The 72,089-nt window shown below is 41.0% G+C and overlaps 1 protein-coding gene and 2 long non-coding RNA genes across 3 annotated transcripts; all 3 read right to left on the bottom strand.

Moving 5' to 3' along the window:
• Positions 1–33,002: 33,002 nt before the first annotated feature.
• On the bottom strand, positions 33,003–35,849 carry LOC310663266. Its single transcript, XR_014504455.1, has 4 exons — positions 35,762–35,849; positions 34,558–34,621; positions 33,826–34,053; positions 33,003–33,106 (listed from the first exon to the last, which is right to left on the bottom strand). It is a non-coding gene; the product is annotated as an uncharacterized lncRNA (long non-coding RNA).
• Positions 35,850–55,211: 19,362 nt separating this feature from the next.
• On the bottom strand, positions 55,212–59,948 carry LOC310663271. Its single transcript, XR_014504460.1, has 4 exons — positions 59,805–59,948; positions 58,386–58,613; positions 56,742–56,868; positions 55,212–55,608 (listed from the first exon to the last, which is right to left on the bottom strand). It is a non-coding gene; the product is annotated as an uncharacterized lncRNA (long non-coding RNA).
• A 97-nt stretch (positions 59,949–60,045) lies between these two features.
• On the bottom strand, positions 60,046–63,561 carry LOC310662648 (vomeronasal type-2 receptor 26-like; the record flags this gene model as incomplete). Its single annotated transcript, XM_083409592.1, has 4 exons — positions 63,014–63,561; positions 61,052–61,343; positions 60,575–60,668; positions 60,046–60,170 (listed from the first exon to the last, which is right to left on the bottom strand). The coding sequence occupies exons 1-4, from the start codon at positions 63,223–63,225 to the stop codon at positions 60,046–60,048; spliced, it is 723 nt and encodes a 240-aa protein (XP_083265718.1). The 5' UTR covers positions 63,226–63,561.
• Positions 63,562–72,089: the final 8,528 nt, after the last annotated feature.

Consider the following 72,089-nt stretch of genomic DNA (forward strand, 5'->3'; position numbering starts at 1 on the left):
TTCTTTGTGAGCTGATAGGCTTTTATTATTGTTACTGGAACAACTTTTTAATACCACCATTCAGCCAAAATGTGGCTCTGGTTGCAGTTTGAAAATGTTGGTGATAAGATATTCCTTCCCCTTAAGATTCCTGTCTTAAAAGCATGAGAAAAAGAGAAAGGCAGTATAGAGGGGGAATGGAAGTTTCTTACTATGAAACATCAAACAGGTTCTGTGATGGGTGTTCCTTGAATAAAACTTCATAGAAAATGTAATAGCTCTGAGACACAATCCCACCAATGATGAGGTCACCTGGCTGGTACCACTCATGTGGAACAGAAAAAGGATTATTCCTGGGGCACCAGATAGAGGTATTACAAACAGGAATTATTAGAAATAGCAACATCAGCAGCAGCATCCTGGCAGCCAAGCTTATGATATACATTTAATCAAATACATTTCTGTAGTAGTAACAGAGATTATATTCTCATAAATTGCGTCCAGCCTGACTCTCCATAGCATATGAGCTTATTTTTTAAACACTTTCTGGCTGGCTTGTTGATTGTTTTCTACTTACTACATGAAACCATCTGGGGGCTTTACCTGGTGAAGAGATTGCAGTCATTTGAGTAATTGTAGTATAGGAGTATTAATCACTTGTTCAGAGTTTGGAGTCTAAGTGACACTTTTGCTTTTTTTTTTTTACTCCCAATTGTGCTCCACATTTTGGGGGGGGGGGGGAGAGAGCAGAAGAATTTTTCCTTGGTGAACTAACAACAACAGGAAACTCGAGAGCAAAGGCACTACTTTTTGGATACAAAGCGGAAGTGCTATATATTGAGATTAAAGCCACTTCTCAACTCCATTTTTAAACTATGATTAAAAACCAGGCAACTTGACTCATTTGCACGAATTATATGCAGATATTGTTGTATTGGAGGGGTGGGCTATCCCCCCCCCCAGTCACTGAGTTCTCTCCAGAATAACCTTCCCCATTCCATATGCCAGTGGTGGCTAGGACTAGAGGTGAAAGTAAACAGAATTCCTAATGTACATTTTAGCAGTGTATTGCATCTACAGTACTTTATGCTCTCATACACCCACATGGGTCTATTCCCCATTCAAACCATCAAGAGTTCGCAGTCATATTGAAGGCAAACAAAAGCACTCAGCATATGTAGCAGAACAAGGGATGTATGTCTTGTTGCTGTTGCTGTTGCTGACAAATAGTAGTAGTAGTAGTAGTAGTAGTAATATGTTTATAATGATGGGACTCAAGGTAGCTTATTAATAAAAACAAAAATCACTAAAAACATAGACGAAGCAAACATTAACAGACACCTAAACGTTAATAGGATTTAAACTTTATAGCTTCTATATAGGGCTTCCAGGAGAAGTTTTGTACAAAATGGATGCCAATATATTTAAATTCTCAGCATTGTTCAATCTGGTGACCATTAATAGACCACTGGAAATGAGAATGTCTTTTCCCAAACACCATTACATTTGTTTTGGTATCATTAATGTGTGGTTGTTCTTTAGAACAGAAAACACTGAACTTAGAGAGTAGTCTTCTCAACCCTATGCGAGAGATTGAAATTAAAACCATATTGTCATCATATAAAAGAATAAAGATCTTATTTGACCTGATTGAGAGAGGGGAAAAAATAATGGGCCAGAGAATACTTTCATCTAGCTCAACCCCATGCAATAAAGGAATCTTTTCGATCAATGTGGGGCTCAGACCAAAGACCCTGAGATCAAGGGTCTCATTCTCTAACAACTGAGGTAGCCACACCAATAATTACACTGAAAACAGCATGGCCCTCTTTCATTAAAAGCAGTTCCAGAAAACCTGCTGGAACAAGAACAACCTTGCCAGAGGAAGAAGGGATCCAGTCTAGCTTATCCAGCGAGGGACTTTCCTAGCTTAGGAGCTGCCTAAGGGCCTCCCCTGAAGATTTCAAAACCTGGGCAGCTGTAGTCTGAGAGAATACAGTCTTTCAGGTAGCTTGAACCAAAACTGTCTAGGGCTTTATAGGTGATAACAAGCACTTTGAATTGTTACCAGAAGCCGACTGGAAGCCAGTGGAGCTGTTCTAGGAAGCAAGTTGTATGCTCCCTATAACCGGCCCTTGTCAGCAATGTGGCTTCATCCCTTTGAGCCCTTTAAAGCTTTTGAGCATTTTTCAAAGACAGCGCCAAAGGGGATGTAAATTATGTATGTGCCTCTGTCGCCAAATCAGACATCTCATGTCTGGAATGGGCACAACTGTGAATGTAACTGAGGATGAAGAGTGACCGAGGGTGGACCAATATAATATCTGCCAGGAATTAAAATTATTCATTGTATGGAACAAGAAAAGGGTCACTTGGAGGGTACCTCAAAGTATTTGCAGAAAGAGAGAGAGTAACTCCCCCTCCCTCCAATTTTAGCTAGAATTGGGAATTTTGGTAACAACCATCCTGGGTTGTATGCTTTCCCCACAACTGACCACATGCCACCTTTGCTCCATGGTGGCACCGAAAGCAGTACAAAAGTAGCACTGGTTGCCAGTTACTGTCAGCTCCTTTGCCAAGGGTTTTGATACCTGAGGAGAAGGTTTTAAAGCCCCACACAATTTTTTGAGCTAGCAAGTTGTTTAAAACAGATTTTAATGGTTTAATATTGTAGTTGCCTTCACTGGACCTGTGGGTTTGCTGTTAATAATAACAACAGCAACTACTACTACAACAACCACTGATATTACAGAATAATATAGAATTTGATGGAAATAAAACTGTAGAAGAATGGAAACAGTGCTGGTTGTGATGAAGGTAGATGAGTGTGGAAATGACTACCTTCTTAAAAACACATTTTTATTTTAAAATATTTGTAATCAATGGAATAAAAATGTATTTGACTGTAAACAATAAAGGTTCATATTTAACAAAACAATGGGGGCAAATCAATAAGTCATTTATTTATTTCTCCTTACTAGTTGTTCTCTGCTGTTCAGTTCAGGTCTTAGAAGAATGATGTAGCATTTAGGGGCAAAGATGCAGCCCAATAATCCAGCACTGGAGGACAAGATGGAGAAGATCTCCACCACTACCATGTATTTACCCTTGGTGCTCAGATAGGTTGGGAGAAAGGAAATCCAAACACTGCAAAACACCAGCATGCTGAAGGTAATGAACTTGGCTTCATTGAAACTGTCTGGTAATTTGCGAGCTGCAAATGCCACAATGAAGCTGGCAGTGGCCAGGAGACCCATGTAGCCTAAGACACAGTAAAACATGGTCACTGAGCCTTCATTACATTGCACAATGGTTTCTTCCATTACTGAGTGCATGTCTAGAGCAGGGAATGGGGGAGAGGTCATCAGCCAGCCACTACCAATAATCGCTTGAAAAAGAGAGCAGGACAGGACAATGGAGTTGGTCATTTTTTTCCCTACCCACTTCCTCATACTGGAGCCTGGCTTGGTGGCCATGAAAGCTGCAACTACAGTGATGGTTTTGGCCAACACACAGGAAACTGCCACAGAGAAGACGATGCCAAAAGTTGGTTGTCGAAGAAGGCAGGTCACTTTCCCAGGGTGTCCAATAAACAGAAAAGATGAGAGGAAGCAGAGTAGCAGGGCAATGAGGAGAGCGTAGGTGAGATCTCTGTTGTTGGCTTTGACAATGGGAGTGTCTTTGTGTTGGATAAAAGTTCCTAGCACCAAAGCTGTGATGAGGGGGAAAGGAAGAGCAATGGAGGCCAAGCCAATCCCTAAAGGTTCCTCATAAGAAAGAAAGCTTATAGTTTTGGAGATGCATTGGTTTTTCTTCTTGTTTGGATACTTATCTTCTGGGCATCTGAAGCAATCAGCCATGTCTGAAAAGTAGAACAAGGTCAAACTCCAGTTGCAATTCATGTGTGTTTTTTGCATACTATTTAACAGTTACTTTTCCTGTTGTGCTGAACCTTCTAAATTTTACTCTTTGAGATTTCTGGTCAATCTGACAGGTTTTTTTAAACCATTTTAGGCAACCAAGCTGCACCAGGATTGTACCAGAATGGCAGAATGGGTGTAACCTTGGTATCTTGAATCAGCAATAAACTGGGACAAAAATGTATTTTACTCCCATATTTAATTTCTCTGGGTTATGAGGTTTACACCTTTCATTCTGTATGTGGCAGTACCCAGTCTTAGGCATTCTAAAGCAGAAAATCAAATAGGCAGAGTCATAACAAAATGAGTGGACCATAAAGCTTCTTGCAAAGTGTAGGAGCAAAGCATGTCCCTAGGTCAGATGAGGCCCAGGCTTCCCTTAACCCCTACCACAGTTGCCTGCTTGGAACCTGGATGCTTGTCTTGCCATACACACAAGTCCAACATTGTTTAACTCTAAAGGGTGTTGAACATCAAGTGGAATGCAATTCAAACAGCAAGTGCTGATTGGAATCAGGACCCTATATTCACCATAGTCGCATGCCATCCCCTCTGACCTGAAGCATAATGAATAAAGTTCTGACCTAATTCCACCCAAGATGGATATTTCATTCCAGCCACACACATGATTCACAAATCTGCAACTTTTACTACTTGTCAAGTTCACCTAAATTATGTGTACCATGAAGTCTTTTTCTGGGGCCTACTTTCAGATCTGAATGCATGGGATTTTACCAGGCTTATGAGTTTTTTAAGGTCTTGATGAGAAGTTACTGGAAAGTAGCAACAAAATATTCACACCACTCCAAGGAAGATAGTGTGGTCACATGCACAACATTGTATTTAAATTCATTTCAATACATATTTGCTAATCTTTTACGATGAAAAATGTTATTTACCATTCTGGTTTGAAATCTTCCCTTCTGGACATGGAGTACAATCATAGCAGCAAAATTTCTGTCCTTCCTTACTTTTCTTCTGATTGCCTGGGAGGCAGCAGTCATTGCATACAGAAACAGGCATCACCTATGAACAGGAAACATTTCAGAAGGAAGGAATATTTGAAAGAAACTTTTAGCCTCTAAACTTCATATAAGAAAGTAGACCTCTCATAAACATTTTCACAGGACAGCTGATTCATATCAAGTTGAACTATTGGTCCATTTGTTTTATATACGGATTAAAGACGGGCCCACCCATCATTTTTGGCATGAGATGGTTGGCCCTGCACGATCCGGTGGTCTCCTGGCATCAGCTTAACCTGACGTTTGGATCGGCGCATTGCTTGGAGAACTGTTTTGGAGTAAAGGAACCGCGAGTTGGTAGTGCCAGAGTGGCGGCTATGTGTGCGGGAGAGAAAGGCAGCATTCCTCCAGAATATATGGGCTTGGCAGAGGTTTTCAGCAAAAGAGAGGCAGACACGCTGCCACCGCACAGGCCTTACGATTGTCAGATCAACTTGGTCCCGGGGGCCAAGTTACTGGCAGGAAAACTGTACTCTATGTCCGATCAGGAGATGGAGGACTTAAGAGCCTTTATAGACAAGAACTTAAGGAGAGGTTTCATTAGGGAGTCCAGGGCAATAGGAGGAAGCCCCGTGTTCTTTGTGGACAAGAAGGCCACACGAGAGAAGAGGCTAGTCATGGACTTCCGCCGAATCAACGCCCAGATGGTCCCCATGGCCTTCCCAATCGATGACGTATTGGCGAGGGTGCGAAAGGGGAAATTTTTCACTAAACTGGATCTGAGAGGAGCCTACAATCTCATCAGGGTGCGAGAGGGGGAAGAGTGGAAGGCAACCATGTTCACACCACTAGGGGCATTCGAATATCTCATTATGCCCTTCAGTTTACAGTGTGGTAGTCCGTGCTTCTAAGCCTTCATGCACCACGTGTTGGGACCTTTGCTCTACAAAAACTGTGCTGCATTTTTGGATGACATACTTATTTATTCTCCAGACAAAGAACAGCACGTTAAGGACTGATCACTGTATCAGTGGTGTAAGAGGAAGCCCCCCCATGGGCAGGATGCATGGAAAAGCAGCTTAATATTGTTTAAACTCAAACAGGATAAATTCAGCAGATAACTCAAAGAGTAATTCACATAATGCTATATGACCATGAGTTTTTCAGATATGGGGCAGAGAATTAGGCATAAGTTGGTGCTTTTTGTTACTGGCAGGGGACAAGGTACATAACAGGGCACAGAATGAAAGCATGCCTCTAGTTGAGATGAGGCTGCCCTTTCTTAAACTCAGCCCATGGTTGCTTTCATATTGTATCACAGTGTGGTATGCTGGCCTGACAGCCATGGACAGAAAGTCTCTACAGATGGTGGTGAATACAGCACATGATATCATGGGCTGTCCCTTGAGCCTGCTAGATGACATCACAAGGGATCGTTGCCTTAGGAGAGTGAGAAAAATTCTTAGGGATGACTCACACCCCAGTCATCACCTCTTTAATCTTCTACCCTCGGGCAGGAGATTTAGAAGTATAATCAGCTGTAACAACAGACTAAAAAGTAGCTTCTATCCATGGGCTGTTAGGCTGTTGAGCAGAAAATAAGATAGCGAAATTGACTTGTGAGGTAGTGTGTCCTGCGATAAGAGACTGAGTGTTTGGGGGTGGGGAGGGAGGCTCGTTTAATTTCATTGTACACAGGTTGTACAATGACAATAAAGGTATTATTATTATTACTACTACTACTACTATTATTATTATTATTATTATTATTATTGAGATCTGTGATAACTGTCCTGTGGCACACCACTCTCCAATGCTGGTCAACTCCTAAGGGTAATAGGTGCATTTCAACCACTGAGTGGAATTTGAATAGCAGGTGCTCACTGAAATGATAACCTCCTCTTCACCCTACTCCTTTCCCAAACCTGCTTACCTGAGGCATAATAAATAAGTGTCTGACCGAATTTCACCTAGCATGGTTCTCTGCTGTGTTTCATTCCAGTCATACTAACAAGTCGCAAACCTGCAACTTGCAGATGATTGTACTTCTAGATATGCATTTAATGATACATTTGAAATGAGTGGGGAGCACTTTCAAATCTATGTGCATTGTATTGCACCAGACTTATTGGTTTTTAAATGCTTTCTTCAGAAGTTGCTGGAAAACAGTGGAAAAATATGAACACACCACTCCAAGTAGGATAGTGCAGATACATGCAAAAATGTAGTAATTAAATTATTTTAAATAGATCTGACACAATAATCTTTACTAATATTGAACAATGAAAAGTGTCCTGTACCATTCTGGTCTGACATCTTCCCTTCTGGACATAGTGTGCAATTGTAGCAGCAAAATTTCTGCCCTTCTTTCCTGTTCTTCTGATTACCAGGCTGCAGTAGTCATTACACACAGAAATGGGTGTCATCTATCCATACACAGGAAATAATTTCATAAGGGAGGCTTCTTTCTTAAAAAAATGTTCAGTCACTGCACTTCAAATAAGAAAGTAAACCTCTCACAACCACCCCCTTCTCCCCCCCCCCCAAAAGTCTTAGAAGCTGCTTCATATAAATCACAGCCATTGGCCCATTCTTTGTTAGTAAACCAGAAAAAGAGGCAAGATAAAATACATGAATTAAGCTAGGGCAACTTTATTCGTTGTAAGTTTAAGAATTTATAAATAACAAAGGGCAGGCATAATCAAACTCGGCCCTCCAGATGTTTTGAGACTACAATTCCCATCCCTGACCACTGGTCCTGTTAACTAGGGATGATGGGAGTTGTAGTCCCAAAACATCTGGAGGCCAAAGTTTGCCTATGCCTGGCAAAGGGGAAAGCCCATGCATAAAGAAATCTTTAGATCTTCTATCAGGCTCCTAAACCTGCCATGATTAACCGAGGTCTTTCTGATTCACACAGCCTTTGAGACACACAACTCTAAGTTAGCAACACATGTTAATTTCAAAAGTCACCCATACCCTGCCACATGTTTCAGAGAGCGCAGTGACAAGTCTCTAGAATCAAAATTCAGAAGGAGCTCAACATCTTTGCCAACCTCTTTCCTCTTCTGCACCCACCTGCCAAGTGACCAGAAAGCCAATTCAAGTAATGTGTAATTGCACCTATTTGGCACTGCTGGGTAGGTGTATGAAGCAGGTGGGAAAGGTCACTTAGCCCACCAGTCAATCACAAGAGGAAAAAAATGGTGATTATCTGGCGAGTACCTTGGCTCAACGGAATGCCCAGTTTCCATACCTGGTTAAAGGCTTTGTTCCATATAATCAGGTCCTCATGAATGGTGAATTCTTTTCTGTTGAGAGCGTTGGGATCCACCCATCCAATCTTCACTCGAAGGAAAGACTTGTTTGGGAAGGTGACCAAGTTCATGATGTCAAATCCACCTCCCATTTCTCTCTTATTAGTAAAGAACATTGTTTCTCCAGCTGAGTTGTTGAATGAAATTTCATTAAGAAAACGGTGTAACTAAATGAAAGGGAAAAGAGAGATGAAGGGGAAACTACATAATGGAGATATTGAACAAAATGTCATTATTTACAACAACTTTCTTTATCAGCATTATTTAGCTATAATTATGTAGCTTTACAGTACATAGACCAAGTGTGAAAAATCAGTTGTCTTGGCAGAGTTGATGCAAAAATTGTTATGCGCGTACACACACACACACACACACACACACACACACACACCAAATATATGAAGGAAATATGAAAGCATAAAGCTTTGTTTGTATGTGGCAAAAAATACTACTACTTTTGTACTTAGTGTTTCAGTGAAAGAATCATATGCTTGTTGCTCTTTGTTTGCAAAGCATTACCTGCCAAGGCTGCACATCCTGAAGTTTTAATCTTTCACTCCTCTCCATTGTTCTCTGCTTGGATCTAGGTGAGTAAGTGTTATGCAAGGCATGAGCCACAGTGTAAACAGCATTGTAGATACTGTAGCTATGGCCAGATATCTCCATTTCAAACAGAGCCCCTGGAAGACTGTCCAAGCTCTCCTCTCCAGTACACAGTTCTTTGGGCTCCACTACCACATGGGGATTTGGAAATATACAGTCAAATACTTGCTCCCAGAAGTCCTTGAAAAAGCCATCTCCCTGGCTCCAGGAAGGCTTGATCTTCTGAAGAAATTCACTGAACTTTAGAAGATTTCGTGAATGAATTGTGAAGGATATGGCACCATGGAAGACCTGAAAATCCCAGAATCTAAAAAGCCCTGTTACTATGAAATCAGTATGTGCTGTCAAGATCCACACCCTTTTAAATGATGTGTCTATCTTACTTGTTGGATCTTGCATAAATAGAATAGCTCTAAGCCATATGATTGTGAGAGATTCTCCATAGACGATAAATGTAGTGACTTTATTATCTGTGACCAGTACATACATATTTAAGGCTATGTCATGCGTTTCATCCAGGTTATCAAGATGGATTTGATGTGGGATTCTTTGTGTGAAGGCTGAGCAGATTCCATTTTGGGAAAGCAGAGGTTCCATGGTCTGCAAGAAATTTTGTCCACTGTCATCGTCCATAGTAAATAGACCAACCCATGTCCATTCAAAATGCTTAAGTAATCTGATAATTCCCATGTATTGTTGGGATTCATTTGGCACCATTCGGTAGAATGAAGGGATCTGACTTGTATCTCTTACCTCCTCAGTGTAAAATGAACCATATGCAAGCTGAAAGAAATTAGAAAGATATTACAGAGCTACACTGGAAGCTTTCTTCCTGAACATGTGCCTCTTTCATTAAAACATCACCACCAACAAAAATGTTGAAGCAGTTTGTAGTTTCCATTAAAGTTCAATCCAACAACTTTTTCAATTAAACATTTCTACAGGTTGGGACGTGCGTGGCACTGTGGTCTAAACCACTGGGCCTAGGGCTTGCCAATTGGAAGGTTGGCGGTTCGAATCTCCGCGATGGGGTGAGCGCCCGTTGCTTGGTCCCTGCTCCTGCCAACCTAGCAGTTTGAAGGCACATCAAAGTGTAAGTAGATAAATAGGTACCGCTGTGGCGGGAAGGTAAGTGGCGTTTCCTTGTGCTGCTCTGGTTTTGCCAGTAGCGGCTTAGTCATGCTGGCCACATGACCTGGAAAAACTGTCTGCCGACAAACGCCCACTCCCTCGGCCAGTAAAGCGAGATGAGCACCGCAACCCCAGAGTCGTCAGTGACTGGACTTAATGGTCAGGGGTCCCTCTACCTTTACAGTTATGCAAATTTTTTTACATTAAAAATCCAACAATTATATTACAGCCTTTCTGGGAAGTTACCTTTGACTTTTGATGAAGAGCAAAACTGCAGCAATAGCAAAGCCATAACGGTCCCTGGAAAGGAAACTGTTTAATATGCAATCTTAAAAGGAGTGGAACTACTCTTGGATCTTCTGGTTGTCAGTGGAGGGGTAGAATCTCAGGTGCAGGTCACATTGTGCTCCTTTTTTGGAAGTCTGTCTACCTTTGGTCTCCACCGTGCACTCAGATATTACCTTTGGCTCCTAGAAACTGTCAACCATACCCTAGGAAACAGCTTTGACCAGCTGGCTAAACCAGAGGAGGGCGGCCAATGGATCTCACATCCTTGGTTATTTGGACTTCCCCTGCATGTGGTGGATTGAGGGGATGAGACAAATAGTGGGTCCAATAGTCAAGAAGGCAGTTACTGCACATGGTGTAGTGGGAAATGAGGGGTTTGTCCACCTGGAAAGGTACTCTATCTAGGAGAAGGAAAAACTCTGATCCTAAACCGCTGCTGCCTTGTGGGATATTTCAGGAGAAGAAAATCTTAAGCCGTAAACCATACACAAATCCAGAGTAGAGTCCCTAAGTCAGTTGGATGGTGCCTTGTATGCCTCCTTCTGGCAATGCCTGCAGCTAAGCTGGTGCCAAATCTATTTTCCTATGGACCACATCAGCGAAGCAAAAGGGGGGGGGGAGGAATCCTACCTGTGGAATCTTATAAAGGCCTATGATGTCTCTCATATGGAAGGAGGTATCATAGCTAATTCCCCCGATGATGGCTATGAGGTTTTTCTGGGTGTCACATTTATAGTTGGGGACAAATCTATGTGATTTGAAGAGTAGGTCAATAGTGCTTCGATAGGTCATCCTTGCATCATGATAGCTGTCATGGATGTGGAAGCCCAACGTGATATTGGGTAAGATCTTGGCGTTCTCATTAATCTCTTTCACAGCAAATGCCAAGGCAAGTATGTGCTGGTAGCATTTTGTCATCATACTGCAAATAGAGTTAATTAATTTATAATATCAGAGGAAAATTCTATAATGAAGGAAATCAATATACCAAATATTATGCATTTCTCCCTGAATCTGTTTGGGATTTAAATGTTATTGGTTTATTTTTAATCGATGTTTTCAAGTTAAATAGCATGCAGATCAGGAAAATGTAGGATTCATCAGGACATTTGCATGCTGCATAGTATTTTGACACACACACACACTCTTAACTCTTCCTTGATCTTTTCATCTCAGTTGATTTAAGAATCGTGCAAATCTATCCCTCACATATTTCCCTTTAGGTAGGTGATCATTTCCCATATCTGGCATCTCCAGGAGGGTTTAGATCCTTGTGTAATCCTGACATTCAGCACAGATGATGTTGAGCTAGATGGACAGTTGGGGGGACTTGGTGTAAGGCAGTGTTTGTTTATATGGCTACACTAAAAGTTTCTTAAAAGTTACGTCACAGTGGAATCAGGGAGATGAGTTATTATAATGGCTTTAGAAGTTCCACTAATTTTAATGGGAACTCATTTGACTTAATTTCCAGGGAAGACCTATGAATTTCTATGCAGAATATTGTCCTATAATGTTCAGTGGGTTTAACTCTCAGGCAAGTCTTCTAAGAATTGAATTCTTAACATTTATTTATTTACATTCTGCTTTATTCCCTATAAAGATACCAGAAAATTGCTTTGTTTTATGTTTAAGATGAAAGTTAGCCTATGCTTTTTAAAAAACAAGAAACAGCTAACCAGCTGGAGAGAAGAAAGGAAAAAGAGAGACACCTTTGGATTATTTCATATGTTGTAAAAAAAGTTCTGTCAGTAAGGTTTAAATAACATTTTCAAAGGTCTGAACAATGCATCATTTCCACAGCAGTCAGTTTTTATGCTTCCAGACACTTAAAACTGTGCAATATTTAATATTTGCAACAAAACCTAGGGATCACAATATAGAATACATGAAGTAAATGAGAAAGGGGACACTCCCTTCTCTAAGGTTTCAATTATAAAAGGCAGGGCACATAGAGAAAGGATACAGAGAGGGAAATACTCTTACTGTGGAACCTGGAACAGATTTTGTGAAGGGTGCTCTTTGAAGAAAACTTCGTAGAATACATAAAACAGCTGAGAGGCAATTCCACCAATGATGAGGCCACCTGGCTGATACCACTCATGTGGCACAGGAAAAGGATCACTCGGAGGGCAGCTCAAAGTCATTTCTTTGCACTCCACAGGGGACAACAGAAACATAAAAACCAAGAGCCACAACATCCTGCTTCACTAGAAATGCAGACCTGCCTGTCACTATCAGGTCCCTGGCTTCAGCTACCTACTATGAGTGATACCTGTATTTCGCAACACTTTTCTAGAAGATAGTTCTGTGAGCTGGTTTTGAGAATCAAAAATTACAAACAAATGTATTTCATAGTAGATAAAATTGTCCACAATCTGAATTCAACGCTGGTCAATAAAATGGGGGTGGGAGTCAGAAATGAAACTGATGAAGAGTTTCCTGTCTCTTGCCCCTATTCACAGCTATCCATAGAACATGTCATAATTTATAAAAGAGTTGCTTTTTGACTTTGTTAGTGCCTACTAAAAACCTCTCTGGCTTTGATTATGTGAACTAATTATGGTGATTTGGATGATTGCAGGGAGAGATAATAACTTTCTTAGATGTTCTTTTCTCCCCGTCCTCAGAGAGCCACTTTTGGGTGTTTGTTACCTCTGCTCCTTTGTGGCACAACCAATCCCAATTGGCTTTCAGTTTTCCCATGTGAGTCAATGCCAATCAGAGTGAAGTTGTTTTCTTTGGGCTAGCAAAGCACAAAATCCTAATACAATACTTTTAGCACAACCCAAGCAGTTAGTATTTCTCTACACAATAAAAAAGGGTTGTCCAGATGAGTCCAGTCATTCATATTTGAAAAAGATATGTTCATATTGTCGGCATCTGGGGGTCAAACGGCCAACTGACTAGCCCCCAGCTGGATCGTCTCCTTCCAGACGTCATGCTGAGAAGATCCTTTGACCTCTGGTGCGACATAAATCAGTGACCCAAGTCTGCTGAGATGGGCACAGTTTATTTAGCAAAGCAAACTGTGCAATGAAAGAGGCTTGAGGCTTGTGGAGACATACTATAAACTACGGATTTATTTAACATAAATCAGGACAAAGAAACATGTCACCTCTCTTTGCCGTCTCTTCCAAGAGAGAGAGAAAAGCAAAAGCAATACAACATAGCGGAAGTTCCACTTATGCCAGCAAACAGTGCTGGAATGTAAACAGACATGTGACATATAACAATCTCACGTCTGTAACTAAAGGTAGAATGGAAATGTCCCAAGACGTATAGCATTATGTGAATTACTCTTTGAGCTGAGCTGTCCACTTCTTTGCCATCCCCCATTACATGGAGAATAGAGGGTGGAGGGTGAATCTGGAAATGTATCTGCAATGTTCAGCCTTTCCAGATGTTCCAGTTCCCTGAAGAGTCATGACATTCCCCACTAACATTTCTATAGGTGTGCAAATCAGTGGAAGCTGCAAACTCTACTACTGGCATATGTTCTTTTTTATATACAGTGGTACCTCTGGTTACATATGCTTCAGGTTACATATGCTTCAGGTTACAGACTCCGCCAACCCAGAAATAGTACCTTGGGTTAAGATCTGTGCTTCAGGATGAGCACTGAAATCACACAGCTGCGGCACAGCGGCAGCGGGAGGCCCTCTTAGCTAAAGTGGTGCTTCAGGTTAAGAACAGACCTCCAGATCGAATTAAGTACTTAAACCAAGGTACCACTGTATAAATGTGCTTATCTGTTTAAGTAAAAGTATGAACTTCCTTGAAAAACAAAATTAGCAAGTGTACTGATCCAAGTTGATGAGGAGCCAGCGTCACAGACTTCCTGAACTTACATTAAAGTCCAGGGAGGTGCATCAAATTGTGATCAGGAGGCACAGAAGAAATATTTGATAAAAGAAAAACACTCTTTCCAATGTCAGCAATCTCACAACCCAGAGCTAAATTCAACTCTCTACCACCCCCAGTGAAACATCAAAGCAGCATGAAAATGAGGTAGTAAGATATAATACTGAATCACAGGAGAAGGAAGCTTGGAAAAATTGGAGGGTAAGGTTTGGCACAGCGTTGGTAGTATCCACCATGTTACCTAGATAAAAAAAAAAATTCATCTTCATTTCCACTTTTGTCCTCCCCAATTTCTCTAATGCAGAGGAATTGCAAATACAGTTTGTGCAAAGAAAACCATAAATAAAAAGTTTGTTTCTGTACTCTTTTAGAAAACAGGAAGCATTTTTATTTTATTTTTAATAAAGAAGAAAAGCCGTTTTTCCTGGCTACAAGCTTACTAGAAGATGACTCAGGAGGTGACCGAAACTGAGTCTCTCAGGTGTGGATAAACATGATTTATTGTCAATTATTTAAATCATTTCTTGTGACCTGGCACAATATTTTTTTTAATTCAGGCCAAGCAGTATTATTATCAAAGTTCAAGGACATATTCCAGCCAGGCAAAACCTCAGGATATAAAGCAGAGCCAGTGAGGAATACACGATGGGAAGCCCTCTGAGGGCCTGGAAGAGACATTCGGAGGGCATAGAGCCCCTTTGACTGGCGTTCCCTCTCTCCCATTGTATTGAAACCATTTATCAGGCACCTACTAACACATTCATATAAGAAGTCCTTAATATATTGGGACTGGTTTACTTTAGGGATTGCTTTAACTCACACGTGCCGGTCCAATAACTTCCATGTAAAGAACTTAAGCTTCTTCCAGTGCCCTGCAGTGTCTGTTATGCATGTTTAAAGAGTTTAAAAAATACATAAATAAATGTGGCAGCACCTTTGGAACTCTCACTTGTGGGGTGCCTCAGGGTTCTGTCCTCTGCCCCATGCTTTTCAACATTTACATGCAGCCACTGGGCGAGATCATCAGGAGGTTTGGGCTGGGTGTTCATCAGTATGCGGATGATACCCAGTTCTACCTCTTTTTTAAATAAGAACCAGTGAAGGCGGTGAAGGTCCTGTGTGAGTGTCTGGAGGCGGTTGGAGGATGGATGGCGGCTAACAGATTGAGGTTGAATCCTGACAAGACAGAAGTACTGTTTTGGGGGGACAGGAGGCGGGCAGGTGTGGAGGATTCCCTGGTCCTGAATGGGGTAACTGTGCCCCTGAAGGACCAGGTGCGCAGCCTGGGAGTCATTTTGGACTCACAGCTGTCCATAGAGGCACAGGTCAAATCTGTATCCGGGGCAGCTGTTCACCAGCTCCATCTGGTACGTAGGCTGAGACCCTATCTGCCTGCAGACTGTCTTGCCAGAGTGGTGCATGCTCTGGTTATCTCCCGCTTGGACTACTGCAATGCGCTCTACGTGGGGCTACCTTTGAAGGTGACCCGGAAACTACAACTAATCCAGAATGCGGCAGCTAGACTGGTGACTGGGAGCGGCCGCCGAGACCATATAACACCGGTCTTGAAAGACCTACATTGGCTCCCAGTACGTTTCCGAGCACAATTCAAAGTGTTGGTGCTGACCTTTAAAGCCCTAAACAGCCTCGGTCCAGTATATCTGAAGGAGCGTCTCCACCTCCATCATTCTGCCCAGACACTGAGGTCCAGCTCCGAGGGCCTTCTGGCGGTTCCCTCACTGCGAGAGGCCAAGTTACAGGGAACCAGGCAGAGGGCCTTCTTGGTAGTGGCGCCTGCCCTGTGGAATGCCCTCCCATCAGATGTCAAAGCAATAAACAACTACCTGAAATTCAGAAGACATCTGAAATTTTTAATATGTGACATTTTAGTGTATTTTTCATCTTTGTTGGAAGCCGCCCAGAGTGGCTGGGGAAACCCAGCCAGATGGGCGGGGTACAAATAATAAATTATTATTATTATTATTGTTGTTATTATTATTATTATTATTATTATTATTATTATTATTATTATTATTACTATTAACTTTAGGCGTTCACAATACTTTAACTCTTTTAGATGCCTGCTGAAAACTTTTTTTCTTTTTGTGGCCCCATCCAAACAGTTGATTTGTTCTGTTCTGTTCCACATTATTCAGCAAGGTATTTGGGATTCAAGGAAGACTCTCAGAACTTTAATTTTAGTTAACATGTTTCTTTATTTAAGGAAATATAATTTGGAATTAAAGAACAGAGTAATATAAGGTAGATCAGTCCCATATAAGAGAATAGGAAGTAATTCAAAGTTATCAAAGCCACCATTCATTCCACACTTTCTAATGCATTTCTCTATTGCTTCCCTACCCACAAAACTCCATTTTTATTCATAAGTTTCTTGCTTTAAGGCAGGAGTCAGTAACATTTCCCCACAGTTGGCCAGACTGATCATTTTCCCAGGCCTTGAGGGCCAAAGTTTGGTACTTGAAAGGGGCCACCAACCCATCTGTCACTGGGTGTCAGAAGGCAATGAGTCTTTTAAACAGACAGCTACAAAGAGGCTTGATCAATGAGGTGGAAGCAGTTTCTCTATCAAAAACCAAGCTCCCCTCCCCCTGCATCCATTTTATTAGCACTTTAATGGAAACTACCACCCTCCCCCCGCCCGGAAAGTTGTTCCTCGCTCCTGAGCTAAGGTGACAGAGCATTTTAATCTGCTATAATTTCACAACACTAAACTTTCCAAAATTGATCCCACCAAAGAGTATCACACCGGAGGAGGTACTCAAAGCAACCACTTTAATACTAAAATCCCTTCTGTATAACAATAGAAGAGAAATAAGAAGGAAGGTTGAATTTACATCCTTCTCCTTATCAGTTGCTCCCTGTTGTTCAGCTCTGGCTTCAGAATAATGATGTAGCATTTAGGGGCAAAGATGCAGACCAACAACCCAGCACTGGAGGACAAGATAGAGAAGATCTCCACCACCACCATGGATTTTCCTTTGTTGCTCAGGTAGGTTGGGACAAAAGACAACCAAACACTGCAGAACAGCAACATGCTGAAGGTAATGAACCTGGCTTCATTAAAACTGTCTGGCAATTTGTGAGCTGCAAATGCCACAATAAAGCTGGCAATAGCCAGGAGGCCCATGTAGCCCAAGACACAGTAAAACATGGTCACTGAGCCTTCAATACATTGCACAATGGTTTCTTCCATGACCGAGTGCATGTCAAGAGCAGGGAATGGTGGAGAGGTCATCAACCATCCAGTACAAATAATCACTTGAACGAGGGAGCAGGAAAGGATAACAGAACTGGTCAGTCTTTTCCCCATCCACTTCCTCATACTGGACCCAGGCTTGGTGGCCATGAAAGCTGCAACTACGGTGATGGTTTTGGCCAACACACAGGAAACTGCCACAGAGAAGATGATGCCAAAACTTGTTTGGCGAAGAAGGCAGGTCATTTTGCCAGGGTGTCCAATGAATAGAAGAGATGAAAGGAAGCAAAATATGAGGGTGATGAGGAGACTGTAGGTGAGACCCCTGTTGTTGGCTTTGACAATGGGAGTGTCTTTGTGCTGAATAAACGTTGCAAGCACCAATGTTGTGATCAGGGAAAAAGAAAGAGCAAGTGAGGCCAAGCTGATCCCTAAAGGTTCTTCATAAGAAAGAAAGTTGATAGTTTTAGGGATGCATCCATTTTTCTTCTTGTTTGCATACTGATCTTCAGGGCATCTGAAGCAGTCAGCCATATCTGACAAATAGAAGAAAGTTAAACTCCATTTGCAATTCATCTGTGTTTTTTGCCTACTACGAAGCCATTATTGATCCTGCTGATCTCTTTTGAACCTTCCTTACGGCAGATAGCTGGTTGTATATTTGAATTACTCATTGCTTTCCTGCAGAATATGACATAAAGGTAAAGGTAAAGGTACCCCTGCCCGTACGGGCCAGTCTTGACAGACTCTAGGGTTGTGCGCCCATCTCACTCAAGAGGCCGGGGGCCAGCGCTGTCCGAAGACACTTCCGGGTCATGTGGGCAGCGTGACATCGCTGCTCTGGTGAGCCAGAGCCGCACACGGAAACGCCGTTTACCTTCCCGCTAGTAAGCGGTCCCTATATATCTACTTGCACCCAGGGGTGCTTTCGAACTGCTAGGTTGGCAGGCGCTGGGACCGAACAGCAGGAGCGCACCCCGCCGTGGGGATTCGAACTGCCGACCTTTCGATTGGCAAGCCCTAGGCACTGAGGCTTTAACCCACAGCGCCACCCGCCTCCCCAGAATATGACATAGGTTTGTTTAAATCATTTTAAGTAGCCATGCTGTGAACCCAGCAGGGTGGGGGTCTTTGACCAATGGCACCAAGATGGCAGAGTTAGTGGAACCTTGGTTTTTTTGGGTGGACAGTTAACTGGGGGGGGGGGATGAATTTTGCTCCCATATTTTATTGTCTCCAGGTTAGGATGTTTTTGCCTTTCCTTCAGTAAATGCCAGTAGCCATTGCTAGGCATTCTAAAGCCTTTGTCAAAATGATGGGCAGAAACTCACACCAATAAGGCAGACTGTAAAGGGCCTAAAGAGTGATAAGAGAAAGGCATGCCACTAGGTCCAATTTGGCCCAGTGTTGCCTATTTCCACCCACATACATATGAAGTTCCCTACTTGGAACCTGGATGCTTGTCTTGCCAAATACAAAGCTCCAACCTTGTTCAGCTCTGAAGGATGTTGAGTACATCATCAAGTGGAATGCCATTCCACCATCAAGTGGAATGCCATTCAAACAGCAAATGCTGGTTGTAATTAGTGCCATGATATTTCCTCTTCCCTGAAGCATAATGGATAAGGTTCTGACCTAATTTCACCCATGATGATGTCTTGCATGTTTCATTCTGACTACACACATCATTTGCAAATCTGCAACTTTTGTACCATTTTACTACTTGACTTGACAGCTTCACTTAAATTATGTGTACAATGAAATCTTAATTTTAGATCCACCTGCATGGGATTTCACCAGGCTCTTTGGTTTTTGTAGGCTTTGATGAGATGTTAGTGGAAAGTAGCAATAAATTATTCACACCACTCCAAGCCGGATAGTGTGGTGCACAGCATAGTATGTATGTATATACAGTATGTATGTACAGTGGTACCTCGGGTTACATATGCTTCAGGTTACAGACTCCGCTAACCCAGAAATAGAGCTTCAGGTTAAGAACTTTGCTTCAGGATGAGAACAGAAACTGTGCTCCGGCAGCGCGGCAGCAGCAGGAGGCCCCATTAGCTAAAGTGGTTCTTCAGGTTAAGAACAGTTTCAGGTTAAGTATGGACCTCCGGAATGAATTAAGCACTTAACCCGAGGTACCACTGTGTGTATGTATGTAATTAAATATGTAATCTATAGTTGACCTCTTTTGTAATGTTCTATTTTGAAATATTTAAGATAATATTTTAATTTTCTGTTAATTATGCTGTTTTGACTATATACTTTGTATTGGACTTTCTTTGGAAATGTTTGATTCTGGACTGCTTTATTAAATATGCTGTAAACCACTTTGAGATTTTTCTTAAAAATATAAAGCTGTGTAGAAATGAAACAAATAATAATAATAATTTAACTTTTTTCCACAGAGATTTGCTAATCTTGTACAATGAAAACTGTCACATACCATTCTGGTTTGAAATCTTCCCTTCTGGGCATGGAGTACAATCATAGCAGCAAAATTTCTGCCCTTCCTTCCTTTTCTTCTGATAGCCCGCATGACAGTAGTCATTGCACACAGAAATTGGCATCCCCTATCAATAAACAGGAAATCATTTCAGAAGGGAGAAATCTTTGAAGGAAAATTTCAGCTTCTAAAGTTCAAATAAGAAAGGTGATCTCTCATCCCATAAACATTGGCACAGGACTGCTTCTTCATATATATAGTCCAACCATCAGCCCCTTTCTATTAAGAAATTGGAAGGAAAGAGGAAAATACAAGATACAGATAAAACTAGGGCCATTTCAGAAATCAGAAACTTATAGTGGAAAGACCATATGTGACAGATATTCAAAACTTATGTCACTCTCCTAACCATATCAGTATTTAGTAAGACTTTATTATTATTATTATTATTAATTCTGCCTTTAAGGCCCCAAAATCAAAGTGAATGAAACAAGTTAACCTGAAAAGTGATCCATACTCTGCTCCACAGGCTTAAGGGGCCATTGTACAAGTCTTTTAAACAAGAATTTAGTGGAGGAATATATCAGTGTGCTCATAAATCCCAGAATGTGGGGCCCACAAGTAAACCCTAGAGTAATACATGCCAATTTCTAGGGGCCAAGTTCCCTTCACATACACCCTCAATAAAATAATCGAGGGGCCTGTCCTCTCCCAGAGGTGATGGGCACTGCTATTCAAAAGGTGTTCATGAGCCACGTCTTGCAATCGATTATGCAGGGTGGGGGTTACCCGCCCCAGTATTTTATTCAAGTTGGCACCCCTGCCTAGATTCCAGACCTGGTTAAAGTCATTGTGCCATAAAATCATGTCCTCATTAATGATGAATTCTTTTCCATCAGCTCCATCAGAATCAACCCATCCAATCTTCAATCGAAGGAAGGACCTGTTTGGAAATGTGACTATGTTCATGATGTCAAATCCCCCTCCCACTTCTCTTTGATCAGTAAAGGACACGGTTTCTCCAGCTGAGTTGTTAAATGAAATGTCCTGAAGAACAGGGTGCAGCTAATAGAAAGAGAAAATGGAGTTGAATGGGAAATAGCATAAATGAGATTTTGAATAAAGTGCCATGGTTTACAGAAACATTTCTTCATGAATCTTATTTAGGTATAATAACATAGCTTCAGTTAACAAAGAACATGTGCAAAATATCAGCGATTTTGACACAACAGATGGAGACTTTATTATGCATTGGAAGCCCTTTTTCTTTATGCATTGGAAGCATTTCAATCATAATCATCATATATTATTTATACCACAGCCATCCGGCAGGGTTGCTCCATCCACCCTGGGAGTCTTCCAACACTTATAAAAATGTAGTCAAACATTAAAAACTTCGCGATACACAGCTGCCTTCAGATGACTTCTAAATAAGAATAGTTTTATTGGATAACCAAGCAGAAATGTCTTAAGTTCCGGTGGTAGATAAAGCCTTCTGTTACATGACTCTGGTGATGCAAATAATGGTAAAAAAAAAAATTCTCTTCATTCTCAGAACATTACCTTCCAAGGCTCCAGATCCTGAAGTTTTAATCTTTCACTTTTCCCCATTCCTCTCTGCTTGGATCTACGTGAGTGAATGTTCTGCAAGGCATGAGCCACAGCATAGACACCATTGTAGATGCTGTAGCTGTGACCAGTCATGCCCATTTCAAACAGAGACCTTGGAAGACTCTGCAACCTCTCCTCCCCAGTACACATACCACTGTCTTCCAATGGCACATCGAAATTGGGAAGAATACAGTCAAATGCTTGCTCCCAGAAGACTTTGATGAAACCATCTGCCTGGCTCTGGGAAGGCTTTATGTTGAGAAGAAATTCCTTGAATGCTGGAAGTTTTTGGGAATGAATTGTGAAGGAAAGGGAACCCTGGAAGAGCAGAACATTCCAAACCTTAAGAAAACCCATAGATATGAAATCAGTCTGTGCTGTAAAGATCCATACCTTTTTAAATGATGTGTTTTCTTTATTTGTAGGATCTCGTAGAAATATAATAAGTCTCAATGATATTATTGCCCGAGATTCTCCATAAACAATAAGTATAGTGACTTTACTGTCTCTTATTTTCACATACATATTTAAAGCTATATCATGCATTTCATCCACATTATCAAAGTGGGGTTGTATTGAAATCATTTGTGTAAAGGCTGAGCAAATTCCATTTTGAGATAGCAATGGCTCCAGGGTCTGCAAGAAATGGTCTCCACTGTTATCGTTCAGAGCAATGAGTCCGATCCACTTCCATCCAAAATGCTTAAGCAAGCAGATAATCCCAAGATACTGGTGGGCTTCATTGGGCACCATGCGGTAAAAGGAAGGAACCTGTTTTGCATCACTCTCCATTGGGGGAAATGAACCATATGCAAACTGAAAGAAAATGTGAATATAATCTCAAATAATATGGAAAACATTCATCCTGTACCATTTGGCTTTTTATTCCACAAATTCTACGCTCTCACATCTCTAGAAATAAAACAGGAAAAGGCAATCTACAAGGAATATGGGAGAAAGATGCAGGCTTGTATAGATCTACATTTTAAATCAAGGATCATGACTAAGATAGAGGCAATAATTTTGATGAGTCTGTTCTGAGTAAAACTGCTGAGTAGAATACTTTCTAATAGGTTTGCTCTGTGGAGAACAAACATGGAAGCAACCCATAGAGGCAGAAAGAAAAGATTCTCATTGGCCCCTTCATACCTCTTACCTGTGGAATCTTGTAGAGACCTAATGTGTCTGCCATATGGAAGGTGGTATCATGGCCAAGTCCCCCAATGGTGGATATGAGGGTTTTCTGGGTGTCACATTTGTAGTTGGGAACAAATGTCTTCATTTTGAAGACGAGGTCAAGAGTCGTGCGGTAGGTCATCCTTGCATCATAATAGCTATCATAGATGTGAAAGCCAAGTGTGATATTGGGCAAGATGTTGGGATTCTCATTGACTTCTTTGACAGCAAATGCCAATGTTAGGACGTGCTGATAAAATTTTGGCACCATACTGCAAATAAAGTAAATTAGTTACAGATATGAACATACTACAATATTGGACATCTTCTGTTTCAAACGAAAATGAAAAGATTGTATTTGTAATTAACACATCTAAGCTAATAAAATCGATACTGTCCAGTGATCAGGGCACTACTGCTTTGCATGATACTTTCACACACCTGCCGTTCTTCTATTGCTTGACATTTCCATAACAGTTGATCAAGAAAAAGTAGGCGACAACTTCATTTAACTGAAAGCTGCAATGTTATACAGACTTACATGAAAGTCCTATTGAATTCAGATAGCTTTGTTTCTCAGTATACAGCTGTGGTTGGGGTAGGAATGTGGCTTGCACATTAGAACCACAGGTTTGAGGTGTGCAGGCTACTGTAGCTAAGGACAGTCATTGATTCTGCATTGCATCAGATGGAAAGGGGAGTCAGATGGCAATGGACTTACCTTCACACTGGAAGACATAGTTGGTGGCAAAATTAGTCTCCTGTTTCTTTAGGTTTTCTAGCCCAATGTCAGCCTCTCTGGTCTACTGCCCATTTGACAATCTCAGGTTTCCCTGTGCTATCTAACCTGAACTGTCGCAATCCCTGTCAGCCTCAACACAATTCAACCAATTTCCATATCCCTACATATAGGTTAACTTTCACCATGATGTAACAATTTACCCAAGAAATCAATTCAAGTCAGCGCACTGAAACTTTAAAGGACCTTGAATATGAATAGGTGGTAGTATATTTGTTTGCATTTTCACCCTTCTCCTCCCCACTCCTCACAATAAGTATACTGTAAAGCAATTGTAAATACACAATTTGATTCAAATAAACTCTGACAGTAGCTAGGTTTAAAAAAAATATAGAAAGAAAGGTGTTTTTTTTATTCCAGTATTTAGGCAAATTATGGCTCCCATTTCAGCTTGAAAATGTCAGTGATAAAGGAATCCCTCTTTAGGATTCCTGTCTGAAAGACATGAAAGAAAGGAAAGGGCAATGCAGAGGGGGAATGGAAAAGTCTTACTATGAAACATCAAACACATTCTTTGATGGTTGTTCCTTATATAAAATTTCATAGAAATTGTAAACGCTCTGAGAAAGAACTCCACCAATGATGACTTCACCTGGCTGGTACCACTCGTGTGGAACAGGAAAAGGATTATTCCTGGGACAGCGGATAGAATTAGAGGTAATAGGAACAGGAGTTATTAGAAACAGCAACACCAATAGCAGCAACATCCTGAAAGTCTAGCTTATGATATACATTTCATCAACGGGTTGCAAATACATTCCTTGAGAAGTAACAGAAATTATATTGTCCTAAATTGAACTGATAGAGCCCTGTCTGTCTCTCCCCCTACACTAGCTCTCCATAACATATGAGCTTATTTTTAAAACACTTTTAGGCTTGCTTGTTGATTTTTTTCTTCCCTTCAGGAAGCCAACTGGGGATTTGGCCTGGAGAAGAAATTGCAGTGATTTGAGTAATTGCAGAATAGGAATATTAATTACTTATTCATAGTTTAGAGTCTGAGTAAGACTTTTACTTTTTTTACTCCCAATTCTGCTGCTTAGATGAAAGAAAAAAGTGGCAGAAGGGTTTTTCCTTGGTGTGCTAAGAACAACAGAAAACTCTTGACTGAAGACACTGTCATCAGGCTATAGAGTAGCAGTTCTAAATTTTGAGATTAGGACCACTTCTCTACTCCAGTTGTCTTCAAGGAAATGGGACTCAGCACTTCTCAATAAGATCAAGCTGCAGGTGGCTCTGTGAGTTAAACCACAGAGCCTAGGACTTGCCTATCAGAAGGTCGGCGGCTCGAATCCCTGTGACGGGGTGAGCTCCCGTTGCTCAGTCCCTGCACCTGCCAACCTAGCAGTTCAAAAGCACCTCAAAGTGCAAGTAGATAAATAGGTACCTCTCCGGCGGGAAAGTAAATAGCGTTTCCGTGCGCTGCTCTGGTTCGCCAGAAGTGGCTTAGTCATGCTGGCCACATGACCCAGAAGCTGTACGCCGGCTCCCTCGGGCAATAAAGCAAGATGAGCACCGCAACCCCAGAGTGGAAGTCCCAGAGTGGACCTAACAGTCAGGGGTCCCTTTAAAGATAATGAAAGGTATAAAGGAGATGAATTGCTATGGGAAGTACAAAACCTGCCCATGCAGGAAAATTTCTTCCCGGGTCTTCAATAGCAACCAGTCAAAAGGTCATAGCAACGCTCACTAAACAGGAAGAAAAAGGTCAATCTGTAAACAAGAAACATTAAACAAAGGGAAGATTGGGTGGATGAAGCTCCTTAGCTGACTGCCTGGCTGCTTCTGGCTCCACCTCCTATTTATATGACTGGCCCCACCTCCCAGCAGTGTAACTTGACTACTGAGACTGGGCATGAGCCTCCAAAGAATAACACTGAGACGCAGGCCAGCCCATACAAACTGGTGAGTTCCCCTGGGTCCGAAGCATTGCACGCGATCCCGTAAAGTGCACCCACAGTGTAAAGTGTGAGTGCTCATTATCAAATTGTTACATATGCATTCCTTGAATGCAGCATCAAGAATTGAATAGGTAGATTATCTTATAACCACTTTCAGACTTGCTTCTTGTTTTCTAGTTGCTTCTGGGAAAAATCTGCTCTGGATTTTTCCACTGCTCCACTGCTCTGGAGTTTTGACCTGGTGAAATAATTGCAGTGGTCTGAGTAACTGCAGAATTACTTCTCTAGAGTTTGGAGTCTGAGTGGCATTTTTCTTTCTAAAAAAAAATTGCCATTCTGCTCCTTGTAGGCAGAAAAATTGACTGAATAACTTTTCCTTGGTGAGCTAATGATAGAGGATACATTAGGCATTCATGATCACCGTACAGTGGTACCTCGGGTTACAGACACTTCAGGTTACAGATGCTTCAAGTTGCAGACTCTGCCAATCCGGAAATAGTACCTCGGGTTAAGAACTTTACTTCAGGATGAGAACAGAAACCATGTGGTGGCGGTGCGGTGGCAGCAGGAGGCCCCATTAGTTAAAGTGGTACCTCAGGTTAAGAACATTTTCAGGTTAAGAACGGCCCTCCAGAACGAATTAAGTTCTTAACCCGAGATACCACTGTACTGTTTTGTATGCTTGCTGACAACTTATCTATTTTGTGGGCTTACCTGGACATTTGTTTCCATTTCTTTTGCTGTTATCTTTGTGTGGCATAAATTAACTTTTAAGAGTAAAAAATTATGTGTGTGGAGGTCTGTTATAACTGCAGGAACCCCCAAACCAGACGATCACTGGTGTATCCAGAGTGCTGAAGCAAAGCTAAACCTGAGAGGTTATGAATTACTTCATCAGGGTTTGGCGTCTGAATGGAATTGGGTACGTAGCAGTGCTAAATTTTGAGATAAAGGCCAATTCCCTGTACCATTTCCCTTCAAGGGAATGGGAATCAATATCTCTCCATACAATTAAGCTCTAGTTTTAAAACATGTAGCTTCACTTGCTAGCGTGAACCAACAGAGATTACTGTTATGTTGGACAAGTGGGGAACCTGTTTCAGGCCCAGGATCTGAGTAACCTTCCAAAAGCCATATGCCAGTGGTGGGTGAGACAAGAAGTGAAACTGGACAGAGCACTTAATGCAAGTTTAACTACTGTATAGTGTCTACTTTCTACTCAAACAGGCCAAGCAGTCTTATTCTCAAAGTTCAAGGACATATACCAGGCAGGCAAAACCTCAGGATTTGAAGCAGAGCCAGTGAGGAATACAACCTGGGATGAGTTCCGAGGGCCTGGAAAAGACATTTGGAGGGCATAGAGCCCCTTTAACTGACGCCTCTCTCCCTTTGTATTGAAACCATTTATCAGGCACTTATCAATTCATATAGGAAGTCATTAATATATTGGGGCCCCTTCATGGATCACTGCCTTGCCGTGGCGAAGGGGCTTGAAGAACTCAGAGAAGCTATGAACTATGCCGAGCAGGGCACCCAAGATGAACAGGTCATAGTGGAGAGTTTGGACCAAACGTGATCCACCTGGAGCAGGAACCGGCAAGCCACTCCAGTATCCCTGCCAAGAAAACTCCATGGACAAAGACAACAGGCATATAAAAGATATGACGCTGGAAGATGAGCCCCTCAGGTCGGAAGGCGTCCAACATGCTACTGAGGAAGAGCGGAGGACAAGTACAAGTAGATCCAGAGCTGATGAAGCGGCTGGGCCAAAGCCGAAAGGACGCTCAGTTGCGGATATGCATGGAAGCGAAAGGAAAGTCCAATGCTGTAAAGAAAGATATTGCATAGGAACCTGGAATGTAAGAACTATGAACCTGGGCAAGTTGGATGTGGTCAAAAATGAGATGGCAAGAATAAACATGACATCCTGGGCATCAGTGAACTAAAATGGACGGGAATGGGCGAATTCAGTTCGGATGACTATCATATCTACTACTGTGGGCAAGAAACCCGTAAAAGAAATGGAGTGGCCCTCATAGTCAACAAAAGAGTGGCGAAAGCTGTACTGGGATGCAATCTCAAAAATGATAGAATGATCTCGATACGAATCCAAGGCAGACCTTTTAACATCACAGTAATCCAAGTCTATGCACCAACTACTGCTGCTGAAGAAACTGAAATTGACCAATTCTATGAAGACTTACAACACCTTATAGAAGTGACACCAAAGAAGGATGTTCTTCTTATTATAGGGGATTGGAATGCTAAAGTAGGGAATCAAGAGATAAAAGGAACAACTGGCAAATTTGGTCTTGGAATTCAAAACGAAGCAGGGCAAAGGCTAATAGAGTTCTGTCAAGAGAACAAGCTGGTCATCACAAACACTCTTTTCCAACAACACAAGAGACGACTCTACACATGGACATCACCAGATGGGCAGCATCGAAATCAGATTGATTATATTCTCTGCAGCCAAAGATGGAGAAGCTCTATACAGTCAGCAAAAACAAGACCTGGAGCTGACTGTGGCTCAGATCATCAGCTTCTTATAGCAAAATTCAAGCTTAAACTGAAGAAAGTAGGAAAAACCACTGGGCCGGTAAGATACAATCTAAACCAAATCCCTTATGAATACACAGTGGAAGTGAGGAACAGGTTTAAGGATTTAGATTTGCTGGACAGAGTGCCTGAAGAACTATGGATGGAGGCTCGAAACATTATACAGGAGGCAGCAACGAAAACCATCCCAATGAAAAGGAAATGCAAGAAAGCAAAGTGGCTATCCAATGAGGCCTTACAAATAGCGGAGGAGAGAAGGCAAGCAAAATGCGAGGGAGATAGAGAAAGATACAGGAAATTGAATGCAGAATTCCAAAAAATAGCAAGGAGAGACAAGAAGGCCTTCTTAAATGAGCAATGCAAAGAAATAGAGGAAAACAACAGAATGGGAAGAACCAGAGATCTGTTCAAGAAAATTGGAGATATGAAAGGAACATTTCGTTCAAAGATTACCATAATAAAGGACAAAAGTGGTAAGGACCTAACAGAAGCAGAAGACATCAAGAAGAGGTGGCAAGAATACACAGAGGAACTATACCAGAAAGATATGGATTTCTCGTACACCCCAGGTAGTGTGGTTGCTGACCTTGAGCCAGACATCCTGGAGAGTGAAGTCAAATGGGCCTTAGAAAGCATTGCAAATAACAAGGCCAGTGGAAGTGATGGTATTCCAGCTGAACTATTTAAAATTTTAAAAGATGATGCTGTTAAGGTGCTACACTCAATATGCCAGCAAGTTTGGAAAACTCAGCAGTGGCCAGAAGATTGGAGAAGGTCAGTCTACATCCCAATCCCAAAGAAGGGCAGTGCTAAAGAATGCTCCAACTACCGCACAATTGCACTCATTTCACACGCCAGGAAGGTTATGCTTAAAATTCTTCAAGGAAGGCTCAAGCAGTATGTGGACCGAGAACTCCCAGAAGTGCAAGCTGGATTTAGAAGAGGCAGGGGAACCAGAGACCAAATTGCAAACATGCACTGGATTATGGAGAAAGCTAGAGAGTTCCAGAAAGACATCTACTTCTGCTTCATTGACTATGCAAAAGCCTTTGACTGTGTCGATCACAGCAAACTATGGCAAGTTCTTAAAGAAATGGGAGTGCCTGATCACCTCATCTGCCTCCTGAGAAATCTCTATGTGGGACAAGAAGCTACAGTCAGAACTGGATATGGAACAACTGATTGGTTCAAAATTGGGAAAGGAGTACGACAAGGCTGTATTTTGTCTCCCTGCTTATTTAACTTATATGCAGAATTCATCATGCGAAAGGCTGGGCTGGATGAATCCCTAGCCGGAATTAAGATTGCTGGAAGAAATATCAACAACCTCAGATATGCAGATGACACAACCTTGATGGCAGAAAGTGAGGAGGAATTAAAAAACCTTTTATTGAGGGTGAAAGAGGAGAGCACAAAATATGGTCTGAAGCTCAACATCAAAAAAACGAAGATCATGGCCACTGGTCCCATCACCTCCTGGCAAATAGAAGGGGAGGAAATGGAGGCAGTGAGAGATTTTACTTTCTTGGGCTCCATGATCACTGCAGATGGTGACAGCAGCCACGAAATTAAGAGACGCCTGCTTCTTGGGAGGAAAGCAATGGCAAACCTAGATAGCATTTTAAAAAGTAGAGACATCACCTTGCCAACAAAGGTCCGTATAGTAAAAGCTATGGTTTTCCCAGTAGTGATGTATGGAAGTGAGAGCTGGACCATAAAGAAGGCTGATCGCCGAAGAATTGACGCTTTTGAATTATGGTGCTGGAGGAGACTCTTGAGAGTCCCATGGACTGCAAGAAGATCAAACGCATCCATTCTTAAGGAAATCAGCCCGGAGTGCTCACTGGAAGGACAGATCGTGAAGCTGAGGCTCCAATACTTTGGCCACCTCATGAGAAGAGAAGACTCACTGGAAAAGACCCTGATGTTGGGAAAGATGGAGGGCACAAGGAGAAGAGGACGACAGAGGACGAGATGGTTAGACAGTGTTCTCGAAGCTACAAACACGAATCTGACCAAACTGCGGGTGGCAGTGGAAGACAGAAGTGCCTGGCGTGCTCTGGTCCATGGGGTCACGAAGAGTCGGACACGACTGAACGACTAAACAACAACAATATATTGGGACCAGTTTACTTTAGGGATTGCTTTAACTCACACCTGCCAGTCCAATAACTTCCATGTAAAGAACTTAAGCTTCTTCCAGTGCCCTTCAATGTCTGTTATGCATGCTTAAAGAGTTTAAAAACACATACATAAATGTGGCAGCACCTTTTCTTTTTGTGGGCCAATCCAAACAGTTGATTTGTTCTGTTCTTTTCCATATTTGTCAGCATGTTATTTGAGGTTCAAGGAAGATTCTCAGAACTTTAATTTTAGCTAACATGTTTATTTACTTAAGGAAATATAATTTGGAATTAAAGAACAGAGTAATATAAGGTAAATCAGTCCCATGTAAGAAATGCATATTAATAAGAGAAAAGGAAGTAATTCAAAGTTATCAAAGCCACCATTCATTCCAAACTTTCCAATGTATTTCTCTAATGCTTTGCTACTCACAAAATTCCATTTTTATTCAGAGGTTTCTTGCCTTAAGGCAGGAGTCAGTAACATTTCCCCACAGTTGGCCAGATTGATCATTTTTCCAGGCCTTGAGGGCCAATGTTTGGTACTTGAAAGGGGCCACCAACCCGTCTGTCACTGGGTGTCAGAAGGCAATGAGTCTTTTAAACAGACAGCTACAAAGAGGCTTGATCAATGAGGTGGAAGCAGTTTCTCTATCAAAAACCAAGCTCCCCTCCCCCTGCATCCATTTTATTAGCACTTTAATGGAAACTACCACCTTCCCCCCGCCCGGAAAGTTGTTCCTCGCTCCTGAGCTAAGGTGGCAGAGCATTTTAATCTGCTATAATTTCACAACACTAAACTTTTCAAAATCAGTCCTGCAAAAGAGTATTACACCGGAGGAGAAACTCAGAGTAACCATTTTTATACCAAAATCCCCTATGTATAACAATAGAAGAGAAAGAAGAAGGAAGGTTGAATTTACATCCTTCTCCTTATCAGTTGCTCCCTGTTGTTCAGCTCTGGCTTCAGCACAATGATGTAGCATTTAGGGGCAAAGATGCAGACCAACAACCCAGCACTGGAGGACAAGATAGAGAAGATCTCCACCACCACCATGGATTTTCCTTTAGTGCTTAGGTAAGTTGGGACGAAAGACAACCAAACACTGCAAAACAGCAATATGCTGAAGGTAATGAACTTGGCTTCATTAAAACTGTCTGGCAATTTGCGAGCTGCAAATGCCACAATGAAGCTGGCAATGGCCAGGAGGCCCATGTAGCCCAAGACACAGTAAAACATGGTCACTGATCCTTCAATACATTGCACAATGGTTTCTTCCATGACCGAGTGCATGTCAAGAGCAGGGAATGGTGGAGAGGTCATCAACCATCCAGTACAAATAATTGCTTGAACGAGGGAGCAGGAAAGGACAACGGAGTTGGACAGTTTTTTCCCCATCCACTTCCTCATACTGGACCCAGGCTTGGTGGCCATGAAAGCTGCAACTACGGTGATGGTTTTGGCCAACACACAGGAAACTGCCACAGAGAAGATGATGCCAAAACTTGTTTGGCGAAGAAGGCAGGTCATTTTGCCAGGGTGTCCAATGAATAGAAGAGATGAAAGGAAGCAAAATATGAGGGTGATGAGGAGAGCGTAGGTGAGATCCCTGTTGTTGGCTTTGACAATGGGAGTGTCTTTGTGCTGAAAAAACGTTGCAAGCACCAATGTTGTGATCAGGGAAAAAGAAAGAGCAAGTGAGGCCAAGCTGATCCCTAAAGGTTCTTCATAAGAAAGAAAGTTGATAGTTTTAGGGATGCATCCATTTTTCTTCTTGTTTGCATATTGATCTTCTGGACATCTGAAGCAGTCAGCCATATCTGACAAATAGAAGAAAGTCAAACTCCATTTGCAATTCATCTGTGTTTTTTGCCTACTATAAAGCCATTCTTGATCCTGTTGATCTCTTTTGAACCTTCCTTACGGTCAGAGAGCTGGTTGTATATTTGAATTACTTATTATATTCCTGCAGAATCTGACACAGGTTTGTTTAAATAATTTTAAGTAGCCATGCTGTGCACCCAGCAGGGTGGGGGGTCTTTGTCCAATGGCACAAATATGGCAGAGTAAGTGGGTGGACAGTTAACTGAGGGGGGGGGAATGTCTTTTGCTCCCATATTTTTGCCTTTCCTTCAGTAAGTGCCAGTAGCCATTGTTAGGCATTCTAAAACCTTTGTCAAAATGATGGACAGAAAGTCACAACGATAGGGTGGACTGTAAAGGGTCTAAAGAGTGTTAAGAGGAAGGCATGCCACTAGGTCTGATGGGGCCCAGTGTTGCCTATTCCCCACCCCCATACATATACTGTTCTCTACTGGGAACCTGGCTGCTTTTCTTGCCAAATACAAAGCTCCAACCTTGTTCAGCTCTGAAGGATGTCAAATGCAGCTACACTATCAAGTGGAATGCCTTTCAAATAGCAAATGCTTTTTGGAATTAGTGCCATGATATTTCCTCTTCCTTGAAGGATAATGAATAAGGTTCTGGCCTAATTTCACCCATGGTGATGTCTAGAATGTTTCATTCTGACTACACACATCATTTGCAAATCTGCAACTTCTGTACCATTTTACTACTTGACTTGACACCTTCACTTTAATTATGTGTACAATGAAATATTACTTTTAGATCCACCTACATGAGATTTCACCAGGTTCTTTGGTTTTTGTAGGTTTTGATGAGATGTTACTTGAAAGTAACAATAAAATATTCACACCACTCAAAGCAGGATAGTGTGGTGCACAGCATAGTATGTATGTATGCATTCATGTATGTATGTATTTAAATATGTATTCTGTAGTTGACCTCCTTTGTAATGTTCTATTTTGAAATCTTTAAGAAAATATTTTAATTTCCTGTTAATTATGTTGCTTTGACTGTTTTCTTTATATTTGACTTTCTTTGGAAATGTTTGATTCTGGATTGTTTTATTGATATTTTAATATGCTATAAACCACTTTGAGATTGTTCTTAAAAATATAAAGCGGTATAGAAATGAGAATAATAATAATAATAATAATTTAACTTCCTTTCATCAAAGATTTGCTAATATTCTACAATGAAAACTGTCACATACCATTCTGGTTTGAAATCTTCCCTTCTGGGCATGGAGTACAATCATAGCAGCAAAATTTCTGCCCTTCCTTCCTTTTCTTCTGATAGCCCGCATGACAGTAGTCATTGCACACAGAAATTGGCATCCCCTATCAATAAACAGGAAATCATTTCAGAAGGGAGAAATCTTTGAAGGAAAATTTCAGCTTCTAAAGTTCAAATAAGAAAGGTGATCTCTCATCCCATAAACATTGGCACAGGACTGCTTCTTCATATATATAGTCCAACCATCAGCCCCTTTGTATTAAGAAATTGGAAGGAAAGAGGAAAATACAAGATACAGATAAAACTAGGGCCATTTCAGAAATCAGAAACTTATAGTGGAAAGACCATATGTGACAGATATTCAAAACTTATGTCACTCTCCTAACCATATCAGTATTTACTAAGACTTTATTATTATTATTATTATTATTATTATTAATTCTGCCTTTAAGGCCCCAAAATCAAAGTGAATGAAACAAGTTAACCTGAAAAGTGATCCATACTCTGCTCCACAGGCTTAAGGGGCCATTGTACAAGTCTTTTAAACAAGAATTTAGTGGAGGAATATATCAGTGTGCTCATAAATCCCAGAATGTGGGGCCCACAAGTAAACCCTAGAGTAATACATGCCAATTTCTAGGGGCCAAGTTCCCTTCACATACACCCTCAATAAATTAATCGAGAGGCCTGCCCTCTCCCAGAGGTGATGGGCACTGCTATTCAAAAGGTGTTCATGAGCCACGTCTTGCAATCGATTATGCAGGGTGGGGGTTACCCGCCCCAGTATTTTATTCAAGTTGGCACCCCTGCCTAGATTCCAGACCTGGTTAAAATCATTGTGCCATAAAATCATGTCCTCATTAATGATGAATTCTTTTCCATCATCTGCATCAGAATCAACCCATCCAATCTTCAATCGAAGGAAGGACCTGTTTGGAAATGTGACTATGTTCATGATGTCAAATCCCCCTCCCACTTCTCTTTGATCAGTAAAGGACACGGTTTCTCCAGCTGAGTTGTTAAATGAAATGTCCTGAAGAACAGGGTGCAGCTAATAGAAAGAGAAAATGGAGTTGAATGGGAAATAGCATAAATGAGATTTTGAATAAAGTGCCATGGTTTACAGAAACATTTCTTCATGAATCTTATTTAGGTATAATAACATAGCTTCAGTTAACAAAGAACATGTGCAAAATATCAGCGATTTTGACACAACAGATGGAGACTTTATTATGCATTGGAAGCCCTTTTTCTTTATGCATTGGAAGCATTTCAATCATAATCATCATATATTATTTATACCACAGCCATCCGGCAGGGTTGCTCCATCCACCCTGGGAGTCTTCCAACACTTATAAAAATGTAGTCAAACATTAAAAACTTCGCGATACACAGCTGCCTTCAGATGACTTCTAAATAAGAATAGTTTTATTGGATAACCAAGCAGAAATGTCTTAAGTTCCGGTGGTAGATAAAGCCTTCTGTTACATGACTCTGGTGATGCAAATAATGGTAAAAAAAAATAAAAAAATTCTCTTCATTCTCAGAACATTACCTTCCAAGGCTCCAGATCCTGAAGTTTTAATCTTTCACTTTTCCCCATTCCTCTCTGCTTGGATCTACGTGAGTGAATGTTCTGCAAGGCATGAGCCACAGCATAGACACCATTGTAGATGCTGTAGCTGTGACCAGTCATGCCCATTTCAAACAGAGACCTTGGAAGACTCTGCAACCTCTCCTCCCCAGTACACATACCACTGTCTTCCAATGGCACATCGAAATTGGGAAGAATACAGTCAAATGCTTGCTCCCAGAAGACTTTGATGAAACCATCTGCCTGGCTCTGGGAAGGCTTTATGTTGAGAAGAAATTCCTTGAATGCTGGAAGTTTTTGGGAATGAATTGTGAAGGAAAGGGAACCCTGGAAGAGCAGAACATTCCAAACCTTAAGAAAACCCATAGATATGAAATCAGTCTGTGCTGTAAAGATCCATACCTTTTTAAATGATGTGTTTTCTTTATTTGTAGGATCTCGTAGAAATATAATAAGTCTCAATGATATTATTGCCCGAGATTCTCCATAAACAATAAGTATAGTGACTTTACTGTCTCTTATTTTCACATACATATTTAAAGCTATATCATGCATTTCATCCACATTATCAAAGTGGGGTTGTATTGAAATCATTTGTGTAAAGGCTGAGCAAATTCCATTTTGAGATAGCAATGGCTCCAGGGTCTGCAAGAAATGGTCTCCACTGTTATCGTTCAGAGAAATGAGTCGGATCCACTTCCATCCAAAATGCTTAAGCAAGCGGATAATCCCAAGATACTGGTGGGCTTCCTTGGGCACCATGCGGTAAAAGGAAGGAACCTGTTTTGCATCACTCTCCATTGGGGGAAATGAACCATATGCAAACTGAAAGAAAATGTGAATATAATCTCAAATAATATGGAAAACATTCATCCTGTACCATTTGGCTTTTTATTCCACAAATTCTACGCTCTCACATCTCTAGAAATAAAACAGGAAAAGGCAATCTACAAGGAATATGGGAGAAAGATGCAGGCTTGTATAGATCTACATTTTAAATCAAGGATCATGACTAAGATAGAGGCAATAATTTTGATGAGTCTGTTCTGAGTAAAACTGCTGAGTAGAATACTTTCCAATAGGTTTGCTCTGTGGAGAACAAACATGGAAGCAACCCATAGAGGCAGAAAGAAAAGATTCTCATTGGCCCCTTCATACCTCTTACCTGTGGAATCTTGTAGAGGCCTAATGTGTCTGCCATATGGAAGGTGGTATCATGGCCAAGTCCCCCAATGGTGGATATGAGGGTTTTCTGGGTGTCACATTTGTAGTTGGGAACAAATGTCTTTGTTTTGAAGACGAGGTCAAGAGTCGTGCGGTAGGTCATCCTTGCATCATAATAGCTATCATAGATGTGAAAGCCAAGTGTGATATTGGGCAAGATGTTGGGATTCTCATTGACTTCTTTGACAGCAAATGCCAATGCTAGGACGTGCTGATAAAATTTTGGCACCATACTGCAAATAAAGTAAATTAGTTACAGATATGAACATACTACAATATTGGACATCTTCTGTTTCAAACGAAAATGAAAAGATTGTATTTGTAATTAACACATCTAAGCTAATAAAATCGATACTGTCCAGTGATCAGGGCACTACTGCTTTGCATGATACTTTCACACACCTGCCGTTCTTCTATTGCTTGACATTTCCATAACAGTTGATCAAGAAAAAGTAGGCGACAACTTCATTTAACTGAAAGCTGCAATGTTATACAGACTTACATGAAAGTCCTATTGAATTCAGATAGCTTTGTTTCTCAGTATACAGCTGTGGTTGGGGTAGGAATGTTGCTTGCACATTAGAACCACAGGTTTGAGGTGTGCAGGCTACTGTAGCTAAGGACAGTCATTGATTCTGCATTGCATCAGATGGAAAGGGGAGTCAGATGGCAATGGACTTACCTTCACACTGGAAGACATAGTTGGTGGCAAAATTAGTCTCCTATTTCTTTAGGTTTTCTAGCCCAATGTCAGCCTCTCTGGTCTACTGCCCATTTGACAATCTCAGGTTTCCCTGTGCTATCTAACCTGAACTGTCGCATCCCTGTCAGCCTCAACACAATTCAACCAATTTCCATATCCCTACATATAGGTTAACTTTCACCATGATGTAACAATTTACCCAAGAAATCAATTCAAGTCAGCACACTGAAACTTTAAAGGACCTTGAATATGAATAGGTGGTAGTATATTTGTTTGCATTTTCACCCTTCTCCTCCCCACTCCTCACAATAAGTATACTGTAAAGCAATTGTAAATACACAATTTGATTCAAATAAACTCTGACAGTAGCTAGGTTAAAAAAAAAAAGAAAGAAAGGTGTGTTTTTTTATTCCAGTATTTAGGCAAATTATGGGTCCCATTTCAGCTTGAAAATGTCAGTGATAGAGGAATCCCTCTTTAGGATTCCTGTCTGAAAGACATGAAAGAAAGGAAAGGGCAATGCAGAGGGGGAATGGAAAAGTCTTACTATGAAACATCAAACACATTCTTTGATGGTTGTTCCTTATATAAAATTTCATAGAAATTGTAAACGCTCTGAGAAAGAACTCCACCAATGATGACTTCACCTGGCTGGTACCACTCGTGTGGAACAGGAAAAGGATTATTCCCGGGGCAGCGGATAGAATTAGAGGTAATAGGAACAGGAGTTATTAGAAACAGCAACACCAATAGCAGCAACATCCTGAAAGTCTAGCTTATGATATACATTTCATCAACGGGTTGCAAATACATTCCTTGAGAAGTAACAGAAATTATATTGTCCTAAATTGAACTGATAGAGCCCTGTCTGTCTCTCCCCCTACACTAGCTCTCCATAACATATGAGCTTATTTTTAAAACACTTTTAGGCTTGCTTGTTGATTTTTTTCTTCCCTTCAGGAAGCCAACTGGGGATTTGGCCTGGAGAAGAAATTGCAGTGATTTGAGTAATTGCAGAATAGGAATATTAATTACTTATTCATAGTTTAGAGTCTGAGTAAGACTTTTACTTTTTTTATTCCCAATTCTGCTGCTTAGATGAAAGAAAAAAGTGGCAGAAGGGTTTTTCCTTGGTGTGCTAAGAACAACAGAAAGCTCTTGACTGAAGACACTGTCATCAGGCTATAAAGTAGCAGTTCTAAATTTTGAGATTAGGACCACTTCTCTACTCCAGTTGTCTTCAAGGAAATGGGACTCAGCACTTCTCAATAAGATCAAGCTGCAGGTGGCTCTGTGAGTTAAACCACAGAGCCTAGGACTTGCCTACCAGAAGGCTCGAATCCCTGTGACGGGGTGAGCTCCCGTTGCTCAGTCCCTGCTCCTGCCAACCTAGCAGTTCAAAAGCACCTCAAAGTGCAAGTAGATAAATAGGTACCTCTCCGGCGGGAAAGTAAATAGCGTTTCCGTGCGCTGCTCTGGTTCGCCAGAAGTGGCTTAGTCATGCTGGCCACATGACCCAGAAGCTGTACGCCGGCTCCCTCGGGCAATAAAGCGAGATGAGCACCGCAACCCCAGAGTGGAAGTCCCAGAGTGGACCTAACAGTCAGGGGTCCCTTTAAAGATAATGAAAGGTATAAAGGAGATGAATTGCTATGGGAAGTACAAAACCTGCCCATGCAGGAAAATTTCTTCCCGGGTCTTCAATAGCAACCAGTCAAAAGGTCATAGCAATGCTCACTAAACAGGAAGAAAAAGGTCAATCTGTAAACAAGAAACATTAAACAAAGGGAAGATTGGGTGGATGAAGCTCCTTAGCTGACTGCCTGGCTGCTTCCGGCTCCACCCCCTATTTATATGACTGGCCCCACCTCCCAGCAGTGTAACTTGACTACTGAGGCTGGGCATGAGCCTCCAAAGAATAACACTGAGACGCAGGCCAGCCCATACAAACTGGTGAGTTCCCCTGGGTCCGAAGCATTGCACGCGATCCCGTAAAGTGCACCCACAGTGTAAAGTGTGAGTGCTCATTATCAAATTGTTACATATGCATTCCTTGAATGCAGCATCAAGAATTGAATAGGTAGATTATCTTATAACCACTTTCAGACTTGCTTCTTGTTTTCTAGTTGCTTCTGGGGAAAATCTGCTCTGGATTTTTCCACTGCTCCACTGCTCTGGAGTTTTGACCTGGTGAAATAATGGCAGTGGTCTGAGTAACTGCAGAATTACTTCTCCAGAGTTTGGTGTCTGAGTGGCATTTTTCTTTCTAAAAAATTGCCATTCTGCTCCTTGTAGGCAGAAAAATTGACTGAATAACTTTTCCTTGGTGAGCCAATGATAGAGGATACATTAGGCATTCATGATCACTGTACAGTGGTACCTCGGGTTACAGACACTTCAGGTTACAGATGCTTCAAGTTGCAGACTCTGCCAATCCAGAAATAGTACCTCGGGTTAAGAACTTTACTTCAGGATGAGAACAGAAACCATGTGGTGGCAGCAGTGGCAGCAGGAGGCCCCATTAGTTAAAGTGGTGCCTCAGGTTAAGAACATTTTCAGGTTAAGAACGGCCCTCCAGAACGAATTAAGTTCTTAACCTGAGGTACCACTGTACTGTTTTGTATGCTTGCTGACAACTGATCTATTTTGTGGGCTTACCTGGACATTTGTTTCCATTTCTATTGCTGTTATCTTTGTGTGGCATAAATTAACCTTTTAAGAGTAAATAATTATGTGTGTGGAGGTCTGTTATAACTGCAGGAACCCCCAAACCAGACGACCACTGGTGTATCCAGAGTGCTGAAGCAAAGCTAAACCTGAGAGGTTATGAATTACTTCATCAGGGTTTGGCGTCTGAATGGAATTGGGTACGTAGCAGTGCTAAAGTTTGAGATAAAGGCCACTTCCCTGTACCATTTCCCTTCAAGGGAATGGGAATCAATATCTCTCCATACAATTAAGCTCTAGTTTTAAAACATGTAGCTTCACTTGCTAGCGTGAACCAACAGAGATTACTGTTATGTTGGACAAGTGGGGAACCTGTTTCAGGCCCAGGATCTGAGTAACCTTCCAAAAGCCATATGCCAGTGGTGGGTGAGACAAGAAGTGAAACTGGACAGAGCACCTAATGCAAGTTTAACTACTGTATAGTGTCTACTTTCTACTCATACAGGCCAAGCAGTCTTATTCTCAAAGTTCAAGGACATATACCAGGCAGGCAAAACCTCAGGATTTGAAGCAGAGCCAGTGAGGAATACAACCTGGGATGAGTTCCGAGGGCCTGGAAGAGACATTTGGAGGGCATAGAGCCCCTTTAACTGACGCCTCTCTCCCATTGTATTGAAACCATTTATCAGGCACTTATCAATTCATATAGGAAGTCATTAATATATTGGGACCAGTTTACTTTAGGGATTGCTTTAACTCACACCTGCCAGTCCAATAACTTCCATGTAAAGAACTTAAGCTTCTTCCAGTGCCCTTCAATGTCTGTTATGCATGCTTAAAGAGTTTAAAAACACATACATAAATGTGGCAGCACCTTTTCTTTTTGTGGGCCAATCCAAACAGTTGATTTGTTCTGTTCTTTTCCATATTTGTCAGCATGTTATTTGAGGTTCAAGGAAGATTCTCAGAACTTTAATTTTAGCTAACATGTTTCTTTACTTAAGGAAATATAATTTGGAATTAAAGAACAGAGTAATATAAGGTAAATCAGTCCCATGTAAGAAATGCATATTAATAAGAGAAAAGGAAGTAATTCAAAGTTATCAAAGCCACCATTCATTCCACACTTTCCAATGTATTTCTCTATTGCTTCACTACCCACAAAATTCCATTTTTAATCAGAGGTTTCTTGCCTTAAGGCTGGAGTCAGTAACATTTCCCCACAGTTGGCCAGATTGATCATTTTTCCAGGCCTTGAGGGCCAAAGTTTGGTACTTGAAAGGGGCCACCAACCCGTCTGTCACTGGGTGTCAGAAGGCAATGAGTATTTTAAACAGACAGCTACAAAGAGGCTTGATCAATGAGGTGGAAGCAGTTTCTCTATCAAAAACCAAGCTCCCCTCCCCCTGCATCCATTTTATTAGCACTTTAATGGAAACTACCACCCTCCCCCCGCCCGGAAAGTTGTTCCTCGCTCCTGAGGTAAGGTGACAGAGAATTTTAATCTGCTTTAATTTCACAACACTAAACTTTTCAAAATCAATCCTGCAAAAGAGTATCACACCGGAGGAGGAACTCAAAGTAACCATTTTTATACTAAAATCCCTTATGTATAACAATAGAATAGAAAGAAGAAGGAAGGTTGAATTTACATCCTTCTCCTTATTAGTTGCTCCCTGTTGTTCAGCTCAGGCCTCAGCACAATGATGTAGCATTTAGGGGCAAAGATACAAACCAACAACCCAGCACTGGAGGACAAGATAGAGAAGATCTCCACCACCACCATGGATTTTCCTTTACTGCTTAGGTAAGTTGGGACAAAAGACAACCAAACACTGCAAAACAGCAACATGCTGAAGGTGATGAACTTGGCTTCATTAAAACTGTCTGGCAATTTGCGAGCTGCAAATGCCACAATGAAGCTGGCAATGGCCAGGAGGCCCATGTAGCCCAAGACACAGTAAAACATGGTCACTGAGCCTTCATTACATTGCACAATGCTTTCTCCCATTACCGAGAACATGTCTTGATCTGGAAATGGTGGAGAGATCATCAACCATCCAGTACAAATAATTGCTTGAACGAGGGAGCAGGAAAGGACAACGGAGTTGGACAGTTTTTTCCCTACCCACTTCCTCATACTGGACCCAGGCTTGGTGGCCATGAAAGCTACAACTACAGTGATGGTTTTGGCCAACACACAGGAAACTGCCACAGAGAAGACGATGCCAAAAGTTGGTTGTCGAAGAAGGCAGGTCACTTTGCCAGGGTGTCCAATAAACAGAAAAGATGAGAGGAAGCAGAGTAGAAGGGCAATTAGGAGAGCGTAGGTGAGATCCCTGTTGTTGGCTTTGACAATAGGAGTGTCCTTCTGCTGAAAAAATGTTGCAAGCACCAATGTTGTGATCAGGGAAAAAGAAAGAGCAAGTGAGGCCAAGCTGATCCCTAAAGGTTCTTCATAAGAAAGAAAGTTGATAGTTTTAGGGATGCATCCATTTTTCTTCTTGTTTGCATATTGATCTTCTGGACATCTGAAGCAGTCAGCCATATCTGACAAATAGAAGAAAGTCAAACTCCATTTGCAATTCATCTGTGTTTTTTGCCTACTATAAAGCCATTCTTGATCCTGTTGATCTCTTTTGAACCTTCCTTACGGTCAGAGAGCTGGTTGTATATTTGAATTACTTATTATATTCCTGCAGAATCTGACACAGGTTTGTTTAAATAATTTTAAGTAGCCATGCTGTGCACCCAGCAGGGTGGGGGGGTCTTTGTCCAATGGCACAAATATGGCAGAGTAAGTGGGTGGACAGTTAACTGAGGGGGGGGGGATGTCTTTTGCTCCCATATTTAATTGTCTCCAGGTTAGGATGTTTTTGCCTTTCCTTCAGTAAGTGCCAGTAGCCATTGTTAGGCATTCTAAAACCTTTGTCGAAATGATGGACAGAAAGTCACATCAATAGGGTGGACTGTAAAGGGTCTAGAGAGTGATAAGAGGAAGGCATGCCACTAGGTCTGATGGGGCCCAGTGTTGCCTATTCCCCACCCCCATACATATACTGTTCCCTCCTGGGAACCTGGCTGCTTGTCTTGCCAAATACAAAGCTCCAACCTTGTTCAGCTCTGAAGGATGTCAAATGCAGCTACACTATCAAGTGGAATGCCTTTCAAAAAACAAATGCTGGTTGGAATTAGTGCCAAGATATTTCCTCTTCCTTGAAGGATAATGAATAAGGTTCTGGCCTAATTTCACCCATGATGATGTCTAGAATGTTTCATTCTGACTACACACATCGTTTTGCAAATCTGCAACTTCTGTACCATTTTACTACTTGACTTGACAGCTTCACTTAAATTATGTGTACAATGAAATCTTAATTTTAGATCCACCTACATGAGATTTCACCAGGCTCTTTGGTTTTTGTAGGTTTTGATGAGATGTTACTTGAAAGTAGCAATAAAATATTCACACCACTCCAAGCAGGATAGTGTGGTGCACAGCATAGTATGTATGTATGTATGTATGTATGTATGTGTGTGTGTGTGTGTGTATTTAAATATGTATTCTGTAGTTGACCTCCTTTGTAATGTTCTATTTTGAAATCTTTAAGAAAATATTTTAATTTCCTGTTAATTATGTTGCTTTGACAGTATTCTTTGTATTTGACTTTCTTTGGAAATGTTTGATTCTGGATTGTTTTATTGATATTTTAATATGCTATAAACCACTTTGAGATTTTTCTTAAAAATATAAAGCGGCATAGAAATGAAAATAATAATAATAATAATTTAACTTCCTTTCATCAAAGATTTGCTAATATTCTACAATGAAAACTGTCACATACCATTCTGGTTTGAAATCTTCCCTTCGGGACATGGAGTACAATCATAGCAGCAAAATTTCTGCCCTTCCTTCCTTTTCTTCTGATTACCCGTGAGGCAGTAGTCATTGCACACAGAAATTGGCATCACCTATCAATAAACAGGAAATAATTTCAGAAGGGAGAAATCGTTGAAGGAAAATTTCAGATTCTGAAGTTCAAATAAGAAAGGTGATCTCTCATCCCATAAACATTGGCACAGGACCGCTTCTTCATATATAGTCCAACCATCAGCCCCTTTGTATTAAGAAATTGGAATGAAAGAGGCAAATACAAGATACAGAAAAAACTAGGGCCATTTCAGAAATCAGAAACTTTATAGTGGAAAGACGAGATATTCAAAACTTATGTCACTCTCCTAGCCATATCAGTATTTAGTAAGACTTTATTATTATTATTATTAATTCTGCCTTTAAGTGAATGAAACAAGTTAACCTGAAAAGTGATCCATACTCTGCTCCACAGGCTTAAGGGGCCATTGTACAAGTCTTTTAAACAAGAATTTAGTGGAGGAATATATCAGTGTGCTCATAAATCGGAGAATGTGGGGCCCACAAGTAAACCCTAGAGTAATAGGGGCCAACTTCTAGGGGCCAAAGTCCCTTCACATACACCCTCAATAAAATAATTGAGAGGCCTGCCCTCTCCCAGAGGTGATGGGCATTGCTATTCAAAAGGTGTTCATGAGCCACGTCTTGAAATTGATTATTCAGTGTGGGGGTTACCCGCCCCAGTATTTTATTCAAGTTGGCACCCCTGCCTAAATTCCAGACCTGGTTAAAATCATTGTGCCATAAAATCATGTCCTCATTAATGCTGAATTCTTTTCCATCAGCTGCATCAGAATCAACCCATCCAATCTTCAATCGAAGGAAGGACCTGTTCGGGAACGTGAATATGTTCATGATGTCAAATCCCCCTCCCACTTCTCTTTGATCAGTAAAGGACACGGTTTCTCCAGCTGAGTTGTTAAATGAAATGTCCTGAAGAACAGGGTGCAGCTAATAGAAAGAGAAAATGGAGTTGAATGGGAATAGCATAAATGAGATTTTGAATAAAATGCCATGGTTTACAGAAATATTTCTTCATGAAGCTTATTTAGTTATAGTAACGTAGCTTCAGTTAACAAAGAACATGTGCGAAATATGAGTGATTTTGACACCACAGATGGAGACTTTATTATGCATTGGAAGCCTTTTTTATTCATCTCTAATATTCCTTTCCCTTTATTTTCTCCTTTAGTGGTTCTTTCCCTCTATTTTCTTCTTCTTGTTTCCTGTTTCCTTTGAAGTCCTATATGTGGGGTCCTTGCTAAGGTCCACAGATTAACTACTCATAGGGGTGGTGTGTGGTCATGGCGGACCCTAGGTGAGAAACAGGGAAGTATTCCCCCCCCCCCCGAGTGAGAGGCAGGGAGGGAAAAGTAGGGATCTCAGGTGAGAGCTGTGAAATGACTCTAGGAGAGGACTCCGATTTCTACCTGTTTTGTATGTAGTTTTTGAAGTTGTTATATTATGATGAAAAACTATAACAAAAAATATTTGGCAGAATTAAGTACATAAAATGCACATATTTATCTTTTTCAGTGAATACAATTTTCCATACTATTTATACAGCACCTCCGGATCCTAATGTAATAAAGTCCTTTTTAAAAAATAATAATCTTATTTTAAAAAATAAGTATAATAAAGACATACAAAATAAATACTATTATGACAGATTGAAAGCAGGACATGTTTGGACATTATAATTGAACTTTTACTCCAAAACATCTGGCAGGGTTGCTCCATCCACCCTGGGAGTCTTCCAACACTTATAAAAATGCAATAAAACATTAAAAACTTCGTGATACACAGCTGCCTTCAGATGACTTCTAAATAACAATAGTTTTATTGGATAACCAAGCAGTAATATTTTGATTTCCAGTTGTATATAAAGCCTTCTGTTACATGACTCTGGTGATGCAAATAATGGTAAAAAAAAATTCTCTTCATTCTCAGAACATTACCTTCCAAGGCTCCAGATTCTGAAGTTTTAATCTTTCACTTTTTCCCATTGCTCTCTGCTTGGATCTAGGGGAGTAAAAGTTATGCAAGGCATGAGCCACAGCATAGACACCATTATAGATGCTGTAGCTGTGACCAGTCATGCTCATTTCAAACAGAGACCTTGGAAGACTCTGCAATCTCTCCTCTCCAGTACACATACCATAGACCTCCATTGGTGCATTGAAATTGGGAAGAATACAGTCAAATGCTTGCTCCCAGAAGCCTTTGATGAAACCATCTCCCTGTGTCCGGGAAGGCTTTATGCTCTGAAGAAATTCCTTGAATGCTAGAAGATTTTGTGAGTGGATTGTGAAGGAAATGGCTCCTTGAAAGAGCAGAACATTCCAAACTTTAAGAAGACCCATAGATATGAAATCTGTCTGTGCTGTAAAGATCCATACCTTTTTAAATGATGTGTTTTCTTTATTTGTAGGATCTGGTAGAAATATAGTAAGTCTCAGTGCTATAATTGCCAGAGATTCTCCATAAACAATAAGTGTAGTGACTTTATTATCTCTTATTTTCACATACATATTTAAAGCTATATCATGCATGTCATCCACATTATCAAAGTGGAGTTGTATTGCAATTATTTGAGTGAAGGCTGAGCAAATTCCATTTTGAGAAAGCAATGGCTCCAGGGTCTGCAAAAAATGTTCTCCACTGTTATCATTCAGAGCAATGAGTCCAATCCACGTCCATCCAAAATGCTTAAGCAAGCGGATAATCCCAAGAAACTGGTGGGCTTCATTAGGCACCATGCGGTAAAAGGAAGGAACCTGACTTGCATCACTCTCCGCTGGGGGAAATGAACCGTATGCAAACTGAAAGAAAATTTGAATATAATCTCAAATTATATGGAATACATTAATCCTGTAACATTTGGTTTCCCCCCAACAAATTCTCAGGTTTCTTTTTTCTAATTACACATTTTGATTTGAACTCTGACCAGATCAGTCTCACATCCCTAGAAATAACACAGAAAAAGGAATCTACAAGGAATATGTGATAAAGATGCAGGCTTGTATAAAACTATTTTTTTCCTTATGGATTGTGGTAGATCCATTAATTTGATGTGTCTGCACTGAGTAAAATTACTGACTAGAATACTTTCCAATAGGTTTGCTCTGGGGAGAACAAACATGGAAGCAACCCATAGAGGCAGAAATAAAAGATTCTCATTGACCCCTTCATACCTCCTACCTGTGGAATTTTATAGAGACCTAATGTGTCTGCCATATGGAAGGTGGTATCATGGCCAAGTCCCCCAATGGTGGATATGAGGATTTTCTGGGTGTCACATTTGTAGTTGGGGACAAATGTCCTCATTTTGAATAGGAGGTCTAGAGTTGTACGATAGGTCATCCTTGCATCATAATAACTGTCATAGATGTGGAAGCCAAGTGTGATATTGGGCAAGATGTTGGGATTCTCATTGACTTCTTTCACAGCAAATGCCAATGCAAGGACATGCTGATAAAATTTTGGCACCATACTGCAAGTAAACCAAATTAATTACAAATATGAATATACTACAACATTAGACATCTTCTGTTTCAAACTGAAATGAAAAGATTGCATTTGTAATTAGCACATCTATGCTAATAAAATCCATACTGTCTAATGATCAGGGCATTACTGTTTTGCATGACACTTTCACACACCTGCTGTTCTTTTATTGCTTTACATTTCCATAACAGTTGATCAAGAAAAAAATAAAACTAATCTGTTTCTCCTTCAGTAGACAACAACTTCATTTAACTGAAAGCTGCAATGTTATACAGACTTACATGAAAGTCCCATTGAATTCTGATAGTTTTTTTCGCAGTATACAGCTGTGGTTGGGGTCGGAATGTTGCTAGCACGTTAGAACCACAGGTTTGAGGTGTGCAGGTTACTGTAGCTAAGGCCAGTCATTGATCCTGTGGTGCATCAGATGGAAAGGGGAGTCAGGTGGCAATGGACGTACCATATCTTCACACTGGAAGACACAGCTGGTGGCAAAATTAGTCTCCTGTTTCTGTAGGTTTTCCAGCCCAATGTCATCCTCTCTGGGCTAATGCCCCATTCTGACAATCTCAGGTTTCCTTGTGCTATCTAACTTGAACTGTCACAATCCCTGTCTGCTTCAACACAATTCAACCAATTTCCATATCCCTCCGTATAGGATAATTTTCACCATGATGTAACAATTTACCCAAGAAATCAATTCAAGTCAGCACACACCGAAACTTTAAAGGACTTTGACTGTGAATATGTGGTAGTACAATGGTACCTCGGGTTAAGAACTTAATTCGTTCCGGAGGTCAGTTCTTAACCTGAAACTCTTTTTAACCTGAAGCCCCACTTTAGCTAATGGGGCCTCCTGCTGCTGCTGCACCACCGCCGCTACACGATTTTTGTTCTCACCCTAAAGCAAAGTTCTTAACCTGAGATACTATTTCTGGGTTAGCAGATTCTGTAACCTGAAGCATCTGTAACCTGAAGCGTCTGTAACCTGAGGCACCACTGTATATTTGTTTACATTTTCACCCTTCTCTTCCCCACTCCTGACAATAAGTATACTCAAAGCAATTGTAAATACACGATTTCCTTCAAATAAACTGTTACAGTGGCTAGGCTTATAAATAAATAAATAGAAAAAAATGTTTTTTATTATTCCAGTATTCAGGCAAATTATGGGTCCCATTTCAACTTGAAAATGTCAGTAATAATAGGGAATGAAATTAGAAAGAATGATGTGAACTTATTTAGGTATGCAGTGACAGCAGAAAGAATTTTGATGGCCCAGAAATGGAAACAGGAAGAAATGCCGACTAGGGAAGAATGGAGAATGAAGCTGATGGAATATGCAGAGATGGACAAATTGACCGGAAAAATTCGGAACCAACGCGATCAGAGATTTACTGAGGACTGGAATAAATTTACAGAATATATCAAAAATGTATGTGAGCAGCAACTAACGCTTGTTGGCTTTCAAGAAGCTTTGTGAAAAAGATTGATTGAAATGTTGCTTGAACGACATGATAAGATTATGATTGGTAAAGTGCAATATAAATTTAAGAAATGTGAGTAGTAGTGATAATATGGAGAATTGTCAGATAGGCTGAGGGAAGTCCAAAAGATGTATATGTAAAAGGCGAATGTGAAATATGGATGGAATGTATATTGGAAACTGAATAAAAATTAATTATATATATATAAAAAAAGAAAATGTCAGTAATAAAAGAATCCCTCTTTGGGATAGCTGTCAGAAAGACATTAAAGAAAGGAAAGGGCAATCTAGAGGGGGAATGGAAGATTCTTACTATGAAACATCAAACACGTTCTTTGATGGTTGTTCCTTATACAAAATTTCATAGAAATTGTAAAAGCTCTGAGAAAGAACTCCACCAATGATGACTTCACCTGGCTGGTACCACTCGTGTGGAACAGGAAAAGGATTATTCCCGGGGCAGCGGATAGAATTAGAGGTAATAGAAACAGGAGTTATTAAAAACAGCAACACCAATAGCAGCAACATCCTGAGAGTCTAGCTTATGATATACATTTCATCAACGGGTTGCAAATACATTCCTTGAGAAGTAACAGAAATTATATTGTCCTAAATTGAACTGATAGAGCCCTGTCTGTCTCTCCCCCTACACTAGCTCTCCATAACATCTGAGCTTATTTTTTAAACACTTTTAGGCTTGCTTATTGATTTTTTTCTTCCCTTCAGAAAGCCAACTGGGGATTTGGCCTGGAGAAGAAATTGCAGTGATTTGAGTAATTGCAGAATAGGAATATTAATTACTTATTCAGAGTTTAGAGTCTGAGTAAGACTTTTACTTTTTTTACTCCCCATCATGCTGCTTAGATGAAAGAAAAAAGTGGCAGAAGGATTTTTCCTTGGTGTGCTAAGAACAACAGAAAACTCTTGACTGAAGACATTGTCATCAGGATATAAAGTAGCAGTTCTAAATTTTGAGATTAGGATCACTTCTCTACTCCAGTTGTCTTCAAGGAAATGGGACTCAGCACTTCTCAATAAGATCAAGCTATAGCTTAAAAATGAATAGCACAATTCAGTTGCAAGAACCAACAGGAGCTACTGGTATATTGGGGGGGGGGGCTTTCATTTTCAGCCTGACTAATGAATTCTCTTCTGGGTAACCTTCCATAAACTTTAAGACTTTGGTGAGTGGGACCAGAAAGGGAAGGCCGCAGAACACCTAATCTAAATTTTAACAGGGTTTCTTGTCTACTTTATACTGTCTGACACATTCACGTTGCTCTGTTCCCTATTCAGAGCATCACGAGACATTATCAGAATTCAAGGTCATATTTTGGGTAAGCAAAAGCACTGAAAATAGGAAGCAGAGCAGGGGAGGCATATCTTCTTGTTGCTGTTGTTGTTGGGGTTATTATTGATGATAATGATTATTATACTTATTATTATTATTAATAATAATAATAATAATAATACATCATAGATATCTAACCCCAGAGTGATATTGGGTAAGATCATGGGATTCTCATTGCCAAGACAAGTCTCTGCTGGTAGAATTTTCTCACCATACTGCAAAGGACGTTAATCAATTCACAGTTTCAGAGGTGAATTTCTAATGAATGAACTTAACAAACCACAGTGACCGAATGACTTTTCCTTGGTAAGCTAATGACAACAGGAAATGCAGAGTGATTTCATTGGGTAAACAGGAGTGCTAAATTTTGAGATAAACTTCCAATGCCATTTCCCTTTAAGATGTGGTAGCTCTTTTGGAGAGCTTGACCATAAAGAAGGCTGATCACTGAAGAATTGATGCTTTTGAATTATGGTGCTGGAGGAGACTCTTGAGAGTCCCATGGACTGCAAAAAGATCAAACACATCCATTCCTAAGGAAATCAGCCCTGAGTGCTCATTGGAAGGACAGATCCTGAAGCTGAGACTCCAATACTTTGGCCACCTCACAAGAAGAGAAGACTCCCTGGAAAGACCCTGATGTTGGGAATGATAGAGGGCACAAGGAGAAGGGGACGACAGAGGATGAGATGGTTGGATAGTGTTCTCGAAGCTACCAGCATGAGTTTGACCAAACTGCGGGAGGCAGCGGAAGACAGGAGTGCCTGGCGTGCTCTGGTCCATGGGGTCATGAAGACTTGGACGCAACTAAACGACTAAACAACAACAAATAACTTTAGGCATTCACAATAAGTTTGTTCTTTTAGATGCCTATTGAAAACAGTTGGGCCTGATGGGCATTTACCGTTCCCAACCCTAATCCTGTGGAAAGCCATCTAATTAGATTTTAATTTGATCCAGATCTGTTTTTAGGACGTAATTTAATTACTGTTTGATTTTAAACCAATGTTATATATTTTATGTTAGCAGCCCTGAGGCCGGATGCAAGTTATTAGAAAAGAGATTCCAACTAAACATCAGGATCAACATTCTGATTATAAGTGCTGTTCAACAGTGGAATAGACTTTGGCCACCTCACAAGAAGAGAAGACTCCCTGGAAAGACCCTGATGTTGGGAATGATAGAGGGCACAAGGAGAAGGGGACGACAGAGGATGAGATGGTTGGATAGTGTTCTCGAAGCTACCAGCATGAGTTTGACCAAACTGCGGGAGGCAGCGGAAGACAGGAGTGCCTGGCGTGCTCTGGTCCATGGGGTCATGAAGACTTGGACGCAACTAAACGACTAAACAACAACAAATAACTTTAGGCATTCACAATAAGTTTGTTCTTTTAGATGCCTATTGAAAACAGTTGGGCCTGATGGGCATTTACCGTTCCCAACCCTAATCCTGTGGAAAGCCATCTAATTAGATTTTAATTTGATCCAGATCTGTTTTTAGGACGTAATTTAATTACTGTTTGATTTTAAACCAATGTTATATATTTTATGTTAGCAGCCCTGAGGCCGGATGCAAGTTATTAGAAAAGAGATTCCAACTAAACATCAGGATCAACATTCTGATTATAAGTGCTGTTCAACAGTGGAATAGACTTCCCCATAAGGTGGTGTACTCTCCCTCATTGAAGGTTTTTAAGCAGAGGTCGAATAGTCATCTGTCATGGATGCTTAATTGAGGTTCAATCATTTAAAGGGTTGGAACAGATGACTCTGAGGGACTCCTCCAACCATACAATGCTATGATTTTATAATGGTGGGCAAATTCCCATAAACAAAGGATAAATGGACGAGCCTACCAAGTGGTGATAGCGACGGCAAAGAAGACTTTCTTCGCCGCCTCTATTGCATTTGCAGAAAACAGCAGCAGGAGACTTTTTCAGGTGGTTCACAATTTAGCGGAACCACCTGTGACATCTGGGCCCAGTACAGGCCACAGGATCTCCTGCAATGATTTTGCAAAGTTTTTTGCAGATAAAATCGCTCAGATTCGGGAAGAAGTAGACTCCACCGTGGGAGCAGGGCCAGGGCGGGAGAGTGCTAGAGTCCTGTCTAGTCAAGTTGCGTGGGATCAATTCCAACCTGTTACCTCCGAGGATGTGGACAGGCTGCTTGGACGAGTGAAGCCAACCACCTGTCTCCTGGATCCTTGCCCATCCTGGCTTATAAAAGCTAGCCAGGAAGGACTGGGCGATGGGCTTCGTGGGGTGGTGAATGCTTCCCTCCGTGAGGGAGGCTTCCCAGACCCGCTGAAAGAGGCGGTTATTAAACCGCTTCTTAAAAAACCATCTTTAGATGCGGCCACGATGGCCAATTATCGCCCAGTCCCAAATCTTCCATTCTTTGGCAAGGTGATTGAGCGAGTGGTTGCTGAACCACACCAGGCACACCTGGAAGAAGCGGACCATTTGGATCCCTTCCAGTCGGGATTCAGGCCTCATCATGGGACTGAAACTGCCTTGGTCGCACTGGTTGATGATCTCCGGCGGGCTAGGGACAAAGGTGAGAGCTGTTTCCTAGTTCTGCTGGATCTCTCAGCGGCGTTTGATACCATCAACCATAACATCCTTCTGGACCGTCTTGAGGGGCTGGGAGCTGGGGGCACTGTCATACAGTGGTTCCGCTCCTTCCTCCTGGGCCGTGTTCAGAAAGTGGTGGTGGGGGATGAGTGTTCAGACCCCTGGGCTCTCACTTGTGGGGTGCCTCAGGGTTCTGTCCTCTCCCCCATGCTTTTCAACATTTACATGCAGCCTTGCAGAGGCAGCGAAGCTCATGGGGGAATGAGGAGAGGAAGGGACTACTTCCTCAGGGGCCCAAGCTGCCATCTGCCCTCCCCCCACCCCTTGCCCAGCTCCCTTCCCCTTTATTGGGGGGGCTGTGCCCTGGGCCATGTCCTTACACCAGTCTTCTTTGCCTCTCCTTGGCATATCGAGGCCAAGAGGCGGCCCAGGAGGCCCCTGTATCCAGACCCCTCTCCCCACATGTAAATACCTTGTCCAATCGGAGTCTGCTTGTCCGAGTTCTGTTCTGTGATGTGGTTCGTTTCCCCCCGTTTGTATTAAAGCTCTTAACTGTAACTTAACAGAAATGTGAAGGCCCCGTGCACACCTCCGTCCCCCCCACCCCCTTGGTTTTGCACTAATTCCTCCAGAAAAGCCACGATGTTGCATGGGTGAGCAACAGGACAAAGCAGGGCCAAGACTGCTTGTCCTGAGATTTCACACAGAGGGGGCTCGTCCATTGCCAAATGCTCCGTTTTGATGGCAGGTATCACCTTAGTTTGGCATGTGCCCCCCCTTCCTGATGCTGTGGCCTCCCACCCCCTTAAGACACAAGTCCACGCCCTCTGGCGCCCTGCCCTGGGTGCCCTGTCCGTCCCAAGGGCTGCTGCATAGGAAGACATGAGGAATGCAAAAAGGCTCTTGGCTCTGAACACTACGGATGCATCTGTGAAGTATTTTGACCCAGCAGGGAGTTTCATGCTCTTTCTCAGAGGCAACCTGTTGATGCTTTTTCATGTTTCTATATAATTAAAATACAGACCCACAAGAAAGAAAGAAAAAACATTTACATGCAGCCACTGGGAGAGATCATCAGGAGGTTTGGGCTGGGTGTTCATCAGTATGCGGATGATACCCAGCTTCCCTCTCTTTTAAATCAGAACCAGTGAAGGCGGTGAAGGTCCTGTGTGAGTGTCTGGAGGCGGTTGGAGGATGGATGGCGGCTAACAGATTGAGGTTGAATCCTGACAAGACAGAAGTACTGTTTTTGGGGGACAGGAGGCGGGCAGGTGTGGAGGATTCCCTGATCCTGAATGGGGTAACTGTGCCCCTGAAGGACCAGGTGCACAGCCTGGGAGTCATTTTGGCCTCACAGCTGTCCATGGAGGCACAGGTCAAATCTGTATCCAGGGCAGCTGTTTACCAGCTCCATCTGGTACGTAGGCTGAGACCCTATCTGCCTGCAGACTGTCTCGCCAGAGTGGTGCATGCTCTGGTTATCTCCTGCTTGGACTACTGCGATGCGCTCTACGTGGGGCTACCTTTGAAGGTGACCCGGAAACTACAACTAATCCAGAATGTGGCAGCTAGACTGGTGACTGGGAGCGGCTTCCGAGACCATATAACACAGGTCTTGAAAGACCTACATTGGCTCCCAGTACGTTTCCAGGCACGATTCAAAGTGTTGGTGCTGACCTTTAAAGCCCTAAACGGCCTCGGTCCAGTATATCTGAAGGAGCGTCTCCACCTCCATCGTTCTGCCTGGACACTGAGGTCCAGCTCCTAGGGCCTTCTGGCGGTTCCCTCACTGCGAGAGGCCAAGTTACAGGGAACATGGCAGAGGGCCTTCTCGGTAGTGGCGCCCGCCCTGTGGAACACCCTTCCATCAGATGTCAAAGCGATAAACAACTACCTGACATTCAGAAGACATCTGAAGGCAGCCCTGTTCAGGGAAGTTTTTAATATGTGACATTTTAGTGTATTTTACATCTTTGTTGGAAGCCGCCCAGAGTGGCTGGGGAAACCCAGCCAGATGGGTGGGGTACAAATAATAAATTATTATTATTATTATTACATGTTAAAATCAAACATCACAAATATAGTATCAGAACAGGATAATAGAACAATATGATGGCAAATATAAAAACATACTAAAAAGCTGCATCTGAGTCCAATAAATACAAGAAGATTTCATGAACAACAGACAACTTAACAAGATAACATAGGAGTTTCACAGGCTCTTAGAAAGATCTCTCTCATGATGTTCCTCAAAGTCCTTCTCCTACAGAATCTTCTTATAAAACTCTTAAATTGAGGGGCTGGGAAGGCTGGAAGCATCCCTCCAGGGGGATCTTCTGGGAAGAGACAATCTGGGAACTCACCTTCAGCTTCTGATTGTTCCTATGAAGTCCCATATGATGTCCTCTAAGAATAAGGTGGATGTGGTTTGCCAGGAATAGCCTGAGAATTGAAACCTCAGTTGGGCAAAACAGGGCCCACCAGCAAGTTGTTCCTCACTCCTGAGGTGAGAGAGGATTTTAATCTGCTTTAATTTCAATACCCTATATATCCCAAATTGATCCTACGAAAGAGTATCACCTCACAGGATGTATTCAAGGTAACCACTTTTACACATAAAGCCCTTATATATAAAAATACAATAGAATATAGAAAGAAAATAAATTTACATCCTTCTCCTTATCAATTGCTCCCTGTTGTTCAGCTCTGGCTTCAGAATAAGGATGTAGCATTTAGAGGCAAAGATGCAGACCAACAATCCAGCACTGGAGGACAAGATGGAAAAGATCTCCACCACCACCATGGATTTCCCTTTGGTGCTTAGGTACGTTGGGACAAAAGACAGCCAAACACTGCAGAACAGCAACATGCTGAAGGTAATGAATTTGGCTTCATTAAAGCTGTCAGGTAATTTGCGAGCTGCAAATGCCACAATGAAGCTGGCAATGGCCAGGAGGCCCATGTAGCCCAGGACACAGTAAAACATGGTCACCGAGCCTTCGTTACATTGCACAATGATTTCTTCCATTGCTGAGTGCATGTCTTGATCTGGAAATGGTGGAAAGGTCATCAACCACCCAGTACAAATAATCGCTTGAACGAGGGAGCAGGAAAGGACAATGCAATTGGGCAGCTTTTTCCCTACCCACTTTCTCATACTGGACCCAGGCTTGGTGGCCATGAAAGCTGCAACTACGGTGATGGTTTTGGCCAACACACAGGAAACTGCCACAGAGAAGATGATGCCGAAAGTTGTTTGCCGAAGAAGGCAAGTCATTTTGCCAGGGTGTCCAATGAATAGAAGAGATGAAAGGAAGCAGAATTGGAGGGCGATGAGGAGAGCGTAGGTGAGATCCCTGTTGTTGGCTTTGACAATGGGAGTGTTTTTGTGCTGAATAAACATTGCAAGCACCAAAGTTGTGATCAGGGAAAAAGAAAGAGAAAGTGAGGCCAAGCTGATCCCTAAAGGTTCTTCATAAGAAAGATAGTTGATAGTTTTAGGGATACATCCATTTTTCTTCTTGTTTGCATACTGATCTTCTGGGCATCTGAAGCAGTCAGCCGTATCTGACAAACAGAAGAAAGCCAAACTCCATTTGCATTTCATCTGTGTTTTATGCTGACTATGTAGCCATTATTGATCCTGTTGATCTATTTCAAACCTTCTTTATTGTCAGAGAGCTGGTTGTATATTTGAATTACTCATTACATTGCTGCTGAATCTGATAGAGGTTTTGTGGGGTTTTTTACATTTTTTTTAAATGGCCATGCTGTGGCACCAAGTTGACATAGTGAGTGGAACCTTGGTTTTTCGGGTGGGCAGTTAACAGAGACCCCCACCCCCGAAAAGGTATTTTGCTCCCATATTCATTTGTCTCCAGTTTAGAATGTTTTTGCCTTTCCTTCAGTAAGTGCCAGTAGCCATTGCTAGGCATTCTAAAGCCTTTGTCAAAATGATGGACAGAAAGTCACATCAATAGAGTGGATTGTAAAGAGTGAAAAGATCAAGGCATGCCACTTGGACAGATGGGGCCCAGTGTTGTCTCTGCCCCCCCCCCATATGCAGTTCCCTCCTGGGAACCTGAATGCCTGTCTCGCCAAATACAAAGCTCCAACCTTGTCCAACCCTGAAGGATGTCGAATGCACCTATAACATCAAGTGGAATGCCATTCAAACAGCAAATGCTGGTTGGAATTAGTGCCATGACATTTCCTCTTCCCTGAAGCATAATGAATAAAGTTCTGGCCTAATTACACCATGGATGATGTCTAGCATGCTTCATTCTGACTACACACATCATTTGCAAATCTACAACTTCTGTACCATTTTACTACTTGATAGGTTCACTCAGTGCTTTTTTTCTTAAAAAATGTTTGGGGTACTCTTCTTTTCCTACTCATATTGAAATATTGCTTCTCACTGAGGCCAAACTTAGATACACAAAATGTTTAGGAGAAGGCACACTGGGAAAATAAGCACTGGGTTCACTTAAATTATGTGTACAATGAAATCATTTTTTGGGATGCGGGGATTGCTTTCAGATCCACCAGCTTGGGATTTCACCAGGCTCTTTTGTTTTTGAACGTATTGATGACGTGTTACTGGAAAGTAGCAATAAAATATTCACACCACTCCAAGCAGGATAGTGTGGTTTTCAACAGAGATTTGTTAATCTTGTACAATGAAAACTGTCACATACCATTCTGGTTTGAAATCTTCCCTTCTGGACATGGAGTACAATCATAGCAGCAAAATTTCTGTCCTTCCTTACTTTTCTTCTGATAGCCCTCATGACAGTAGTCATTGCAAACAGAAATGGGCATCACCTATTAATAAACAGGAAATCATTTCAGAAGGGACTAATATTTGAAAGAATGTTTCAGCTTCTGAAGTTCAAATAAGAAAGAATAAGAAAGAAGAGAGAAGAAAGGGGATCTCTCATCCCAGAAACATTGGCACCAGATTGCTGCTTAATATATTGTCCAACCATCAGCCCATTTTTGTTAAAAACTGGAATGAAAGAGGCAAAAGACAAAATACAGATAAATCTAGGGTCATTTTGTTAACTAACTTTCAGAAATCAGAAACTTTATAGCGGAAATACCTTATGTGGCAGATATTAAAAACTTCTATCACTCTCCTAAACCTGTCAGTAGTTGACCGAGAAACTCCAGCGAGTGCAGAATGCTGCAGCGAGGCTCCTTATGGGGTCCTTGCCATGGGATCACATTCATCCAGTGCTTTACCAACTGCACTGGCTCCCGGTGGAGTACAGGGTCAGGTTTAGACCTTTAAAGCCCTATGCAGCCTAGGACCCACGTACCTACGGGACCGCCTCTCCTGGTATGCCCTGCGGAGAACCTTAAGGTCCACAAATGACAACATTTTGGAGGTCCCAAGTCGCAAGGTGGTTAGATTGGTCTCAGCTAGGGCCAGGGCCTTTTCAGTACTGGATCTGACTTGGTGGAATGCTCTGTCATAAGAAACTAGGGCCCTTGGGACTTGACATCTTTCTGCAGGGCCTGCAAGATAGAGGCTTGTTCTGCCTGGCCTTTGGTTTGGACTTAGTCTGAAACTTATGTTTCCCTCCCCTTATTGTTTTGATCTATGGACTACTTTTAAAATGAGGCTGCATTTTAAATTGCATTTTAACCTGTATTTTAATTTTTTGGGGTTTTTTCCTATTATGTTTTTACTGTAATTTTACTGGTGTTAGCCGCCCTGAGCCTAGCTCTGGCCAGGGAGTGCGGGGTATAAATAAAATTTATTATTGTTGTTGTTGTTCTTAAGAAACAGGAATGAAAGAGGCAAAAGACAAAATGCAGATAAAACTAGGGTCATTTTATTAACTAACTTTCAGAAATTTTATAGCGGAAATATCATATGTGGCAGATATTCAAATCTTCTGCCACTCTCCTAAGCCTGTCAGTATTTGGTAAGCCTTTTTTAAATTCACACTGCCTTTGAGGCCACAAACTCAAAGTGAATGAAACAAGTTAACCTGAAATATCATCCATACTCTGCCCCACCGGCTTAAGAGGTCATTGTACAAGTAGCTTAAACAAGAATTCAGTGGAGGAGTATATCAGTATGCTCATCAGTAGGAGAATGTGGGCCCTACAAGTAAACTCTAGAGACACAGGAGCAAACCTCTAGGAGCCAATGTCCCTTCACATATACCCTCAATATAATAATTGAGGCGCCTACCGTCTCCCAAAGGTGATGGGCATTGTCATTCCAAATGTGTACATGAGCCACGTCTTGCAACTGATTAATCGGCGCAGGGCCTACTACCCCACCCCAATATTTTATTCAACTTGGCACCCCTGTATAGATTCCAGACCTGATTAAAATCATTGTGCCATATAATCATGTCCTCATTAATGATGAATTCTTTTCCATCATCTGCATCAGAATCAACCCATCCAATCTTCAATCGAAGGAAAGACCTGTTTGGGAACGTGACTATGTTCATGATGTCAAATCCCCCTCCCACTTCTCTTTGATCAGTAAAGGACACGGTTTCTCCAGCTGAGTTGTTAAATGAAATGTCACGAAGAATAGGGTGCAGCTATTAGAAAGAGAAAATGAAGTTGAATGGGAATCGGCATAAATGAGATTTTGAATAAAATGCCATGGTTTACAGAAAAATGTCTTCATGAATCTTATTTAGGTATAATAACGTAGGTTCAGTTAACAAAGAACATGTGCGAAATATCTGTGATTTTGACACAACAGATGGAAACTTTATTTTGCTTTGGAAGCCCTTTTTATTTATCTCTAATATTCCTTTCCCTTTATTTTCTCCTTTCCCTCTTACCTTTTTTCTTCTTCTTTTCTTCTGAGGTCCTATATTTGGGGCCCTTGTTAAGGCCCAGGGATTAACTATTCTTAGGGGTGGTCATGGAGGGCCCTAGGTGGGAGACAGGGAAGCATTAGCCCCCAAAGTGAGAGGAAGGAGGAAATAGGAGGGATCTCAGGCGAGAGCTGTGAATTGCCTCTAGGAAAGGACTCGGCATTCTTCCTGTTTTGACTGTAGTTTTTGTAGCTGTTATATTATTGTATGGTGAAGAACTCTAAGAAAAATGTTATTTGGCGAAAAGAAATATACAATTTAAGATGCAAACACTATTTTTTTCCAGTGAATACAATTTTTCAATACCATTTAAACAGAACTTCTGATTCCTGATTTGATAAAGTCCTTATTTCTTTTCTTTTAACAATAAATAAATGAAATTAAAGAGCCTAAATAAATACAATTACTAGAGGTTGAAAGCAGCATAAGCTTGGACATTATAACTGAACTTATTTTTCCAAAATATAACAAAAAATATGTTTTTTTCCATAGAGCTGTTAGGCTGGTCTATATGTATTCTTTTATAAGTTGGTGTAATCATAGTTACTATGGACCAAATTTTCTCCAACCATTCAGATATTCTTAGCTATTGTAGTCTTAGCAGCAGTTCATGTGGATGAATTAAATTTCTTCATAATATTCAGGAATACTATCTAATCATAATCATCATTTTTTATATATACTCCAGCCATCTGGCAAGGTCGCCCCATCCACTCTGGGAGGCTTCCAAAACATATTAAAATATAATCAAACATTAATAACTTCCCGATACAGGGCTGCCTTCAGATGACTTCTAAATAATAATAGTTTTATTACATAACCAAGCAGAAATGTCTTAAGTTCCAGTGGTAGATAAAGTCATGCAGATAATGATAATATTTTTTCTCTTCATTCTCAGAACAATACCTGCCAAGGCTCCAGATTCTGAAGTTTTAATCTTTCACTTTTCCCCATTGCTCTCTGCTTGGATCTAGGGGAGTAAATGTTATGCAAGGCATGAGCCACAGCATAGACACCATTATAGATGCTGTAACTGTGACCAGTCATGCTCATTTCAAACAGAGACCTTGGAAGACTCTGCAATCTCTCCTCTCCAGTACACATACCACTGTCTTCCAATGGCACATCGAAATTGGGAAGAATACAGTCAAATGCTTGCTCCCAGAAGCCTTTGATGAAAGCATCTCCCTGGCTCTGGGAAGGCTTTATGCTCTGAAGAAATTCCTTGAAAGCTGGAATATTTTGTGAGTGGATTGTGAAGGAAAGGGAACCCTGGAAGAGCAGAACATTCCAAACCTTAAGAAGACCCATAGATATGAAATCAGTCCTTGCTGTAAAAATCCATACCTTTTTAAATGATGTGTTTTTCTTATTTGTAGGATCTGGGAGAAATATAATAATTCTCAGTGATATAATTGCCAAAGATTCTCCGTAAACAATAAATGTAGTGACCTTATTATCTCTGATTTGTATATACATATGTAAAGCTATATGATGCATATCATCCACATTATCAAAGTGGACTTTTTTTGGAATTTTTTGTGTGAATGCTGAGCAAATTCCATTTTGAGAAAGCAATGGCTCCAGGGTCTGCAAAAAACGTTCTCCACTGTTATCATTCAGAGCAAGGAGGCCAATCCACTTCCATCCAAAATGCTTAAGCAAGCGGATTATACCAAGATACTGGTGGGCTTCACTGGGCACCATGCGGTAAAAGGAAGGAACCTGACTTGCATCACTCTCCGTTGGGGGAAATGAACCATATGCAAACTGAAAGAAAATGTACATATATTTTCAGGTTATATGGAAAACATTCGTCCTGTACCTTTTGGCTTTTTATTCAACAGATTCTAAACTTTCTAACTGCACATTTTGATTTGAGCTGTGACCAGATCAATCTCATATCCCTAGAAATAAAGCAGAAAAAGCAATATACACGGAATATGGGATAATGATATATAAGGCTTGTATATAACTAAATTTTAAATTATTGATCATAACTAAGATGGATGCATTCATTTTGATGAGTCTGTTCTCAGTAAAACTACTGACTAGAATTCTTCCCAATAGGTCCGCTCCGTCTAGAACAAACATGGAAGCAACCCTTAGAGGCAGGAAGAAAAGATACTCATTGACCCCTTCATACCTCTTACCTGTGGAATCTTGTAGAGACCTAATGTGTCTGCCATATGGAAGGTGGTATCATGGCCAAGTCCCCCAATGGTGGATATGAGGGTTTTCTGGGTGTCACATTTGTAGTTGGGGACTAATGTCCTCATTTTGAAGAGGAGATCTAGAGTCGTACGATAGGTCATCCTTGCATCATAATAGCTGTCATAGATGTGGAAGCCAAGTGTGATATTGGGCAAGATGTTGGGATTCTCATTGACTTCTTTGACAGCAAATGCCAATGCAAGGACGTGCTGATAAAATTTTGGCACCATACTGCAAATAAAGTAAATATGAATATACTACAATATTGGACATCTTCTGTTTCAAACTGAAATGAAAATGTTGTATTTGTAATTGATACATCTAAGCTAATAAAATGCATACTGTCCAATGATCAGGACATTACTACTTTGCATGATACTTTCACATACATGCTGCTCTGCTATTGCATGACATTTCTATCTCAGTTGATCAAGAAAAACAAAAATGCAAATCTGTTTCTCCTTAAATAGCCGACCACTTTATTTAACTGAAAGCTGCAGTTTTATACACCCTTATGCAAATGTCCCTATGAATTCAGATAGCCTTTTTTCTCAGTACAGTGGTAGCTTGGGTTAAGTACTTAATTCGTTCCTGAGGCCCGTACTTAAACTGAAACTGTTCTTATGCTGAAGCATCACTTTAGTTGATGGGGCCTCCTGCTGCGGCCGTGCCACCGGAGCACGATTTCTGTTCTTATCCTGAATCCAAGTTCTTAACCTGAGTTCTTATTTCTGGGTTCGTTCTTATTTCTTATTTCTAAGTTCTTATTTCTGGGTTAGTGGAGTCTGTAACCTGAAGCGTATGTAACCCAAAGCGTATGTAACCCGAGGTACCACTGTATACATTTGCGGTAGAGTCAGGAAAGTTTCTTGCAAATTAGAACTACAGTTTTCAGGTGTGCAGGCTACTGTAGCTAAGGACAGTCATTGATCTTGCAGAAAGGAGAGTCAGATTTCACTGGTTTTACCTTCATACAGAAATACATAGCTGATGGCAAAATTTGTCTCCTATTTCTTTCGGTTTTCTAGCCCAATATCAGCCTCTCTTTCTGAGGTAATGCCCCATTCTGACAATATCAGGTTTCTCTGTGCTATCTAACGTGAACTGTAGCAGTCCCTGCCTGCCTCAACAAATTTCAACCAATTTTCATATCCCTCCATAACTTTCTGAACTTACATTTAGGCCCAGGGAGTTTCACCATGATGTAACTCCTCCCATAGAGTTTTTTTTTCTTCTTTCCCCCAGCTCAGGATCCACAAAATAAATATATAATAGAAAGACAAATACCCTCATGAATGTCAGCAGCAATACAACTAACCTAAGAATTTCAAGTCTGTAAAGGACCTTGAATATGAGGTAGTAAAATATAATACTCCTTCAAAAGGAAAGGAAGCTTTGGGAGATCGAAGAATGGTGTATATATTGTAATCAATATATATATATAAAATAAAAAAGTCCAGTAGCACCTTGGAGACCAACTAAGTTTGTTCTTGGTATAAGCTTTCGTGTGCATACATACTTTTTCAGATACTAGCATGCACATGAAAGCTTATACCAAGAACAAACTGTGTCAGGTCAACACGGCTACCTACCTTTAGCTGTAATGTAACCTTAACTATTTATTTACATTTTCACTCTTCTCTTCCCCACTCCTCACAATAAGTATACTGCAGAGAGATTGTAAATACACCATTTCATTCAAATAAACTGCGACAATGGCTAGATTCTTTTTTAAAAAAATACACAAAGAAGGTTTTTTAATTCAAATATTCAGACAAATTATGGCTCCCACTGCAGCTTGAAAATGTCAGTGATAAAACAGGCCCTCCCTTTAGGATTCCTGTCTGAAAGGCATGAAAGAAAGGAAAGAGCAATCTAGAGGGGGAATGGAAGATTCTTACTATGAAACATCAAAAACGTTCTGTGATGGGTGATCCTTATACAAAATTTCATAGAAATTGTAAAAGCTCTGAGAAAGAACTCCACCAATGATGAATTCACCTGGCTGGTACCACTCGTGTGGAACAGGAAAAGGATTATTCCTGGGGCAGTGGATAGAATTAGAGGTAATAGAAACAGGAGTTATTAAAAACAGCAACACCAATAGCAACATCCTGACAGCCTAGCTTATGATAAACATTTCATCAACGGGTTGCAAATACATTCCTTGAGAAGTAACATAAATTATATTTTCCTGAACTGAACTCATAGAGCCTTGTCTGTCTCTCCCCCTACACTAGCTCTCCATAACATATGAGCTTATTTTTTAAACACTTTTAGACTTGCTTGTTGATTTTTTTCTTCTCTTCAGGAAGCCAACTGGGGATTTGATCTGGAGAAGAAATTGCAGTGATTTGAGTAATTGCAGAATAGGAACGTTATTTACTTATTCAGAGTTTTGAGTCTGAGTCAGACTTTTGCTTTTTTTACTCCCAATCCTGCTGCTTAAATAATAATAATAATAATAATAATAATAATAATAATAATAATAATGTGACAGAAGAGTTTTTCTTTGGTGTGTTAAGAACAACATGAAACTGTGACTGAAGACACTGTCATCAGGATATAAAGTAGCAGTTCTAAATTTTGAGATTAAGACCATTTCTCAACACCAGTTATCTTCAAGGAAATGGGAATTCTCTTCTGGGTAACCTTTCATAAACTTTAAGCTTTTGGTGAGTGGGACCAGAAAGGGAAGAGCACAGAACACCTAGTCTAAATTTTAATAGGGTTTCATGCCTACTATATACTGTCTTACACATTCACGTTGCTCTGTTCCCTATTCAGAGCATCACAAAACATTATCAGAATTCAAGGTAATATTCTGGGTAAGCAAAAACACTGAAAATATGAAGCAGAGCATGGGAGGCAAATCTAGTAGTTGTTGGGGGTATTATTGAGTATAAGGATTATTATTATTATTATTATTATTACATCATAGATGTCTAACCCTCGAGTGATATTGGGTAAGATCATGGGGTTCTGATTGCCAAGACAAGTCTGTGCTGGTAGAATTTTGTCACCATACTGCAAATAAAGTTCATCAATTTGCAGTTTCAGAGGAGAATTTTCTAATGAATGAAATCAACAAACTACAGTGACCAAAAGACTTTTTCATGGTAAGCTAATGACAACAGGAAATTCAAGAGTTATTTCATTGAGTAAACAGGAGTGCTAAATTTTGAGATAAAGGCCACTTCCAGTGCTATTTCCCTTTAAGATGTGGCAAACTTTTGGAACTCCTAATACATTCACAATAAGTTTGTTCTTTTAGATACCTGTTGAAAACAGTTGGGCCTGATGAGCATTTACTGATCCCAACCCTAATCCTGCGGAAAGCCATCTAATTAGATTTTAATTTCATCCTGACCTGTTTTTAGGAGGTAATTTAATTACTGTTTAATTTTATACCCATGTTATATATTTTACGTTAGCTGCCCTGAGCCCTGCTTCAGCCAGGGAGGGTAGGATATAAATAAAAGTTGTTTTTTTATTACTATTATTACTATTATTCTTTTTGTGGAACCATCCAAACATATGATTTGTTCTGTGCTGTTCTTAAATCTGTGGGGCATATATTGCCCTACATAATGTAAATATTGAGTATGCCTTTGATGTATCAAAGTTTTTGTTCAGCAATTACAATACCTTCTTAGATTATCCCAGAAAGCGCCACCACATTGAGGAGAGTATTTATCCCTGCTCGATATCAGCAAGCAAAGCATTTAAGGTTCAAGGAAGACACTCAGATACTTTATTTTAGTTAACATGTTTCTTTACTGAAATAAATATAATTCAGTATTACAGAACAGAGTAATTTAAGTTAAATCAGTCCCATATTTGTTCTGATACAAATATAGTATCAGAACAGGATAATAGCACAATATGATGGCAAATATAAAAACATACAAAAAAAGCTGCATCTGAGTCCAATAAATACAACAAGGTTTCATGAGCAACAGACAACTTTACAAGGTAACATAGGAGTTTCACATGCTCATAGAAAGATCTCTCTCTTGATGTTCCTCAAAGTCCTGCAGAATCTTCTTATATGACTTTCAAATTGAGGGGCTGGGAAGGCTGGAAGCATCCCTCCAGGGGGATCTTCTGGGAAGAGACAATCTGGGAACTCACCTTCAGTTCCTGATTGTTCCTATGAAGTCCCATATGATGTCATCTGAGAATAAGGTGGGTGTAGTTTGCCAGGAATGGCCTGAGAATTGAAACCTCAGCTGGGCAAAACAGGTACCACCAGCAAGGTGTTCCTCACTCCTGAGGTGAGAGAGGATTTTAATCTGCTTTAATTTCAAAACCCTAAATTTCCCAAATTAATCTAACAAAAGAGATTCACCTCGGAAGATGTATTCAAGGTAACCACTTTTACACATAAAGCCCTTATATATATAACATACAATAGAATATAGAAAGAAAATAAATTTACATCCTTCTCCTTATCAATTGCTCCCTGTTGTTCAGCTCTGGCTTCAGAATAATGATGTAGCATTTAGGGGCAAAGATGCAGCCGAATAATCCAGCACTGGAGGACAAGATAGAGAAGATCTCCACCACCACCATGGATTTCCCTTTGGTGCTCAGATAGGTTGGGAAAAAAGACAGCCAAACACTGCAGAACAGCAACATACTGAAGGTAATGAACTTGGCTTCATTAAAACTGTCTGGTAATTTGCGAGCTGCAAATGCCACAATGAAGCTGGCAATGGCCAGGAGGCCCATGTAGCCCAGGACACAGTAAAACATGGTCACTGAGCCTTCATTACATTGCACAATGGTTTCTTCTGTAACTAAGTGCATGTCTTGATCTGGAAACGGCGGAGAGGTCATCAACCACCCAGTACAAATAATCACTTGAATGAGGGAGCAGGAAATGATAATGGAGTTGGACAGCTTTTTCCCTATCCACTTCCTCATACTGGACCCAGGCTTGGTGGCCATGAAAGCTGCAACTACAGTTATGGTTTTGGCCAACACACAGGAAACAGCCACAGAGAAGACAATGCCGAAAGTTGGTTGGCGAAGAAGGCAGGTCATTTTGCCAGGGTGTCCAATGAATAGAAAGGAGGAGAGGAAGCAGAATTGGAGGGAGATGAGGAGAGCGTAGGTGAGATCCCTGTTGTTGGCTTTGACAATGGGAGTGTTTTTGTGCTGAATAAACATTGCAAGCACCAAAGTTGTGATCAGGGAAAAAGAAAGAGCAAGTGAGGCCAAGCTGATCCCTAAAGGTTCATCATAAGAAAGAAAGTTGATAGTTTTAGGGATGCATCCATTTTTCTTCTTGTTTGCATACTGATCTTCTGGGCATCTGAAGCAGTCAGCCATATCTGACAAATAGAAGAAAGTTAAACTCCATTTGCAATTCATCTGTGTTTTATGCTGACTATGTAGCCATTATTTATCTTGTTGATCTAATTTGTACCTACTTTATTGTCAGAGAGCTGGTTGTATATTTGAATTACTCATCACATTCCTGCTGAATCTGACACAGTTGTGTTTGTTTTTTTAAAACATCTTTTTAAGTGGCCATGCTGTGACATCAAGATGACATAGTGAGTGGACCCTTGTTTTTTTTGGTGGACAGTTGCATGTGGAGGTCCCCAAGCAACCCCTCAAAATAATTCACAAATCACACATAATTTTTGTTTAAGGTTTTTGGCATAATTTTGGCCACAACTTTATTAAAATACATAATCTGTGAGTGGTTGCTTAGGCATTGGTTATGACTATCTGTCCCCCTGCCTGGGACTGACCTGACTTTGCGATCTCCCTCAGAAGCCAGTGAAGGGAAAACAATATTGGTGATCACTTGAGCTTAGTGACAGTCCCTCACCACTCACCCAACCTGCTCCCCAAGGCTTGCCAGCCCTGGTCCCATTTCAGGGATTGGACGAAATTGTGGCAAGCCCCAGGATTCCTTTAACGGAATTCCCTTCCACACCACCATTGGAGGGGCAGGCCCAGCCTATCCTGACCCCTCCTTCACCAATTTTTATAACCAATGCCAAACAACCTTACAAGTTGTGACGAATTGCTAAGTAGTAGGCAAAAACCAAATGGCACCAGCCAATCAGCCAAATGGACAAAATTCCTACTAGACCCCTACCCCAACGGCAGACGACCCCATGACAGGCATAGCAAGGTCAACCCGAACACAGGGCGGGCGGGTGATCCAATGCACTCAGCGAAAGAGAAAGCAAAAGCGGAGTGCCCCAATATTTAAAGCCTTTGGTCCCACCCACCCAATTTGCAACCAGCAACCTGGTCATCCAATCGTTGCTTCAGGCAATCACCATTTCACCTGCCTGGCAACAGAGGGTTGGCCTGGCAGACCCCACCGCAACATGTGCTCTCATTTCAGAGAGAACACGCTTTAACAGAGCCTATATATATATATATATATATATATATATATATATATATATTGCTCCCATATTTAATTGTCTCCAAGTTAGGATGTTTTTGCCTTTCCTTCAGTAAGTGCTGGTAGCCATTGCTAGGCATTCCAAAGCCTTTGTCAAAATGATGGGCAGAAAGTCACATCAATAGGGTGGACTGTAAAGGGTCTATAAAGTGATGAGCAAGGCATGCAACGAGGTCAGATGGGGCCCAGTTTTGCCTATCTCCCCTCCCCCGCCCCATACATATACAGTTCCCTACTTGCCAAATACAAAGCTCCAACCTTGTTCAACTCTGAAGGGTGTTGAGTACAGCTACACCATCAAGTGGAATGCCATTTAAACAGCACATGCTGTTTGGAATTTCCTCTTCCCTGAAGCATAATGACTAAAGTTCTGGCCTAATCACCCTGGATGATGTCTAGCATGTTTCATTCTGACTACACACATCATTTGCAAATCTACAACTTCAGTACCATTTTATTACTTGATAGGTTCAGTCAGTGCTTTTTTTTCTAAACAAAGGTTTAGGGGTACTCTCCTTTTCATACGCATATTGAAATAGTAATCCTCAATGAGGCCAAACCTAGATTCACAAAATATTTAGGGGTATGCGCGCTGGGAAAATAAGCACTGGGTTCACTTAAATTATGTGTACAATGAAATCTCTTTTGGGGGTTGGGCTTACTTTCAGATCCACCTGCATGGGATTTCACCAGGCTCTGTTGTTTTTTTACATAATGATGACGTGTTACTGGAAAGTAGCAATAAAATATTCAGACCACTGCAAGCAGGATAGTGTGGTTCACAACATAGCATATAACTTCTTTTCAACAGAGATTTGCTAATCCTGTACAATGAAAACTGTCACATACCATTTTGGTTTGAAATCTTCCCTTCTGGACATGGAGTACAATCATAGCAGCAAAATTTCTGCCCTTCCTTCCTTTTCTTCTGATAGCCCGCACGACAGTAGTCATTGCACACAGAAATTGGCATCACCTATTAATAAACAGGAAATCATTTCAGAAGGGATAAATATTTGAAAGAATGTTTCAGCTTCTGAAATTCAAATAAGAAAGGGGATCTCTCATCTCAGAAACATTGGTACATATATCATCCAGCATTTCCGCCGTATTAAGCAGTTAGTGCCTTACCTTTCTCACCCTAATCTGGCCACATTGATCCATGCGACGGTCACCTCCAGGCTTGATTATTGAAGCTCGCTCTACATGGGACTGCCCTTGAAGTTGACCGAGAAACTCCAGCGAGTGCAGAATGCCACGGCGAGGCTCCTTATGGGGTCCTTGCCATGGGATCACATTCATCCAGTGCTTTACCAACTGCACTGGCTCCCGGTGGAGTACAGGGTCAGGTTTAGACCTTTAAAGCCCTATGCAGCCTAGGACCCACGTACCTACGGGACCGCCTCTCCTGGTATGCCCTGCGGAGGACCTTAAGGTCCACAAATGACAACATTTTAGAGGTCCCAAGTCGCAAGGTGGTTAGATTGGTCTCAGCTATGGCCAGGGCCTTTTCAGTACTGGACCTGACTTGGTGGAATGCTCTGTGATAAGAAACTAGGGCCCTGCGGGACTTGACATCTTTCTGCAGGGCCTGCAAGACAGAGGCTTGTTCTGCCTGGCCTTTGGTTTGGACTTAGTCTGAAACTTATGTTTCCCTCCCCTTATTGTTTTGATCTATGGACTACTTTTAAAATGAGGCTGCATTTTAAATTGCATTTTAACCTGTATTTTAAAATTTTGGGTTTTTTCCTATTATGATTTTACTGTAATTTTACTGGTGTTAGCCGCCCTGAGCCTAGCTCTGGCCAGGGAGTGCGGGGTATAAATAAAATTTATTATTGTTGTTGTTCTTAAGAAACTGGAATGAAAGAGGCAAAAGACAAAATGCAGATAAAACTAGGGTCATTTTATTAACTAACTTTCAGAAATCAGAAATTTGATAGCGGAAATATCATATGTGGCAGATATTCTGTCACTCTCCTAAACCTGTCAGTATTTGGTAAGCCTTTTTTAAATTCACACTGCCTTTGAGGCCCCAGACTCAAAGTGAATGAAACAAGTTAACCTGAAACGTCATCCATACTCATAAGTAGGAGAATGTGGGGCCTACAAGTAAACTCTAGAGTCTTAGGAGCCAACTTCTAGGGGCCAAAGTCACTTCACACACACCCTCAGTAAAATAATTGAGGGGGCAACCCTCTCCCAGAGGTGATGGGCATTGTCATTCAAAAGGTGTGCATGAGCCACGTCTTGAATTGATTAATTGAGGCAGGGCTTACCTCCCCCACCCCCAATATTTTATTCAAGTTGGAACCCCTGTATAGATTCCAGACCTTGTTAAAATCATTGTGCCATATAACCATGTCCTCATTAATGATGAATTTTTTTCCATCAGCTGCATCAGAATCAACCCATCCAATCTTCAATCGAAGGAAGGACCTGTTTGGGAATGTCACTATGTTCATGATGTCAAATCCCCCTCCCACTTCTCTTTGATCAGTAAAGGACACGGTTTCTCCAGCTGAGTTGTTAAATGAAATGTCCTGAAGAACAGGGTGCAGCTAATAGAAAGAGAAAATGGAGTTGAATGGGAAATAGCATAAATGAGATTTTCAGTAAAATGCCATGGTTTACAGAAACATTTCTTCATGAAGCTTATTTAGGTATAATAACGTAGCTTCAGTTAACAAAGAACATGTGCAAAATATCAGCGATTTTGACACAACAGATGGAGACTTTATTATGCATTGGAAGCCCTTTTTATTTATCTTTAATATTCCTTTCCTTTATTTTCTCCTTTCCCTCTTCTTTTTTTCTTTTGAGGTCCTATATTTGGGGCCCTTGTTAAAGTCCAGGGATTAACTATTCATAGGTGTGGTCATGGCGAGCCCTTGGCCGGAGACATATTTGTCTAAAAGAAGTACACAATTTAAGATGCAAAGATTAATTTTTTTCAGTGAATACAATTTGCAATACCATTTACACAGGACTTTTGAATCCTAATATGATAAAGTCCTTATTTTTTTTAAAAAATATATTATTTCTTTTAAGAATAAATAAATTAAAGACAGCCTAAATAAATACTATTACTACAGGTTGAAAGCAGCATAAGCTTGGACATTCTAACTGAACTTGTTATTCCAAAACGTAACAAAAAATATGATTTTTTTCCATAGAGCTGTTAGGCTGGTTTATATGTATTCTTCATAAGTTGGTTCAATCATAGTTACTATGGACCAAATTTGCTCTTTTCATTCAGATATTCTTAGCTATTTTAGTCTTAGCAGCAGTTTATGAGGATGAACTAAATTTCTTGATAATTTTCCGGAATACTATCTTATAATCATAATCATTATTTATTATATATACTCCAGCCATCTGGCAAGGTCGCCCCATCCACTCTGGGAGGCTTCCAAAACATATTAAAATATAATCAAACATCAATAACTTCCTGATACAAGGCTGCTTTCAGATGACTTCTAAATAATAATAGTTTTATTAGATAACCAAGCAGAAATGTCTTAAGTTCCAGTGGTATATAATGTCATGCAGATAATGATAATATTTTTTTCTCTTCATTCTCAGAACATTACCTGCCAAGGCTCCAGATTCTGAAGTTTTAATCTTTCACTTTTCCCCATTCCTCTCTGCTTGGATCTAGGGGAGTAAATGTTATGCAAGGCATGAGCCACAGCATAGACACCATTATAGATTCCGTAGCTGTGACCAGTCATGCTCATTTCAAATAGAGACCTTGGAAGACTCTGCAACCTCTCCCCTCCAGTACACATACCATTGACCTCCATTGGCTCATTGAAATTGGGAAGGAAACAGTCAAAGGCTTGCTCCCAGAAGCCTTTGAGGAAACCATCTCCCTGTGTCCAGGAAGGCTTTATGTTGTGAAGAAATTCACTGAATGCTGGAAGATTTTGTGAGTGGATTGTGAAGGAAAGGGAACCCTGGAAGAGCAGGACATCCCAAACCTTACTAAAACCCATAGTTATGAAATCAGTCTGTGCTGTAAAGATCCACACCTTTTTAAATGAAGTGTTTTTCCTGTTTGTAGGATCTGGCAGAAATATAATAATTCTCAGTGCTATAATTGCCAGAGATTCCCCATAAACAATAATTGTAGTGACTTTATTATTTCTGATATGTACATAGATATTCAAGGCTATATCATGCATTTCATCCACATTATCATAGTGGACTTGTTTGGGGATTTTTTGTGTGAAGGCTGAGCAAATTCCATTTTGAGAAAGCAATGGCTCCAGGGTCTGCAAGAAATGTTCTCCACTGTTATCATTCAGAGCAAAGAGTCCGATCCATGTCCATCCAAAATGCTTAAGCAAGTGGATAATCCCCACAAACTGGTGGGCTTCATTGGGCACCATGCGGTAAAAGGAAGGAACCTGACTTGCATCACTCTCCACTGCAGGAAATGAACCATATGCAAACTGAAAGAAAATGTGAATATAATCTCAGATCATATGGAAAACATTCATCCTGTACCATTTGGCTTTTTATTCCACAAATTCTAA

The sequence above is a fragment of the Podarcis tiliguerta genome (assembly GCF_965153285.1).
Source record: "Podarcis tiliguerta genome assembly, chromosome: 13".
In the NCBI taxonomy this organism is placed as follows: domain Eukaryota; kingdom Metazoa; phylum Chordata; class Lepidosauria; order Squamata; family Lacertidae; genus Podarcis; species Podarcis tiliguerta.